Source organism: Ornithorhynchus anatinus, chromosome 16, assembly GCF_004115215.2.
Source record: "Ornithorhynchus anatinus isolate Pmale09 chromosome 16, mOrnAna1.pri.v4, whole genome shotgun sequence".
Classification (NCBI taxonomy): Eukaryota; Metazoa; Chordata; class Mammalia; order Monotremata; family Ornithorhynchidae; genus Ornithorhynchus; species Ornithorhynchus anatinus.
In genome coordinates, this window is record NC_041743.1 from 40,006,364 (window position 1) to 40,077,549 (window position 71,186).

Below are 71,186 nucleotides of genomic sequence, written 5' to 3' on the forward strand. Positions count from 1 at the left end.
ACTCAGCCTCACAGTATCTATGTGCATATCCCCTTCTGGAGTGTAAGCTCCTTATAAGCGTGGCTCAGTGGAAAGAGCAAGGGCTTTGGAGTCAGAGGTCATGGGTTCGAATCCCGGCTCGGCCACTCGTCAGCCGTGTGACTTTGGGCAAGTCACTTGACTTCTCGGTGCCTCAGTTACCCCGTCTGTAAAATGGGGATTAAGACTGTGAGCCCCACCTGGGACAACCTGATTCCCGTGTGTCTACCCCAGCGCTTAGAACAGTGCTCGGCACATAGTAAGCGCTTAACAAATACCAGCATTATTATTATTATTATAGGCAAGGAACATGCCTGCCAACTCTGTTACATTGTACTCTCCCAAGGGCTTAGTTCACTGCTGTTCACACAGTAAGCACTCAAAAAATATGGTTGATTGATACCCATAATTTATTTACATTGGTATCTGTCTCCCCCTCTAGACTGTAAGCTCCTTGTGGGCAAGGAACATGTCTGCCAACTCTGTTGTACTATCCCAAGTGTTTAATACAGTGTTCTGCACACAGTAAGCACTCAATAAACACCACAATCAATATTGATTGATTAATCCCCTTGCTCCCTTACCCGGCAGCTGGCAATAAGACTGGAAGGTTTGTGAGAAGGGAAGGGTTCTCAGTAGTTAAAGGGTAGAGATCACAAATGGGTGGCTTTCTCCTTCTTTTCTCCCCATACCAGTCATCAGAGGTGTCCTCTGAGTGCTCTGCAGCCTGCCCCCCTTCTCCCCCAACCCAGGCCTGCCTTCATCTGTCCCCCTGGACTGAGACTGGAAGGAGAGGCCTGATTTGATTCACTCTCTTGTAATCCCCGGGCTGAGTGGGGCTTGGGAGCTCAAACAATCAGTGGTATTTATTGAGCACTTACTGCGCGAAGAGCACTGTACTAAGCACTCAAGAAAGTACAATACAACAGAGTTGGTAGATGAGATTCCTGCCCACAGGGCACTTACAGTCTGCAGGGGGAGACAGACCCAAAGGCTTAGTACAGTATTCTGCACACCTTAAGCGCTGAATAAATCTATAATTTTAATACTATTTTATAAATAATAATTTATAATTAATAATGTATAAGTTCTATTTATTTGCTATTGTTTTAATGAGATGTTCTTCCCCTTGATACTATTTATTGCCATTGTTCTCGTCTGTCTCCCCCGATTAGACTGTAACCCCTCAAAGGGCAGGGATTGTCTCTATCTGTTACCGATTTGTACATTCCAAGCGCTTAGTACAGTGCTCTGCACATAGTAAGCGCTCAATAAACACTATTGAATGAATGAATGACTAAATATGATTGACAGACATTAAAGTCTGTTCCCGCCCCTGAGCTTCAGACCTGGGCTGCAGCATCATGACTGGGCCAGAAATCCCAGAGTGAGAAGGGATCACAGAAGGTCATCTGAACCAATCCCCTGTCTCCAGCCTGGGGAAAATCCCTTGACAATCCGACTGAGGGGCGGGAGGTGGTGGGTGACGGGTCTTCAGGGCTGGAGACTCCCCATCTCCCCTTGGTCATTGTCCAGTGTTTTACCCTGCCCCCGTGATTGGAAAGTTCTTCCTTATGTCTAACCCAACACCCTCTTGCTGTAGTGGAAGCCCATTTCCCCTTGCCTGATGCTCTCCAGAGTTGGATTGGTGTCTTCTTCATAAACTCTCGTCTCAGGTTGGTACCCATCTAAAGCAGAGAGGAAGTTCCAGGAGTGGAGAGGCAAGCCATAAAAGAAAAAGAATGGGGAAGGGGAGAGAGGAGTTGAGAAGGGAGATGGCTGCTTGGGGGGCTGGGGTGCCTTACTAACTGGGAGATATGAAGTGGAGGGCCTGGGAGAAGGCCCCTTTGTGGAGAAGAAACAGCAGCCAATTGTACAGGGTAAATCATTCTAATGATAATCATGGTATTTATTAAATGCTTACTTTATGTCCTGCACTGTACTAAGCACTGGGGTGGATATAAGCAAATTGGGTTGGACATAGTCCCTGCCCCACATGGGACTATCTTGATCCCCATTTTACAGAGGAGGTAACTGAGGCACAGAGAAGTGAAGTGATTTGCCCAAGGTCACACTGCAGACAAGTGACAGAGCTGGGATTAGAACCCAAGGCCTTCTGACTCCCTGGCCTGTGATCTATCCATTACGGCATGCTGCTTCTCATAAATCTGGCCAGATGTTCCACTGGGTGGGACTGGGATGGCGGGCAGGGGAGCCTGTGGGTCCGGGCGTGTCTTTCCTGACTCAGAACCCTGTCAGCAAGGAATCCTGGCCCCGATCCCTCCTACTCTGAAGGGCGAAGCCGATTTAAGGGAGAACGGTCAGCTCGCAAATTTCGAGTCACAGAAATGGGCTCCTGAGAGAGGCAGGGGTTTTCAGTCTCAGGACATCCTCACTGCCTGGGAGGCTTGGGGGCAGCCCTGCCATGAGACAGGGGCATGGACTGGATGACCTCTGGAGGGGGAATAGGAAGGTGGTCTTGCCAGGGCTGTGATTCTACTTGAAGCTGTCCCTCTCTGGTCCACTCACTGGCCATGAGGAACAGCTCCCAAGGGACAATGCGGGGAGACGATGGAGCGATAAAATATCCCTACCTCTTGTTCTCTGATCTTTCTGGCCTCCAGTTCCCTTCAGAGACTTCTCAGAGTTTAGGAAGGAAGTCTGCTGGATGTGCTCTAATCTTACCCCACCTGGGTGCTTGGCACATAGTGAGCACTTACCAAATACTACAGTTATTGTCATTCTGATCAGGTTTGGGTCTCTGCGGGTGAATCAGGTGGAGGTGGGAAAAGAGAGAGCTTCTTGAGGATATCAACTGGACCAGGATCAGTCCTTTAATCAGTGGCATTTAATGAGCACTTCCTGCAGAGCACTGTACTAAGGGCTTGGGAGAGAACAAAAATGAATTAGTAGACACGTTCTCTATTTACAAAGAATTTACAGCCTAAAGGGGAAGACATGCATTAAAATAAATTAGGGATATGGACATGGGTACTGTGGGACTGAGGTGGGTTGATTAAAGGTACAAATCCAAGGGCAGGGTACAAATCCATGTCCATGAGATGGTTTCTGGGTGTCTGAGCCAATCCCAGTGAGATGGTTTCTGGGTGTCTGAGCCAATCCCAGCAGGGTGGGTGGGAAAGACTGGTGTTTTGGGCACAATGTGGGTCTCCAAGCAGCAAACTGATTGACTCAGGATTGAGGAGGCAAAAATATTTTGGGAAGGCTTTGCCTCCTCCTGGTGACCCAAGAGCCTTGGAGCCTGAAGGTAGAGCTAGGCGAAGGTAGATCTAGGTCTGAGCCACCCAGGACTGGCTAGTGTCTGCTCCTTTTTTTCTGCTGATCCTGGGCTAGAATCTAATCCTCCAGGTGGTAGGGAAGTTTTTCTTTATGGCTAACCCAAAGCCCACCAGCTGCAATTTGAGGCCATCTCCTTTTGCTCCATCCTCTTTTAACCAATTAACTTGCATCTACCTAGTGGTGAGCACAGTACCTGGCACATAGAGATCATTTTCAAGGAAACAGAAACCCAGGAGAACTAGAGACTTGCTTGCACCCGGGCCTGCTGCTAGGCTGACCTCACTGGGCAGTTGGCCTGGGATGGGAGGGGTGGAGCAGCTCTGTCTAGAGACCCTGAGGGGGTAGGAGAGAGGGAAGAGTGAGGAGTATTGGGATGGGGGCTCTCTACTCCAGTTTGTCAGTGGAGGCCTTTTTCACTCTCTCCCTCGCTTTCCCACTCCCTCCATATTGGTAATAATAATGGTGACATTAAGCACTTACTATAAGCCAAGCACTGGGGATGGAGTAGATACAAGACAATAATAGTAATAATGTTCATGATATTTGTTAAGTGCTTACTATGTGCCAGGCACTGTACTGAGCACTGGGATGGAGACAAGCAGATTGGGTTGGACACAGTCCCAGTCCCAATCTCTAGTCTCGTTTTACAGATGAGGTAATTGAGGCACAGAGAAGTGAAGTGATTTGCCCAAGGTAACACAGCAGACAAGAGGCGGAGCTAGAATTAGAACCCATGACCTTCTGACTCCCGGACCTGTGCTTTATCCACTACGCCATGCTGATTTCTGGTCAGAGTCCCCGTCCGCACCGGGTTTACAGTCTAAGTAAGAGGGAGAACAGATGTCTAATCCCTGTTTTACAAATGAGGAAACTGGGGCACAGAGAAGTTCAGTGATTTGCCCAAGATCCTATAGTCATGGAGTGGAGCTAGGATTAGAACCCAGGCCTGTGTCCAACCTGATTAGCTTGTATCTACCTCAACACTAAATTACAGTGACTGACACATAGTAAGTGCTAAACAAATACCATTAAAAAAGGGTCCTTTGGGCTTTTCCACCACCACAGTGCTTCTCGGTGCGATGGTCTGTCTGTACCTTCTACCCTGTAAGCTCCCAGAGGGCTTGTTCTCTGACACGGAGTACAAGATCCGGGTCCAGTGCTGTTGACCCACTTGTTGCTCAGGAAAATCTCGGTGATTGATGAACAAATCCGGATGAGCCCCGCCCATTCCCTTCCCGACAAAAGTTACTTTTAGGGCAGTGCACTTTAAGAGGGAAAGTTTGAGAGAATGGCAGTGGAACCCAGAGAACCAATGTACATATATTCAAACCTGATAAATAAACAAGCTTATTTGTTATTTAAGAGAACATGTCCAAACTGGCTCGATCACAGGCAGTGATGCATGGTGAAACCCTCATGCGTGGGACTGGAAGCCAGGTCTGCCCAGTGGTGCCTTTAGCTGTGCTCCAGGCGGAGAGGTGGGGGTCTGTCCTCCCCCGTCTCGCCCTCTCTCTCCACCCCCAAACTCTTCAGACAATAATCCCCCTGTCCACGCTCGACAGGGCCGGAATCCCTAGCCCCAACGTCCTACCTATTCTGTAGGAACTGAGTTTGTCAGTTTGCTCAAGACCATTTGAATGACTCCCCGAAGACGTGCCCACCCGCCTTCCTGGCCCCCTTCTGGGGTTACCACCAGTGGCACTCGAGAACGCTGATCCCTTGGCCAGTCTGAAGCCTACTTAAGGGCGTCACGAAGACCCATCTGAAATGATTCTTTGTGGAAGTTGGTGAAACCTCTAGGATTGTGGGGCCTGTTGCCAGGGGGGCCTCTACCCAACGCTCCCACCCCAGAACCTTCTCTGACCCCAACCTGGGCCCCCTTGAACAGGGTCGCCACTTTGGAACCATGGGGAGTCTGGATGTAGAAAATAAAGCTATCAGGCCTGAAATTGTCTGGCATTGTTTCAGGGCCAAACCAGGACAGACCACCTGAAAGCCAGACTGTTCATTATGAAACTTGACAAATGGCCTCCTTTCTCATCAGTATCTTCAATTAATGGTACTTACTGAGTGCAGAGAACAGTACTAGGCACTAGGAAAGTCCAGTAGGGTTGGTAGACATGGTCTCTGCCCAGAAGTTTATAGTCTATTGCGTACAGGGCCTTGTACTGTTTGGGAGAGTATCCTGCCCTCCGGGAGCTTAATGAACCAGAGAACGCAAATCCCTGAGAGTGGGTGCCAGAAGGGCCTACCTGGGGGTCTTCCCTTAGTGAGTTGGCTCTAAGACCAGGAAGAGATGGACAGTCAGATCTCCCTTCCCCTCCCCGGGACTATTGCTGCTCAGTGCTTGGAAGGGCCAGAGAGACTTGACCAATTAATGGCTTGGGACCCCTATGATCTGCTCCGGATAAAGTGTTCAAAATCCCGCCACAGTTCAGATTCAAGGGACCCTGAGTTTGGCTTGGGCTGAGCTGGATCCCCTAGGCTGTAAACTCCTTGAAGGACGGGATCGTATCTACCGACTCTATTATACCGTACTATCCCCAGTGCTCAGTACATGCCATCGATTGATTGATTGGTTGGGTCAAATCCTGAAAATCTTGTCAGAGCAAGGTGCTGGGACCGAGAGTGTCTCTAAGTCTCTTTGTGTAGTGTCCAATCCTGCTGATTTTGTCCAGAAAAAATGGGCATAACTTGCAGCCAGAGCTGAATTAGGAGGAAGGACTTCTAGAAATCCTGGATCAGAAGGTGGAGTGAGACTTTGGAGGTCTCCACACATGATGGTCTCTAAATAGCAGAAACACCCATCTATCCTGGATAGGGGCTGGAGGTCTTTTTAGATTTGGAATTTCCACTGATTGAAAGTGGAAGACAAGTCAATGAGGTTCTATCACATTCTCCATTTGGATGTGGACTACTTGAGGGCAGGAAGAGTGTTCTTTGGTTCTGTGGTAGAGTGTTTTGCCAGCAGTAAGAGCATTGATTGATTGGCTGGTCTGGTTTGTCTCTTTTTTCCAGATTGTGGCTGTAGATAACTCCATGGACAAATATATACATATGTCTTCCCCTCACTCTGTATATAATATAAGGAAAAGGAGAGATATACATATAGAAAGAGAGAAATGTATATATATATATATATATAGGGAAATGTATGTCTATAAAGCGAGAAATGTATATATATAGAGATATGTTTATGTATATTGGGAGAGAGGATAAAGAGAGTGTGTATATGAGTGACAGAGAGGTGGAAAATGATGGTAATTGCTGGGGCTGAATGCTTGATGGGGCTAGATGCAATCAGTCCCTGGAAAGATCCAAGGCAAGTGCTTGCATGAAGCCAAAGCCGTGGGAAAGTCCCGGCGTCTGGGTCCCTGTGGTTGGGTGCCCAGGGCTGTCACCTTGTGATCTGGGTCCTCAGGACTGAGTCCTTGGGATCTGGATGTCCGGGTCAGAGTCCCTGGGTTCCAGGTCCCTGTGGCCTGGGTCAGAACCTTTTCCATCCAAGGATACAGCTTGAGCCCCCCCCCCCCTTTCTACTTTTCTTTGGTTTCCCCTGAAAGACTGAGAACTCGATTAGGGTAGGGACAGGGACAGTCATTCATTTCATTCATTCAGTTGTATTTATTGAGCCCTTACTGTGCAGAACACTGTACTAAGTGCTTGGAAGAGTACAATACAACAATAAACAAATTCCCTGCCCACATTGAGCTTACAGTTTAGAGAAGGGGAAACAAGGTGTCAAGCACCTGGGACTGGGTTTGGCCTTCTTTGTTCCCTAGGGACCCTTGTCACTCTCTTCCACTCCTCAATGTCCTCTGCTTCTGTCCCTCTAGTGCCTCCTGATCTTTTCCCTCCCTCAGTAATAATTATCATTGTATTTGTTAAGCACTTAATATATGCCAGGCACTGTAGTGAATGCTGCGGTAGATGCAAGATAATCAGGTCAGACACAGTCCCTATCTCATTTGGGACTTAGAGTCTAAGTAGAAGGGAGAACGGGTATTTACAGATGGGGAAACTGAGGCGTAGAGAAGTTAAGTGATTTGCCCAAGGTGACCCACAAGTAAATGGTGGGATTAGAACCCAGGTCCTCTGACTTCCAGGTCTGTATTCTTTTCAATAGGCCAGCCTGCTTCTCTGTTTCCCCCAGCCCCAGTGCCCTTGGCCCTCCACCTCACCCCGGCAATGTCTCACACCCAGTCCCTTACCTCCCCAGCAGAGCCTCCAGCCCAAGCCTCCTCCCCATCATCGGCCCCTGGTCCAGCCTCTATCTGCTTCCCGGGAGTGTCCCAGTTTCCACCCACAGCTCAGCAACACCCTCTTCCCTCACAACCAGTGAGGGGGAGCGGGAGTGAGTCACAGAGGGGGAGGGGGCGGTTGCAGCTGGAGCTTCAGGTTCTGCCCAAGCCAGAGGAGGAGGGGTGGGAGCAAGCCTTCACCTGAGCTCTGCACGCACATGCTCAAGGCTGAGGCCAGCTGTGCCCAAGAGGCCCGGAGGGAAGCAACCCGGGCCATCGGGCTTCATGGGTAGAGAGGAGCAGTGGCCAGCTCCCTCATCCTGGCCCAAAGGGTAGTCTAGGGGACTGAGTGACCTGGACCACTTGCTCGTGCAGACCCAGGAGGGGCATTCATCATCGCTTTTCCGCTCTCCTGGGGCCTGCTCTCACTCTGGCCAGTTGCTCAGAGGCTGAGACTAAAGGTGGTGATCTTCCCTGCAGGAATTTCCCTGAGAGCAGATGGGAAAGGATAAAATCGACTGTGAGCCTCTCCTGGATGGCTGTGTGTCATACTTGTACCTTGTACCTATCCCAGCACAAGACATCTTTGACCATTCACCCAGGTTCAGTCGCAACTCACCATGTTGGCGACCCAAGGCCCCCTCTCCTCCCAGACCATTGGCCGGGGGGTCGGGCTCGATGGGGACCGGGGCGGGTGCAGCTGGACGCTGCCCTGGTGCTTCTCCACTGTTCCTTCCTCCCCTAGCTTTATCTCAAGTGTCCCGAGCTCATCAGAGGGGACGCTGAATTGTCGGCCTTGCCGGGGGATGGGTCATCCCGCTGAGAGGGACTGGCTTGGGGAACAACGTATGGGGGGAAGCCATCGGGCAAGGCCGCCCGGGGGACTGCCACCAGCCTCCGTCGCCGTGGCCTGAGCAGCTCTGAGCATCTCTTGCCGACCAGGTATGCCACTTCGCCCAGGTTGAGGAGGATGCAGGCCAAGGAGGTGGCCACCATGAAGTAGGTGAAGACCTTCTTCTCGGTGGGCCGGGCGATGTAGCAGTCGACGACGTTGGGGCAGGGGGGCACGGCACAGCCCACCACCCGAGGCAGGTCGTAGTTCTCGTACAGGCGATGGAAGACGTAGAGGAAGCCGATGTCCACGGCGGCCTTGAAGAGCAGGCTCAGCAGGTAGGTCCACCAGAGTCCCCCCCTCTTCTTGCCCGGGTTGGGGTAAAGCTGCGCGCAGTGCTCCCCGTGCTTCTCCCGATGTTTGCGTTCTCTGTCCTGCCGGTAGGCCACGTGCATGACGACCAGCAGGGAAGGGCAGGTCACCAGGATGAGCTGCAGGGCCCACAGGCGGACGTGGGAGATGGGGAAGAAGTGGTCGAAGCAGACATTGGTGCAGCCTGGCTGGCGGGTGTTGCAGTCGAAATCCTTGTGGTCGTCGTCCCAGACCTCCTCGGCCGCCACCACGTACACCAGCACTCGGAAGACGAGCACAACTGACAGCCAGATGCGGCCCAGGGCAGTTGAGTACTTGTTGACGCCGCTCAGGAGCTCCTGGAATGACGCCCAGTTCATCCCGGCCGGGCAAGGGGTTGGCCACCAAGGGCCTCCTAGGGCCAGGAACACCTGCAGAACACACAGAAATGGCCACAAGTGAGGTGTGTGTGTGTGTGTGTTCAGCCTCACGGAGAACCGATGGAGGCAGGCATGTGGATAACTGAAACCCGCGGATAATCAAAAATCTTTGTTTGAGCAGCACGGCCTACAGTATGACCTGGGAGTCTAGACTGTACACCGTAAGTGCCTTTTTTTAAATGGTATTTGTTATGTGCGTACTGTGTCAAGCACTGTTCTAAGTGCTGGGGTAGGAATAAGTTTATGAGGTTGGAAGCAGCCCCCTTCCCACATGGGACTCACAGTTGGAGGGAATGTGTCTACCAATAGGCACTCAATAAGTACCACTGATTGGTTGGGAGTCAGAAGATCTGGGTTCTAATCTTGGATCCACCACTCACTGGCCTGCTGGCTGACCTTGGGCAAATCACTTAGCCTTTCTGGGCCTCAGTTTCTTTACTTGTAAAATGAGATACCTGTTCTCTCTGCCTCTGACACTGGGATCCCTGAGTGAGATGTGTCCGATTGGATTATTTTGCATCTACCTCAACACTTAACATGGTGTTTGGAAGATAATAGGGGCTTAATAAGTACCATATTTAATTGATTAGGGTTCTGCCCTCAGCTTTGGCTCCCTGACTAAACTTTAGGCAGCAGGTGCTGAGATCACGTGGATCGGTTTGCCCTGCTCCCCCAGGCCCTGGACCAGCCTTTTGGGGAGGCACTGAGTGTCATAGCAGAGCAGAGGGTGTGTCAGAAAATTGAATAATCCACACACTAGATAATCAGCCCCAGAATCGTTGTCCTCTGGTCTACCCACCTTCAAAGCCCTTTGACTGAATCAGGTCCTCGACAAAGACCGTTGAATGACCGATCAATTGAATTGCCTGCTCCCCAAGTTCACCGACACCCTCACTCCTTCCCAAAGAAACGGTTGCCATTCCCTCCTCTCTGGGTTTTGGTTTCACTGTTTGGGAAATGGAGAGAGAGCAATGCCTGCTCCCCACTCTCTCCCGGGGCAGTGGGAAAGGGAGAAGGAGACCAGAGATGGAGAAGGTTTTGGAGGTTCTTTTTAAGAAAAGCAATATAGAATTGTGGTGTTTGCTAAATGCTTAGCATTGTACTAAATGCTGCAAGATAAGTAAGACACAGTCCCCATCCCACTCAGGGCTCCTAGTCTAAGTAACTGACAACTTCAGGGACACACCAACCTCTTTATCTGGGGGTGATTCAGCCAGCTCCAAACCCTAACTCTTCCCCTCCTCACCTGCCCTCCCACCCCACCCGAGGGGGCCTGGGAATCAGAAGGACCTGGATTCTAATCCTGGCTCCGCCACGTCTGCTGAGTGACCTTGGGCAAGTCACAACTTCTCTGTGCCTCTGTTACCTCATCCGTAAAATGAAGATTAAGACTGTAAAGCACCTTGTGGGACATGCACTATGTCCAACCTGATTATCTTATATCTATCCCAGTGGTTAGTACAGTGCCTGGCACATAGCAAGTGCTTAGCAAATACAATAAAAAAAAGACTCAGAGAGAACCCCCCCCAGAAGGGAAGATGTCAGTCAGGGTCTCTGGCCTGAAGGAAGGAGATGTCGTAGGTTCTTGCGGGGGAGAGGGGAAGAAAGCACACAGTGTTCCCCCCACCCCTGCCAAAAGATAGCCAAGACTTTGTAGCAGTTCCTAGAGGTCTGACTGCACAATGTGGACAAGTGCTCGTTTCCAACCCAGTGCTTAGTGTAGTGCCTGGCACATAGTAATGCTTAGCAAATACCATAAATACCATTAAGTGGGTGGGCCTTCCCTGACTTAATATGACCAGATGTCCTGCTTTAGGAAGGATGGTCACAGATTTTGTTTTTCTCTTGTGTGTGTTTTCTCAACTGTGGGGGTCCCATTTTGGGCTGGGGGATCGGAGGGGATCTGGTAGCAGGGGCTGCTTCTGCTGGGGAATTGGGGGAGTGGCAGAGGGGCAGCTGCAGTCTTGGCTTAATAACTATGATCCTGTTAAGAATTTACTATTAACCAAGCACTGTACTAAGTGCTGGGGTAGGTAAGAGTTAATCAGGATATGCAGAGTCCCTGTCCCACATGAGGATCACATTCTAAATAGTGAGGAGTAGGATTTAATCCTCATTTTATAGATGAGGAAACTGAGGTACAGAGAGGTTAGGTGACTTGTCTGCCATACAGCAGACAAGTGGCAGAGCCAGGATTAGAATCCAGGTCCACTGGCTCCCCTCTTCATTGGACCACGCTGCTTATGCTTCCTAGTAAGTTCCTGAAGGTTTCCAGTGTGGCCATCATGATGTCTCAGTGCCACATCAAAATGGCTTTAGGGGACTTCTATGGCACTGAGAGGCTGGTTTCCAGGTGGTGGTTGGGGCAGGAGATGATGGAACAAAATGGTCAGGGAGAGGTACTGGTTGGTTGTTTGGGTGAATACCTACTGATGTGTGTGTATATGTCACCTCCTCCTCTTCATAATTCCCCTCTAAATCTCCCCATCTCCCTGGTCCCTGTCCTTCCGCTCTCTCCTCTTCACTCTTTTTCTCTTTCTCGCTTACGTCTTTTGGTTTTCTCTCTCATGGCTCTCCCCATATTCAAATCCCCCCTCCATGACTGATTTCCCAGCACCGTGAATTGTGTCATCTCTACAGCCAACTCTAACATTTCCGTACTTATTTTCTTGTTCCTTAGCACACATATGTATGTTTCTTCTCAATACTTACTTTGGACCTCTTTCACTGTAGATATTTTTATGTTTGTTTCCCCCAGTAGAGTGTAAGTTCACTGTGGGCAAAGAAATGTGTCACTTCTTTATTCTGTACTTCCCACGAGCCTAGTACTAATACACTGTACCAATATTACTACTAGAAAACTGCTGCCACTGCTATTTATCCTCTCTGCCTTTACTCCTTTACCTAGAAGTAGGGTCTAGTGGAAAGAGCACAGGCTTGGGAGTCAAAGGATCTAGGTCCTAATCCCAGCTTCACCACTTACCTGCTTATGTGACCTTGGACAAGTCACTTAACTTTTCTGTGCCTTAGTTCCCTCATCTGCAAAATGGGTATTCAGAGCCCGTACTGTGTCCTACTTAAGTTGTGTGCTCCATGTGGGAACTGATTATCTTCTATCTACCCCAGAACTTAGTACAAACAAATACCATGACTATCATTCACTGCTAAAACTGACTGATTACTGCCGAGCTTGAGCTCTCTTCTCCTAAACTGACCTTTTTTCACTGTCCCTGGCTCTTGTCTTTTCCACCTCCAGCCCTTTGCTCGTGTTCTAACCCCCATGTCTGATACTCCTTCCCCATTCAATCAAATCTGCCAGATCACAGCTCTCCCCAACTTCAAAGTCCTCCTGATAATCCACCTCCTCCAGGAGCCCTTCCCTGATTAGTTTTATCCTCCCAGAGTTGTCCCTCCCACAGCCAACTAAAATGCTTAGGTACATATTGCTTTGCCTACTCTGATGTTTATTCACTCCTCCGTCTCTCCCTTTGTTATCAGTTGAATTGTTTTTCCTTCTAACTAAATAATTTGTATCTGCCGGTTTCCCCCATTAGATTGAGAGTTCCTTGAAAGCAGGGACCTTGTCTTTTACCTCCATTGAACTTTCCCAAGTGCTTAGTACAGTGCTCTGCACATGGTAATCAATCAGTCAAATTTTTGCAGAGCACTGTACTAAGCACTTGGGAGAGTACAGTATAACAGAGTTGGTAGATACGTTCAGTAAGTGTCCAATCTTGGTTTATTAATTGACGATCTGGTTTATTTTGCATCCCATCCCCTGGAGGCCTGTCTACCTTCCTGGCTAGACTGTAAAATCCTTGTGTGTAGGAACCGTGTCTACCAATTCCTTTAAGCATCCGATACTCACCCCACTCCACTTTTGTACATATCCTTATTCTCTTATGCTTCCCCTACCTGTAATTTATTTTAACGTCTGTCTCCCCAGCTAGCCTGTAAGGTCCTTGAGCACAAGGATTATGTCTACCAAATTTATTGTACTGTACCCTCGCCAGCGCTCAGCACAGTGCTCTGCACCCAGTAAGGTCTCAATAATTACCCTTGATTGATCCGCTGTACTCTCCCAGACGGTACAGTGCTCTGCACTATTGATTGGTCATATGACGGCCTCCCATTCCTCTTTGAGTCGGCAAAACTCTGGTTCCTTCAGCAGGGATGAAAGTGGAAAGTGGGTGAGGCTGCCCTCCCTCCCTTTCTCCTGGAGCCCAGCTTCCTCCTAGGGTTTAATCTTGATCTGAGACTCGCCATCTCAGCTTCCCCATTCCATCCCACTTCCTTTTTTCTCTCCCTTCAGCGCCACCTGCATAGACCTGTCCTGGGGGCATCCTGGTCCCCCGCAGGTACCCCAACGTGAGTCATTGTTGTCGAGGGTGAGTCCCAGAAGGGAAAAACCGAAGGGTTTTTTTTTTCCCCTTTCTTCCGCCTGGGCAGGCTGGGAATAAAGTCAAGCCAATCATCCATTTCACCAGTCTGCTCTACCCAAGATTTCTCCTCCCACTTGAGAGTTGGGTGTGCAGGGTGAAACTAAACCCCTTTGGTATCGCGCTGCTCAGCCTGGAGCTGGAACTAGAGGCTCGAATGCGAGTTTCTATTATCAGTGGATATCCTTATCCGGGACCCGCTTGTCCTCCCATAAGTTCGGGTCACCCGCGGCTGGGAGGGATGGAGGAGATGGGCCGGGGTTCTGGCTCTTTCAGCCCCTCGGTTCCCTTCTTCCCGTTAACCCAGTTCAGGTAGTCTCTGGCAGAGATACAGATTTCTCCCGGGATCTTCCCACTTTTCACTCCTCGCACATCGCCCCGAGGGCCCGGGGGTTGGGGAAGGGGCCTGGGAGAGGGAGAAACCCAAGTCGCCGGAGGGAATAATCGACCACCCGTGCGATGCAACTTCTTCGATCCTTTCCTTCCGCCCCCCCCGCCCCCCGGCCCAAGAAGAGGAGTGCGCGTGTGTGTGTCTCCATCCCTCCCGCAGTGGGTGGGAAGGTGGAAACGAGGGGCAGCCTCTGCCGCCCTCAGCCCCTACCCGGACTGCGTAGGGGGAGAAGCAGCCGAGCGCGTTTGGAAAGGGAGGATGCGGGGGGACACCCTGGTCCCCGGGGGAAGAGATGCCTCCGTCTCCTCTAGGGGACCAGTTCCCCGCACCCTCCGAGCCCCCTCCCAGCTGTCTCACCTGTAGTCAGGGGGAGGTTCCCGGGCCTCTCTGCCCTAATCCATCACCGCTCCATTCTCCGCCGTGCGCTTCTGTGCCCCTCAGTGCGCTTTTGCGCGCCGCCTTGCGCCTCTGACCCAGGACTTCCCGCGGGAGCTTTTAGTCCCACACCTGCAGGGTGTGTCTACCTTTGGCCACCAACCAGTCGCCCGGCCGGATCGGCTTGAAAAAGCCTCCGAGCTTCTGCGTGAACAAACACTGGGCTCCTTTCTCCCCGCACCTCCCGCCTCTTCCCTCCCAAATCCGGGCTGGCGGCCCGACCGAGGGCAACCCGAGACGGATCAGGGCCCGGGCAGGGGCTCGGGGAAGGTGGGGGCGGGACCTGGCCGGCTCTTCCCCGGGGGAAAACCGCACACGGGAAACCACCGCCGCCGGCTCGGGAACACAGGAGCCTTTATTGGTTGGGATGGGACGCGGGAGGCAAGACGAAGCCACCCACGCGGTTTCAGACCCTCCGGTGGGGCCGTTGCACTGGCCGGCCTGGGTGTTTGTGGGGGACAGCCGGGGAGGGGGTCTTCCCCATGTCTGCGGGGCTCCGTGTCTCCCTCCCACCCCCGTTGCTGCTGCATCTGCGCTTTTTACAGCGTTGGTTAAGCGCTTGCTATCTGTCAAACACTGTTCTAAGCGCCGGGGGTAGATACAAGTTAATTCTGTTGGACACAGTCCCTATCCCACTTGGGCTCACAAGAGGACGGAGCCGCAGAGAACAATGATAGCATCTGTTAAGCGCTTACTACGGGCCAGGCGCTGGGGTGGGTCCAAGCAAATCAAGTTGCACACAGAAATGAACCGACTTGCCCGTGGTCACCCAGCAGGTACGAGGTGGAGCCGGGATTAGAATCCCGGCTCCTCTGACTCTTTCCACTAGGACACAATGCTGCCGAATCCTGCTGCTGGACTTGAACGTGGCAGCTGTTGCTCCCGGGCCCGGCTGGGCCTTATGGTCACCGGATGCCTTCAGAGGAAGAGGAGGAATCCGGAGTGTTGGAGAGGCACAGGTCAGGCTGGGGGGTGGGGGGTGGGGGGAGGCTTGACCCCAGCTCCCCTGGGACAAGGCCTTCCATCTGGGGGCTTTGGAGGGCAGAGCTCAGGCAGGACACTCTTGACAGGGATAGAGAGAAGTGGGGAGGGGGCTCATAGTCCCTTTCCAGCCCAGCACAGACAGGGGGAGGCTCTGCTCTAGTAGGGATTGGGGGGGGAGGCAGAGTGGAAGGAGGGCACGGGAGGAACTATAGTCAGAATGATCATAAGGCAGTGGAATTAGAGACCCCCCACCCTGCCTCCTGCATCTCCTTCCCTCACTCCCTCAGTCTCAGAACACTGTGCTTTCTCCCCCTCAGGGAGGCACCAGATGCTCTGCTCATCGACCATCCAGCTGTGGGGGGCGTTCCATGCTTCTTTCTCCCCCAGCGGTCCCCAAGACTGCCAGAAGCCCTCTCTGGTCCCTAGACCCCCTCCTTTCCTCAGGCCCACGACGACTCCTTAAACCTCAGGCCGGAGGGTGAGTCCAAAGGGTGAATTTCCTGGTGATGGATTCACCTCCTCCAGCTCAGAGGGGAGCAGTTGACTTCTGTCCTCTCTCCCCCTCTCTGGCTCTTTCTCCTCAGGGGGCCCGAGGGTGGGCTGGCCTTCACACCAGAGTCTTCTTCACGTGGTCCCACGGGATGTCGGCGGGGAGCGTGGCCCCGGGGGGGTCACAGTCGGACTCCCGGAGGAGCCGGACGTGCGGTTGGAGGAGGAATTCTTGCTCTTTGAGGGAGGAGGGGCAGTCCGGCTCGTGCAGCATGATCCCGGGGTCCCCGTGCTTGCGTCCCCCCACCGCCCAGCACTCCCGGCCTCGCTTGCCCACCAAGTAGGCTACCTCTACCAGGTTGAGCAGGATACAGACGGCGGCCGTGATGACCATGAAGAGGGTGAAGATGTTCTTCTCCGAGGGCTTGGAGATGAAGCAGTCCACGATGTTGGGGCAGGGGGTGAGGGAACATTTGACGAGGGGGGGCAGGGTGTAATTCCGGTACAGGCGGTGGAAGATGTAGAGGAACACCGAGTCCACACCGGCCTTGAAGATCAGGCTGAAGAGGTACGTCCACCACAGCCCCCCTCGCTTCTTGCCCAGGGCCAGGTACAGCCGAGCCCCGCCCTCTCCCACCAGCTCCCGGTGCTTTTTTTCCCGGGCCTGCCGATAGGCCACGTGCATGACAACCAGCAGGGACGGGCAGGTGACGAGGATGAGCTGCAGGGCCCACAGGCGGACATGGGAGACGGGGAAGAAGTGGTCGAAGCAGACGTTGGTGCAGCCGGGCTGGCGGGTGTTGCAGTCGAAGTCCTTGTGGTCGTCGCTCCACACCCGCTCGGCCGCCACCACGTACACCAGCACCCGGAAGATGAAGACCAGGGACAGCCAGATGCGGCCGAAGGCCGTGGAGTACTGGTTGACCCCGCTGAGCAGCCCCTCAAAGATCCCCCAGTTCATGGCTGCGCCACGGCTCCTGCTGACACTATTGAGAGACCAAACAAGAGGTTTAAACTTGCAGAGAGACCAAGGGGTTTACCAGGCTGCAGTTATGTTTTTTTTATTTAATCAGGCTGAGATACCCAACGGAAAGGCCCAGTAAATAAAATCAGCCATGGGGAGTGTCAGACAGATGAGAAGACATGGAGAAGCAGCATGGCCTGGTTGAAAGAGCATGGGCCTGGGAACCAGAGGACCTGGTTTCTAATCCTGGCTCTGCCACCTGCTTGCTGTGGGACCTTGGGCAAGTCACTTTTTTATGGTGTTTATTTGTTAAGAATTTACCGTGGGCCAGGCACTGCACTACGTTCTGGGATAGAAGCTAATCAGGTTGGACCCAGTGCATATCCCACATGGGGCTGAAGTCTTAAACCCCATTTTACAGTTGAGGTAACTGAGGAACAGAGAAGTGAAGCGCCTTGCCCAAGATCGTACCGCAGAAAAGTGTTGGTGCTGGGATTAGAAACTAGGTCCTTTGACTTCTAGGCCTGTTCTCTATCCACTTGGCCATGCTGCTTCTCTGGGACTCAGTTACCTCATCTGTAAATTGGGGATTGAATCCTAGTTAGGACTGTGAGCCCCATGAGGGTCAGGAAAAGGGACTGTATCCTATTTTATTTTCTTGTATTTACCCCACACTTAGCACAGTGCTTAGTGCTTAATAAGAGCTTAATGAATACCATCATTATGGGAAAAATCAGACAGAACAACCACACCGACACACAAAATAAAACACAACTAAAGCATGCAGGAATATAAGGCAGACCTATGATCATAACTTGCCCAAACCCATAGTTTACAGTGTTGGAAGTGAGAGGTCAATTTACTGAACGAATGCCTCAGTAACTCACCTGGGAAGGCTTAAGAAGAGAGAGGTATTTGATAGTGTTCTGAAATCACAATTGGGAACTCACCTGAGTGGATGGGTGAGTCAAAGGGTACGAGATCCAATCCTGGCTTTCTTTTGTCATCCATGCAATGGGGCTGTCCTGCCCAGCCCTGTCGTTTGGGGTGGCAGAGTTAGTTGAAGGGATGGGAAAGTACATACTGTGGAGAGGGAGTGCGGCTGACTCCGGGCTCAGTGCTAATTAGACACTGGTCTGGCACCGGCACTGGTTTGGCACCCAGGTGAGTCAGGTCTGGCTGAGGGAGGTGATTTGGTGACAACCCAGGAGCTGATGACCGATTGGGTCAGTGCCTTGGGGGGGACCCGGCACGCTCAGACCACATCAATCAATCGATTGTATTTATTGAGCACTTACTCTGGGCAGGGCACTGGACTAAGCATTTGGGAGAGTACAACAGAATTAGCAGACAAACATGCCTTGGCTCATGGGCACCCGGGTGACCCTGCCTCTGAGTCTTTAATTCCCCCCAGAAAAGTGTCATGGTGGAGAAAATGATAAAAAGAGCCATTTGAAGGGATGCCATTTGGAGGGATCTGGCCCAGCCCTGGGTCTCAAAGCTACTGATGGAAGAAAAGGGTTGAAGTGGTCTGATCTTTATCAAGGTCACAACCGGGTGCTCTCTTCCCACAGCCTCTTTTTTATTTTAATGATGTTTGTTAAATGTTTACTATGTGTCACGCACAGCTCTAAGTGATGGGGTTACGCTGCTGTAAGCACTAGGGTAGATACAAGGCTGTCAGGTTGGACACAGTCTATATCCCACATGGAGCTCACAATCTTAATCCCCATTTTACAGATGAGGTCACTGAGGCACAGAGAACGATGATGACGCTTACGGTACCTAAGTGCTTATTAAGTGCCAAGCACTGTTCTAAGCGCTGGGGTAGATACAAGTTAGGTTGGACACAGTCCCTGTCCCGCATAGGGCTCACACTCTTAATCTCCGTTTTACAGATGAGGTCACTGAGGCCCAGAGAAGAGAAGTGACTTGCCCAAAGTCATACAGCAGATAAGTAATGGAGCCAAGATTAGAACCCAGGTCCTTCTGACTCCCAGGTCTGTGCTCTATCCCCTAGACCATGCTTCTCCTCCTTCGCCTCTCCCGACTCTGCCCCTTCTCCAGGGTCCCCTCCTGTGCTCGAAAGAGTGGCCTGCTCCGTCTTTGCTGGTCAACACTACTGACTCCAGAAAGCGTCCCCCGATTGAGGGGAAGCAATCCTATAATAAGCAAACTCCTCCAAGAGAGTTCCCTAGCTGCCCTCTCACTCTTTGCTAGACCATTCACCCTGAGATGGCAGGGACTGAGTGCCTGTTTTAATCAGTCCAGAACCCGAGGGCCTAACCCATGGCAATGATGAACTCTCAGCATTCCCCCAACCCTCAGATTGTTTCTGCAAGGGCTCATATCTCCAGGCAAAGCCCCTCTACTCCATTCTCCTGTCGCCGCTATCACAGCTTTGAGGAAGTGAGGGTTTTGGAATACCAGAACTGGGGGAGGCAGCCTGGAAATGATCTAGGGGAAAGATCTCGAGACTGGGAGTCAGGAGACCTGGGGTCCGGTCCTGGCTCTGTCACTTCTCTGTTGCAAGACCATGGACAAGTCACTTAACTTCTCCGGACCTCAGTTTCCTCATCTATATAGTGGGGATAGAACTACCGTTGTCCTTCTCTCTTAGACTGCCAGACAAGGGCTGTATCCGAGCTGATTCATCTTGTTTCTAGCACAGTGTTTGGCACCCAGTAAGCGTTTAATTAATATCTTGAATTGAAAAGGTCACCTGGTCCGGGCCCCTGCCTCTAGAAAGGGAAACCCCCCTCTCTCTAACTCCAGAGATGTTCTTTTTCAGGGTCCCCGGGGACACAGGTGCTGTTTCCGAGTCGTGAATCTCGGTGGCCGGGGCTGAAGCGGAGGCAGCCTCTGAAAATAAAAGCACTGGACATGAGGTTGTCTGGTGCCGAATCCATACTGGATCGGGGACTGGCCATCTGAAAACCAGAAGGTCCAGTGTCGAACCGGGCAAATGTCTATATAGCAGTAGGAGAAGTTCAGTTTCCCAGGAAGGGGCAAAAGGGGGAAAGCACCCGCAGATGGGGACCCCGAGAAAGCTGGCTCACTGGACAAAGATCTAGATTATTCAGTTACCGAATAATAGTAATAGTAATTGTGTTTGTTAAGTGCTTACTATCTGATAAGCATTGTGCTAACTGCTGGGAAACATACGAGTTGGATGGACACAGTCCATGTCATGTGGAGGACTCACCGTCAGTTGTAAGCAGCTGGCCTGATAGAAATCGCACGGGTTTGGGAATCAGAGAACATGGGTTCTAATCCCGGATCTGCCACATGTCTGCTGTGTGACCCTGGGCAAGTCACTTAACTTCTCTGGGCCTCAGTTACCTCAGCTGTAGAAGGGGGATTAAGACTCTGAGCCCAATGTGGGACAGAGACTGTGTCCCACCCCAGTAGTGTGTATCTACCCCACTGCTTAGAACGGTGCTTGGCACATAGTAAGTGCTTAACAAACACCACAATTAGGATTATTATTACACTGCTTATCTAGCCTTTCCAGATTGACTCTCCAGAGGGGCCAGGAATCCCTCTTGGGCCCAACTAGAAAAGCATCAGTGGCACAAACTCTGAGGTCATTTCTGGCTTCTTGGGCCCATCCAGAGGGCTCCCCGCTTATCCCGCCATGGCCTGGGATCCTTCTGGGGAGACCATAGTTCCCCCAGGGGGGCGGGGATGGGAACCTGTGTAGACAAGCCCAGAGCCTGGACTCGTCCTGCTGGGCTCAGCTCCGGTAGGGCCCCCGCCCTGGGGTGGGATCCAGAGTGGGGTTGCCAAGGTGCGCAGGGCCTTTCCCTCTCCTCCTCCTCCCCCAGCTTTCCCACCCACCCTTTCCTCCCTCTCCCATTCCCTCTATCCCTCCCACCCTCCTTCCCCTGGTTTTCCCCGTTCCCTTCCCTCAGCACCCTCCCACCGCGCCCCTCTCCCACCCACGCGGGCTGGCATGCAGTTGTCGGGTCGAGGGATCATGTCTGGGATATCCCGGCTCTGGGCCGGGCCGGGGCACAGGATGCCCACCTGAGGGCCCCGGGCGGAGATGAGGCCCGGAAGCTGCCAGGCTCAGATTGGGGGCAGAGGGAACGCTTCGCCCCACGCCCACCGAGGGGAAGGGCGGCAGGAGGCTCGGGTTGCCCCTCCATCCGGCTCTCTCCCCTGATTGGGGCCTTGAGGGCAGATGATCCCTGCCCACATCTGCCCACCTTTGCCCTCCCCGTCCTTCTGTTCACACTCCCCCTACCTCCTTGCACGTTATGCTCCTCGATGTGCCCAGCTGAATTGGTCACGACCAGTGGATTCCCCCAGCCCGGCAGCCCCCTTACCCGGCAGGCTGCAGCCCCTCTCCCTGCCCTCTGGTCCTGGCGTTGGCGGGGGTCCGGACCCTCTTTTTCCGGAGAGAGGGCAGCAGCAGCAGCCGCGGCGGTGGAGATGGAGGCCGGCTGGCAGGGGAGGAGTCATTTTTCCCGGGACGAGCTCCCTGGGTGTGTCCGGGCCTTAAGGTGGAACCGGGGTGAAGGCCCAGGCCTCGACGGGCTAGGGGAGCCCAACCCGGGAGAGCCGGGCCAGGCCACTAGGCAGGGAAGCGCGAGAGATGGTAACTTCTGCCGGGGGGGCACGATCCCAAGGGTCCTAGGAGAGTCAGGGTCCTAATCCTCTCCTCAGCTGGAAGAGGGAGAGGGAGGAGGAGCTGGGGTCTCTATGGAGAGAAGAGCAGGGCCCAGGGAGAAAGGGGGAACTGGGCAGGAGAGGGGAAGCTGGGGTAAGGTCTACAGGGCAAGGAGGAGCAGGAGAGATGGGGGGAACTAAGAAATGGAAGGAGGGGCTGGAGCAAGGGTTGGGGGAGTTGCCCTGAAAGGGGGAGAATGATCATAATAATTCTGGTATTTGTTAAGCACTTACTATGTGCCAAACACTGTTCTAAACTCTAGGGTAGGTACCGGGTCAATCAGATTGTCCCACTTGAGGCTCACGGTCTTCATCCCCATTTTACAGGTGAGGTAACTGAGGCAGAGAGAAGTTAAGTGGCTTGCCCAAGGTCACCCAGCAGACAAGTGGCGGAGCCAGGATTAGTGTCTACTGAAGGGAGGGGAGTCCTCTGCTCCCTCCCTCTCCTAATGGATTCATTGACTATTGATTAATTGAGCAATTTCCAAGGATGTGCCCCTGCTCTGCATAAGATGACCTACTTACAAAACGACGACTGACTTCCTTCAAGTGTTTTTCTTTATAGTAATGACAATAATAACAACAGTAACAGCGGTAGCAACAATAACAACATCGATGATGACAATGGTGATTGTATTTATTAAGGGTTTACTATGTGCCAAACAGTGTGAGTCCTCGAGGGACAAGGATCAGGTCTAATTCCCAGCTACGTATTCTCTCCCATTGCTCAGTATGGTGTTCCGCACACAGTAAGTGCTTAATAAATACTGTTAGTACTACTGGATACATAATAATTAGATCAGACCCAGATCCTGTCCCACATGGGCTCGTATCTGAAGGAGGTAGAATAGATTTTATCTCCATTTTACGCATGAGGAAATTGAAGTGCAGAGAGTTTGGTTAAGTGACTTGTTCAAGGTCGCACAGCAGGCAAGTGACAGAGCAGGGACTAGAACCCGGGATTCCCAGGCCACTTCTGTACCTCAGTATCCAGGGGCAGGAGCCAAGGTGGAAGGAGATGGGGTGTTATAAATACCACCCAGATAATTTGGTTCTATTTCACTCCCCAAAGCGACTAGTACGGTGGTCTGCAAACAGTAGGGGCTGAATAAATGCCATTGATTGATCGATTCTGGAAATAATAATTATGGTATTTGTTGAGCGTCACTACGTGATAAGCACTGTAGAAAGTGTAATTAGGTTCTAGGACTAGAGGTTGTGCAACGACACTGCCTCTCTCATTCCCGCCGGTTGTGTTCTCGCTGGGGCCCGGAGTGCAACAAGCTGATCGGTGGCAAAGGTGCAGCTCATGACGGGGTGCGTGGGTGGTCTTTGCCCATGTCAAAACAGGATGGGCTCTCCATCTGCTAACTCCTCCCTTCACCTGGGCCCTCGCTTTCTGTCCCACCTCACCTCGCCTAAGCTCCACCTCAGCTCCTAGAAGTAGTCACTGCTTCTACTGAGTGCAGTGCACTGTACTAAACGTGTGTCTACCGACTATATTGTGTGCTACTCGCTCAAGCTCCTCGTACGACGCTCGGGCACACAGGAAGCACTCCATTAATCAGTGGTATTTGTTAAGCACTTAGTGGGTGCAGAGCACTGTACTAAGCGCTTGGGAAAGAACGACACACTAGAGTTGGTAGATATGATTCCTGCCCACAAGGAGTTTATAATCTCAGGAAATAGCACTGATTGATTGGGTGAACACCTTTACCCCCAGCTGCTGTTCATTCTGTTCCCTTTGGTCACTCTGGGCACTGTGACTTGAAGACTGTGTCAGGCTCAGGACTTGTACAGTTTTGAAGCTGGGCTGACTGTACCCCTCATCCCCCCGACTCCCCATTTCCCTGACTCTTCCATCCTTTCAGGTATCCGTCCTCACGATGTTGCCCTAAATCCTACAAAGCCCCAGTCTCTGACATGAGGCAATGGAGAAAGCTGGAGAGTCCTAGCTGGAAGCCAGAACTGATTTTTCCGCCTTGAGCTTTTTTTTTAAAAAAAAATGTATCAAGCTCCGTTCTAAGTGCTGGGGTAGATAAAAGTTAATCAGGCTGGATATAGTCCCTATTCCACATAGGGCTCACAGTCTAAGTAAGAGGGAGAACAGGTATTGAATCTCCATTTTGCTTTTGAGGAAACTGAGTCACAGAGTAGTGAAGTGATTTACCCAAGGTCACACAGCAGTCAAGTGGCAGAGCCAGGATTAGAACCTAGGTCCTCTGACTCCCAGGCCCATGCTCTATCCACTAGGTCACTCTTACTTGAGAAGCAGCATGGCTCAGTGGGAAGAGCACGGGCTTTGGAGTCAGAGGTCATGGGTTCGAATCCCAGCTCGGCGACTTGTCAGCTGTGTGACTGTGGGCAAGTCACTTAACTTCTCTGCGCCTCAGTTCCCTCGTCTGTAAAATGGGGATTAAGCTGCGAGCCCCACGTGAGACAACCTGATTCCCCTGTGTCTACCCCAGCGCTTAGAACAGTGCTCTGCCCATAGTAAGCGCTTAACAAATACCAACATTATTATCTTCTTTCCTCTAAACAAAATACTACTACTACTAATATCTGTTAAGCACTTACTATGTGCCAAGCACTGTTCTAAGTGCTGGGGTTAGATACAAGGTAATCAGGTTGTCCCAAGTTGGGTTCACAGGTTTAAGCCCCATTTTACAGATGAGGTAACTGAGGCCAAGAGAATTGAAGTGACTTACCCGAGGTCACAGAGCAGAGAAGTGGCAGAGCTGGGATTAGAACCCACGTCCTCTGACTCCCAAGCCCGTGCTCTTGCCACTAAACCTCGCTGCTTCTAAATAGCCTCTGTGGGCAAGCACGGTTCCCTTCTGGATCACAGGGGTCCACCAGACAGAACCAACGAGGTTGCACGTTCACACAGACCCTCACAGGAAGCAACTCCCACCTGCATGCCACAAGGCTTCCTAAAGAAACTTGTTCATTGTCACACCACCCTCCCTCCCCACACCCCCGCTACGTAGGCACACGCCTACACACTGAAATATCATGAAGCGCAGGCACAAAGCACTCACATCCACATGTCCCCTTCAGGGAGATACAGTCCCAAACCCTGACATAACCAAGCGCCTGCAGACACCCACCCGTCCACCCACCCACCCGCACCAAGGAACACATACACACACGTACACATTCCCTCCACCCCCACATCCCAACCCCAGTATAGTTCAGATCACCCTCGATTTACCCAATCTGCTCTCATCGGTCTTCCATTCCATATAGACGCTAGGTGACAGTGTTGCTCTACTGGGCCGCCCCATTTTGCTCCTTCGTCCGCAACTGCTCATCTCTCGCCCGGACTCTCCTCTCCAATCTCCCCTTTCCTCCTCCTCTTTCCCTCAGGGAGGTGTTATCCCTAAGAAGCACCATCTCGGACTGGCAACTCTGCCCCAGGGGGGTTGTGGAGTCACCACCCCTGGAGACCTTCCAAATGGAAGTTGGCTTGGGTGTGCTCCTGTGGAGAGGCAGGAGACTGGACCCGATGACCTCTGACGGTCGCTTTTAGGAGTCTAAATTTCTAAGATTCGCTACCCCTTGGCCAGAACCAGATGCCACAGGCTGGCTGTCTTCTGGATCTTCAGGTCTTGGCTCATGGGGTTGAGTGAGGTGACACCAGTACTGTTTTCAGCTTCACCGCTCACTCTCCTCTACACTGGATGGGAGCAGGCCAAAGGAGTGCTGGGCCCAGGAGGAACTGGGTGTCCTTCAGTTTTGCTGCACCTTAGATTCTCCATCTCTCTGCCTCAGTCTCCCCTCCTCCTATCCTTCAGTCTCCCCTTTTTCTGCCTCAGTTTCCTCTGTGCTGTCTTTCAGTTTTCACCCCACTCTTTATCCCTCACTGTCCCTAACTCTGGCCTTCATTCTCCCTCCTTTGTCTCAGTCTCCACTTTTGTTTAGCACTCAGATTCACTTTTCTTGGTCCTTCAATTACCCCCTCTTTATCCCTCACTTTCCCCACCTTCTCTGTTCCTCGTTCTCCTCCTCCTCCGCTCTCTGCCTCAGTCTCGCTTTCTTTCTAGCTCTCGGACTCCTTTCCTCCCCATCCTATTTTTCCTCCCTCCTGCATCACCCGTGAATTGGAGTCTGTACCGGAGACACTCACCCCACTCCACTCCACTCCACAGCACATATCTTTACACTCTTTTGCCTCCCCTATCTGTAATTTATTTAAATATCTTTTGCCCCAGTTAGACCATAAGCTCCTTGAGGGCGGGGGACTGGCCTACTTACTCTGTTGGACTCTTCCACATAGTACGTTGCTCTGCACTCAGCAAGCACTCAGTAAATATCACTGATTAATTTTTCTTTGTCCCTCAGTTCCCCCACTCATCCCTCGGGTTTCCTCCTTTTAAGTCCCCGATTCTCCCCCTCTGACTCGCTGCACCCCCATCTCCCCCATCCCTGCCCCTGAAACTTTATCCCATCTCTGCTCTCTGGTTGGCTCTGACTCGGTCTCCTCTCTCGGAGCCTCCCAGCCGCACCAATGCATCCTAAAACTCATAGCAACATGAAACGGCTTGGCATCGAACATTGGCTTCTCTGTAATTTCTTTCTGCATTTTTCCAAATCAAGATAATTGGCTGCTGGGCATGAAGGCAGCCTGGACTTTGGGCTCAATTTCGCTAGAACCAATAGAAATTGGCCCAGCGAAAATGGCCTCCACTAGAACCTCTCCCAGAGCCCTCCTCCGCCCCCGCGCCCCCTGCCTCGGTATTTTTGGAGCTTTGCGGCTATTTTTGAAATCTTGCTATTTCTGAATCCAGAGGATTCTGGGAGTCTTGATGAGATGCTGATGCTGAGAGCCCAAACCCCATGACTCCGGGAACAGACATTTATGGCTTCTGACTTGTGACGCTCTTCAGCGACGTGGCTAGAGATCCTCTTCCTCCAGGAGACCTTCCGGGGATCGTGGCAAGAAGCAGCCTGACTTAATGAAAAGGGTGTGGGGCTGGGATTCAGGAGGCCTGGCTTCCCGTCCCAGCTCTGCCACTTGTTTACTCGGAGATCTTGGGTAACTAAAATGTTTCTGTGCCTCAGTCTCCTCGTCTTTAAAGTAGGGATTAAATCTGGGTTTTCCCTCCGCCCTTTGCAGATGAGCCCCAAGTGGACGGAGACTGTGACTGATCTGCTTATATTAGATCTACCACAGTGCTTGGCACATAGACAGCGCTTAACAAATACCACAATTATTATTATTAGTTCTGACCTCGCCTGCCTCCTGTTTTTCCTTCTGCTGTGTACTTCTTTGCTTCCCCATCCCTCCAACCCAGCTGTGTTCTCCATCCGGCGCCCTTCAGGAAAGGAGAAATCTGGCTAGCGAAAGTGGTCTTGGACTGGAGGACAGAACCAAACCGGGCCAGCCCATGTCCCTTCCTTCATGATCTTAACTTCCAGGCTGGCCTGGCCCCATCCCAGGGGCCGTGGCTGGACCAGCCCCGTCCCGATGACCATATTGGACTGACCCTGATCCAGTGATTGTGGCTGGAATGATTCCATCCGAATGACCATGACTGGTCTGGCCCTGTCCTAATGACCATGGATAGACCAGCCCTGTCTCAATGACTGTGGTTGGACCAGCCCTGTCTTAATAACCATGGCCGGACTGGCCCTATTCCAATGAACCTGGCTGGACCAGCCCTGTCCTAATGACCATGACCGGAAGATTTAGTCAAAAGGCAAAGGACTGGGTCAGGAGACCTGAATTCCAGTCCCTATTCTACCGCTGACCTGCTGTGTGACCTAGGGCAAGTCATTTAATCTCTCTGGGCCTCAGTTTCCTCATCTGTAAAATAGGGAGAGGAGATGTTCTCTCCCCCTCTCTTAAACTGTGCGCTCGGGGTGGGGCAGGGCCTGTATCTGAACCGGTTGTCTCGTATCTATTCATGTGTGTGTCACGTAGTCAGGAATTATAGTCATCATCATCATAATGATAACAATGTTAATAATTCGTTCATTCATTCAATTGTATTACTGAGTTTTTATTGTGTGCAGAGCACTGTATTAAACACGTGGGAGAGTACAGTACAACAATAAACAGACACATTCCTTGCCCACAGTGAGCTTACAGTCTAGAGGATTGTTCAGGCTTCTCAATGGTCAAGCCAGTCAAAGGCCGTGGTCTCAGCAGAGTTCTTGGGATTGAGTGCAATGGCCTAGTGGAAAGAGCATGGGCTTGGGAGTCGGAAACCCGGGTTCTAATCTCAGCTATTTGCTCTGCTGCTTGCTCGCTATGTGATCTTAGATAGACCACTTAGCTTCTCTGTGTTTTAGTTTCTTCATCTGTAAAATGGGATTCAATACCCATGCTCTCTCCACACTAGACTGCGAGCCCTGTGTGGGACAGGGAACCGATCTGACCTGATTATTTTGTATCTACTCCAGCACTTAGTACAATTTTTGGCACATAGTAATTGCCTAACAAACAGCACAGTGCTTATTATTGAGACTCTCACCTCTCCAAGGTCCTCCGCTTCTCCCCGGCCACTGGAGCGGGAAGGAGAGGGAGCAGCCGAGCCATCAGGGCTCTCTCACCCCATTAGAACCGGACCCAGAGCGAAAGGACACTGATCTCCATTTAATTTGCCGGTTTGACCTTCTGCTCCATCGGGGCAGGCGTGAGCTTCCCAGAGCTGCTGGGCTGAGGCCCGGAGGAAGGCAAAGCAGGGACGTGGCTAGAGCTGTGAGTGAGAATATGCCCCCCTCCCTGATCCCTGATCTCCGGACCCCTGGCCCTGCCTCCTATCTCAGGCTCCGTGACAGGTCCAGGCCCAGCCCTCTCTGAGTCTGCATCTCTGGCAAAGCTGCCCCCTTGGGTGTCTCCCACCCTCTGTCACTTTTCTCCAGCATGTGGGCAGGGAATGTGTCCGCTTATTGTTGTACTCTCCCAAGCGCCTAGTATAGTGCTTGATAAACAGTAAGTGCTCAATAAATATGATTGAATGAAGAATGAAACTTGACCTACCTCTGGTTGACCTCTCTTTGCCTCCCTCTGCATCCCCCTGGGGCCAACATGACAGCCCCCCCTTTCAGAAAAGTTAGGGTCCAGAGTTAATTCTGGGATGACCTTTGGGTTTGTTTTTTTTTCATGGTATTTGTTAAGCACTTACTATTGTGCCAGGCACTTTATGAAGCACTGGAGTAGACAAAAGCTAATCAGGTTGGGCACATCAATGTCTCACATGGGGGTCTCAGTCTTAATCCCCATTTTATAGATGAGGTAACTGAGACACAGAGAAGTGAAGTGATTTGCCCAACGTCACACAGTAGACAAGTCCCAGGTCCTTCTGCCTCTCAGGCCTATTCTCTATCCACAAGGCACATTGCTTCTCACTAGGACTGCTGTGTGACCTTGGAAAAGTCACTTTACTTCTCTGTGCCTCAGTTACCTCATCTGTCAAATGGGGATTGAGACTGGGAGCCCCACGTGGGACAGGGACGGGGTCCAACCTGACTTGCTTGTATCCACCCCAGCGCTTCATACAGTGCCTGGCACATAGTAAGCACTTAATAAATACCAAAATTATCATTAAGATATCCACGAGATTGTGGGATCTCCATCCAAGGGAGATGCTATCTTAATTCTGGTTGCTACTGGGAGCTCGGCCTGGGGTCAGCCTCAACTCCGAGCAGTCGGAAAGAGGCTGACCTGCTGGGGATCCTGAAGGGTGGAGCGCTCAGCAGAGCGGTCGGCGGAGGGGAGACGACACTAGATGGGATGGCTAGACCTCAGAGAGGAAACGTGGGACCCTCCTGCTCTCCACCTGGGGGTAACACATAATGGGTGGGTCACTGGAGCTTTTCAGCTCTCTCTCGCTAGATTAATGTGCCTTAGTTCCCTCAACTGTAAAATGGGGATAACTGTTCTCCCTCCTTCTTAAGCTGTGAGTGCCATGCGGGTTAGGGACTGTGCCTGACCCAATTAACTTCTACCTTCCCCATTGTTTAGAATAATGTTTGACATATAGCAAATTCATTTCCTTTCATTCAAATCCTTTCATTCAGTCATATTTACTGAGCGCTTACTGAGTGCAGAGCAGTATACTAAGCACATGGGAGAGTAGAATACAACAATAAACACATTCCCTGCTCACAACCAGTTTATAGTCTAGGGGGGAATGATTGTGATTAACAGGCACCAAAAAACAAAGAAACCACAATTGTCTTGCCCCCATATGGGACCTGATTATTTTGGATCTACCCCAGCTCTTAGAACAGTGCTTGGCACATAGTAAGTTACTTAACAAATACTACAATGATCATCATCATTTCTCAAATGCTTATTTTGTGTGAAGCACTGGAGCGCTCATTGGGTCAGAGCACTGTACTAAGCACTTGGGAGAGTACAATGCAACAATAAGTAGACACATTCCTTACAAGGCAATCAGTAGGACCCAGTCCCTGGCCCTCTTTGATTCACAGAGTGTAACAGAGTCGGAGACAAAGTATAATATCCCCAATTTACAGATGAAGACATTAGGCCCAGAGAGGTTAAGAACCTTGCCCAAGGTCATACGGCAAGGACTAGAACCATAATTTATTTATATTAATGTCTCTTTCCCCCTCTAGACTGTAAGCTTATTGTGGGCAGGGAATCTCTATTTTTATATTGTACTCTCCCATGCACTTATTACAGTGCTCTGCACACAGTAAGTGCTCAATAAATACAATTGATTGAATGAATCAATCAATCAAAGGGATTTTTCCACTAGGAAACACTGCTTCCTTCTCTCTCTGATTCTTCCTCCCTGAATCTCTCTGTGTCTCTCCCTATCTCTTTCTCTCTGACTCTCTCCTAGACCCCTGTTTCTTTCTGCATCTCTCTCTTTCTCTGCCTCTATCCCTCTCCTGGCATATTCAGGGCTAATGGAATATCACAAATGATTTGGTAACGAATGAGAGAGCAGCTGCAAATTGGGGCTTTCATAAAGCAAATGAATTTGATTTCAGTGTTTCCACAGGCATTAGGCGTCTTCACCCAGGTAGGACCCTGAGGGACTGGGAGTTGGTGGTGGGAGGAGGTTGGGGATGGGTCACAGCTCATCAGCCCCTCTTGCCTCCTTTCCCAGAATAATAATAATAATGATAATAATAATAATGATGATGGAGTTTGTTAAGTGGTAGTGACCAGACACTGTACTATGTGCTGGGGTGGATACCAGCAAATCGGGTTGGAGCCAGTCCCTGTCCCACATGGGCCTCACAGTCTCAATCTCTATTTTACAGATGAGGTAACTGAGGCACAGAGAAGTATTGTGATTTTGCCCAAGGTCACACATTAGACAAGTGGCGGAGCCGGGATCAGAACCCATGACCTCCTTCCTACCTGGCCTGTGCTCTATCTACTACAACTTGCTGCTTCTTGACAGACCCCAGGGTGATTCCGCTCCAGATCGGGGGATTCGGCTGTGTCCATCTGCAGGCTGGCTCCCGTCGGCCTTCCCGAATGCAGTCCCAGCTTGTCCCATGGAAGCCTAAAGCCTTGAGTTAGTATGAGCTCCTTCCCGGCCTGGTCTAGCCCTTTGTCTTTATGTCCCGCTGGTTTTGTGGCTCCTAAACCTCTGGCTTAGACCCTGGACTGAGCTCCCTAAGTAGGCCCTGGAGCCTCTGTCCCCGGCTCACACCGCCCTGGGCCCCTGAGGTAGTGATGATTCCGGGAAGTTTTGCGATCCTCTGAAAGATGAAAGAGGAGACAGCCTTCCCACCCCACGTCACTGACATCGGAGTCCCTTTTCCTGGATCGAGCACGGGCCGGGGGTCAGAAGGATCTGGGTTCTAATCCCGGCTCCGCACTTGTTTGCTGGGCAACTTCGGGCAAGTCACTTCACTTCTTTGGGCCTCAGTTACCCTATCTGTAAATTGGGGATTAGGGCTGTGAGCCTCATGTGGGACAGGGACTGTGTCCAACCTGATCACCTTGTATCTACCCCAGCTCTTAGAACAGTGACTGGCACATGGAAAGCAGTTAACAAATACCAGAAAAAAAATTAAACCTCCACCTCTTCCTGGAAGCCTTCCCGATTGACTCAGGATACCACAGAGATCAGATCTAGGATTCGGCTCCTTCCAATGTTCCACCTGGGCCACCCTCCCAGTCACCCATCCCGCACGCCTTGTGGCCCTCCTCATGGGCGTGCATTATGGCTCTGCGCCGCGGGCACCGCGGGTGGGGCGGTCAGCCCTCTGCGGGTGGCCGTGGATAATGAAGCTGGCATCTCGCTCATCCATCATCTCGGCGGGTGGCACCCGGCTGGCAGTACCAACCGGGGCTCTCGTCTTCCACGGGCAGGCAGACAGACTCGGGGCGTCTTCACCGCTCCCCTGAGGGCTGGGGGAACCCCCCCCCCAGCATTCCCACCGTGCCCTCCCCACTCTACCCCAGGCTGCAGCATGGACCCCAGATGAGGCTGGGGGTTAGGGGCGGGCAGGAGAGGTTTGCCTGTTTGCATCTGGGAAGAGACAGCTGGCCACAGAGGACAGGTGCCAAGGGGTGGGGACCTCCCAGCTGTCCACCTCCCTCTCCCGCCTGCCCATCAGTCCCTCTCTGGGCCAGCAGCCCCGGGAGTGAATTAAAAGGGAAAAAAAAAATCAACCAAGAGACAAGTTCTGGCACCTGACGTTTGATCTGTTCTTCTTTGTTTTGAGAGATGGGAAACGGTACACTGCAGAGAGCAGATTCTCTGATCTAGTCCCACTCTCTGTCTTTCTGTCCTCCTCTCTCATCTATTTTTCCATCTCTGTCACTCTAACTCTTTATTTTTTGTCTCTCCTTCCAACTCTGTCTCTTTGTCTGCATCTCCCTGCCTCTCTCCCCGTGTCTTTGTCTTCCTTTGGACTTTCTGCTTCTATCTCTGTTTCTTTGTTTGTTTCTCCACCTGCATCTCTCTATCTCTGCGTCTTTGTCACTTTCTGTCTCTGTAGGCCTTTCTTTTCTCCCAGCTCTTTCTGCCTCTTCTAAGGAGCGTGGCTTAGTGGAAAGAGCACGGACCCGGGAGGCAGAAGGACCTGGGTTCTAATCCCCGCTACGCCACGTGTCTGCTGTGTGATCTTGGGCAAGTCACTTCATTTCTCTGTTCCTCAGTTACCTCATCTGTAAAAGGGGGATTAAGACTGGGAGCCCCACACGGGACAACCTGATTATCTTGTATCTGCCCCAGCGTTTAGAACGGTGCTAGGCACATAGTAAGGGCTCAACAGATACCATCATTATTATCTATCATCATTATTATCTACCAAACCGTAAGCTCCCTGAGGGCAGGGACCCCTGTTCTGCAGCAGGGTTGGGCTGTATCTAAGTAGTCTCATGTCAGGATTGTATTTCTTAAATCTCCTGCCCTTGTAATTTTGCCCTTAGCTGCCCTGTCTCCCCCATGTCCACAAAAGGGGCAAAAAGAGTAGTTTGTTGAGTGCCACTAACTATGATGCATTGTGCTAGCCTGTAAGTCAGTCAGTGGCATTTACTGATCTCTTACTGTGTGCAGAGCACTATACTAAGCGCTTGGGAGAGTACAATATAACGATCTCACAGACACAGTCCCTGCCCACAACCAGCTTACAGTCTAGAGGACTAAGCGCTTGGGAAGCAAGCTACAGATTCCCTGCCCGCAAGCTGTTTATTCATTCAGTGAGGGGTATTTATTGAACACTTACTGTGTGCAGAACCCTCCACTAGGATAGTACAAGGATGATCAGCTTGTATCTACTCCAGCGCTTAGTACAGTGTCTGGAACCCAACAAGCGTTTAAATAGGATTAAAAAAACAAACAATAAAGAAACAAAGGGAGGTGTGAGGGGAGGGGATGACGATTCAAGTAATTAGGTGACATGGAAAGGCTGAAGTGACAGTATGGAGGGGGAGATGACAAATTAATTAGGGGTACCCCTTCCACTCCCCAACCTTTGCCCCCTGCCCTGATGTCTGCCAATCACTAGACCGTGAGTCTGTCCTTTCACTCCCCCAGGCCTAAGTGCTTACTATGTGCAAGCACTGTTCTAAGCACTGGAGTGGATACAAATCAATCAGGTCGGACACATAGGGATGGGATCACGCTCTTAATCCCTATCTTTTACAGATGAGGTAACTGAGGCACAGAGAAGTTAAGTGACTTGCCCAAGATCACACAGCAGACGTGCGGCAGAGCCGGCATTAGAACCCAGGTCCTTCTGTCTCCCAGGCCCTTGCTCTCCCCAATAAGCCACGCTGCTTGGGCTGGCTCGGTCAGGCTGGACCTTCCAGGCCAGGATGACTTTTGTAAGGAGGAGGCGGGGCACTGATCGAACCCCACCTCCATGGCCAGGGCAGGACCAAAGGAAAGGATTGAAGTAGAGGGGAAACACCCTGTACTGGGAAGGAGTCACCAGGCCAGGAGATGGGACGAGGCTAAGTGGGCCTTCGAGAAGAAGAGAAAAGCTCATTTGAATGGGATAATGAGGGAAGCAGGGAGATGAAACAAATGAAACTTTGGTGGTTACAGATGGTACAAACACCCCAACCTGCATACACCATGGTCTCTGACCTCAAGGACCTCTGGGAAATATGTCACATGTGGCTAGTTCATGAGTCCCCATTTTACAAATGAAGAAACTGAGGACCAGAGCGGTGGTTTGTTTTGGTTTTTTTTACCCCCCTATGGTATTTGTTTTGGGCTTATTATGTATGGTCAGGCGGTGTTCTAAGCGCTGCGGTGGAGACAAGTTGAACAGGCCAGGCACAGTGTCGTCCCACAGGGGGCTCACAGTCTAAGTAGGGGGGAGAACAGGTGTTTAACCCCCACTTTGCAGTTGAGGAGACCGAGGCAGAGAGAAATTAGGTGAATTATCCTAGGTAAGATAGTAGGAAAGTGGTGAAATTGGGATTAGAACCCAGGTCTTCTGGCTTCCAGGCCTGGCTTTATCCACTAATCCACTCTGCTTCTCCCATGTAAGGGCATGTGCATCTGAATTTGTAAATTCAATTATTTTTATTCCGAAATTTCAACTTGACCCATTTGTATTGACAGCCTTGAGAGCCTTATTCTTCTTTCTCCTTCTCTTGCTATTTGTAAATGATTTCTGTCCTTCTCTCCCATTAGATCGTAAACTCCTTGAGGTCAGGGAACCTTTGTATCTTATTTCTGCGGTAGTCTTCCAAGTACCTAGTCCAGTGATTTCATTTAAGAGGTGCTCAGTTATACCACTGATAATACCAATAATGACGATGATATGGTGGTATTTGTTTAGCGCTTATTTTGTGTCCAGCACTGTACTAAGTAGCGGGGTAGATATGTTTATCAGGTTAGAGACAGTCCCTGTCCCGTCTAATTTGGAAGGAGGAGGATTTAATCCCCATTTTACAGATGAGACAACTGAATCCCAGAGAAGTGAAGTGACTCACCTGAGGTCACACAGCAGTCAAGTGGCAGAATCAGGATTAGAACCGAGGTCCTCTGATTCCCAGGCCTGTGTTCTTTCCACTAGACCAAATGGCTTCTCTCAATACTGGAGTATATACAAAATACAAGGTAATTATTTGATGAATTGATTGATTGAGAAACTAGGAGAGTGGAATTTTAGAGGCATTGCCTCTTTCGACTGTTCTCCTTCTCTTTCGACTCCTCTCCTCTGTTCCCTCTTCTTTTAGGAAAGCCTAGCTGGGTCTCCCCACCTCCCTCCCCTTCCCTCCCACCCCCCAGCACCCCTGGAGTCTGTTTCACCGGGGATGCTTCAGGATGCCAAGGAGACATGAAAGCGAAATGTCTGGGTGGATAGGGAGACAGCTGGTCCTCTCTGCATCGTGATGGCAAGCGGGTAATTACATAACATTCCTAGCCGGAGGTTCATGCTTCACTGCAATCAATACAACCTTTTAAAATTAATGTAGCTACCGTGAAAAAAAAAAAGAAATAAAAGAATGTCTAGAGAGAGCCTGGCTGCAATTTCAGGTCGGAATCGAGAAAACACCGTTTGGGCCTCGGGAGAGCCGTTAGTGGGAGCCGTGACGGTATTTATCGAACGCCTGCTGGGCGCTATACTAAGCTCTTGGGCAAGTTCAACAGAAGCATAAGAAGTGCTTGGGCATTTCCTAACCTGGCTGCTCCCCTTCCCCTCTACAACAGTATGACCTGGGAGCCATGAGATGTGGGCTCCAGGTTTGCTGTGTGACCTTTTGGGAGTCCCTTAACCACTCTGGGATCTCCTTTCCCCTGTCTGTAAAATGGGGAGCATAATAATAATATAATTTATGGTACTTGTTAAGAGCTTACTGTGTGCCAAGCACTGTTTTAAGTGCTGAGGTAAGTACAAGTTAATCAGGTTGGACACAGTCCCTGTCCCACATTAGGCTCACACTCTTAATCCCCATTTTTCACAGATGAGGTACCTGAGGCACAGAGAAGTTAAATGACTTGCGCAAGGCTACACAGCAGACACGTGGTAGAGCCGGGATTAGAACCCATGACCTTGTGACTACCAGGCTCATGCCCTATCCACCATGCCATGCTGCTTCCCCGCATAATTCCCATTTCAACCCCTCCTCGTAGGAATAATAATGATTGTTTTTATTCCTCGCTTTCTATATGCCGAACACTGTGCTAGGTGCTGGGATAGGTGCAACTTGCAGTCCTCACTGTCTAAGAGGGAGGGCGAGCAGGTTTCTAAAGCCCAGAGAGGTTCAGGGGCTTGCCCAAGGACATCCAGCAGGCTAGTGGTAGAGTCGGGATTGGAATCTGGGGTTCTTGATTCCAAGGTGCTCTTTCCACTGGGCATCACTGCCTCCCGTCTTATGAAGACAAACTAGAGAACTCGAGTGAAGAGGTTCTGATTAGTAGAAGTGATCTAGAAACACGAGGGATTTTCAGGATTGTTAAAGATAAGGGAGCAACAGATTTGTCTTTTCAGTGCCTGTCCCCTGCAGAGCCAGGAACCAGCTGGGATTAATGTTTAGGTCACCTGGGTTCTCACCAGAAGTCTGTTCTCTCATGGTACTGTCCTGGCTGCACAGGGAGATCAGAATCTCTAGAATCCTCTACACTGTAAGCTCCTTGAGGACGGGGAACCTGTCTGCCAACTTTGTCGTATTGTACCAATCAATGGTATTTATTGAACACTTACTGTGTGCACAGCTCTGTACTAAGCACTCTGGAGAGTACAATACAGTAGACTTAGCGGACACGTTCCCAGCGCATAATGGACTTACAGTCTAGAGGGGGATTGTACTTTCTCAAGTGTTTAGTACAGTGCTCTGCGCACAGTGAGCACTCAGTAAATACAATTGTTCGAACCTCACTTGGAGTCTCACCACACCAGTGCCTCTTCCTGCATTCCACCCCGGTGGCCTCTCCTTGGGGGTTACCGCTGTTGGGAATACCCCAGTCGGCCATCCCTCTTCCCAGGGAGGGCTGCTGTTCTGCACTGGATTACTGGTGGGGGGAATGCTAAAGATGGCAGGAGGGATGTTATTTCTTGTCACGCCGATGAAGCAACGTGGCCTAGCAGGAAAAGCATGGAAGTGGGAGTCCAGAGAACTGGGTTCCAATTCTGACTCCGCTACTTGCCTGCTGTATGACCCTGGGAAAATCACTTAATATTTTTGGGCCTCCCTTTCCTCACTTGTAAAATGGGCACAAATGAACGGTTGTTCCTCCTCATTTGATTGCGAGCCCTGCGTGGGCCAGGAGTGCTTTTGATCTGATCGTGTTGTCTGTTGAGTGCTTTCTAGGTACCAAGCATTGTCCTAAGTGCCGGGGTAGATACAAGCTTACCAAGTCCCGTATGGGACTTACAGTCTAAATAGGAGGGAGAACAGGTATTGAATCCCCATTTTTCAGGTGAGGGAATTGAGACCCAGAGAAGTTAACGACTTAACCAAGATCATGTGGCAGGTATGTAGTTGAGCTAGGATTAGAACCCAGGAACTCTGACTCCCAGGACAGTACTCTTTCCACTAATACTATTATGTTAATATTCTCTCTTTTGATCTAGCAGCGGGCCAATCTTCCCTCACTAACTTGGGCCTTCTCATCAGTTCCCCTCTCAGCTGTCACATTCAGCTCTCCATCTCCCTCCCCCACCGGAGTCTTCGCTCTCTCCCTCCCCAATCCCAGACCTCTCTGTCCCCCTCCCTCACTCAGACTCTCTCCTCTCCTCTCCACCAGGCCCCCTCTGCCGCGTTCCAGCCTACCATGTACCCCCACCTACTCCTTCTGTTTCCCCTCCTCCTCCTGGGCCCTTTCTCCCGGCCCCGCCACCCCTCACCCCTCACTCCCCCTCTCACTCCAGGACCCTTGGAATGTGACTTCTCACGGCCATTTCAGCTTCCACTCTCAGAACCTGATCCCCTCTGATCCAGGACTGCTTCGCTCCCCACCAAGATGGGTTTCCGAGCCCTGCCCTGTTATTACTAGCATTATCATTATTATTGTTATTTGTTTTTAGGGAAAGAGAAAATCATTAATCTGGTGCTACTCAGCACCTGGTAGAGGGTATAGACAAGCCAGGCGAAGGGAACAGTTTAAGTGAGAAATGTCATAAACGATCCAGAAATAATTAGCCCTAATGATTGCCGAGAGAGCACAGTGAGACTTCTTCTGATGAAATTTAAAAGGAAAAAAAATGTGGAAGGCTGAATTGATTTTATGACTTCTCTTGGATGGCAAATTAATTTGTCCCGTGCTCCCAGTTCATTTCGAGGGAGATAATAACACGTTTTTTCCCCCTCAACAAACAATCTAATTGCCATCGCTCCCCGTCCTGATCAGTCTCCCCCTCCTCCATGATTTCCCCTGCTGCTGCCGCCCTCCGAGTGCTGCGGAACGTGGGGGAATTTTCAATGTTGAGATGGAGCCTGTTTGCATCTTCCCTCGTGGTCTTCTCAGGCCTCAGGTCACCCCCTCGCTCCTCTTCCTTCCCTCCCCCGATCCCCTAGCTTTTCTGGGTCTGGTTACTTAGTTGTTTTTGTCTTTATTAAACGAGGACTACGTGCCAAGCCCTAGGATAAGATAATCACATCGGAGAGTCCCTGACCAGACTGGTGTCCACTTGCAAATTACCCTGAGAATGGAGGCTGAAAAATATACTTTGACATTCAGGGAAGAAAACACCTTCCTAGATAATTCATTCCACAGTGGGTTTTTTATGGGGGGAGGTGGGAGGGAGAAGGTCCTGAATGATCTAGATAATTTGCACACAAAGACAAAGTTTATCTTGAAAAACTGCATTCCCATTGGGAGAAGGGGTAGGGCGTCTCTCCTCCCTTCCTAATAATGATGATAATAATAATAATAGTGATAATAATGGTATTTTTAGGCACTTACTATGTGTCAAACACTGGGGTAGATTGTGATAATCAATGAGATGGGACCAGCTTAATGGCTCTGCTCTGCAGAAAGGGCAAAGGGAAGACTTCCTGGCCTCTCTCTGAAAAGCCTTCCCTGTGTCTACCAACTCTGTTGTATTGTACTCTCCCAGGCGCTAGTGAAGTGCTCCACCCAGAAAGCACTCTATAAATACCATTGATGGATGGATTGATTGATTGCCTGTGCTCTCCTGCCTTCCTCTAGTAACAGTGATAATAATGGTGATGTCTGTCAAGGGTTTACTATGTGTTAAGCACTGTGCAAAATTTTAGGGTAAACACCAGCTGGTTCCTGGCTTTGCTTCCTATGTCCTTTAGTCACTCAATTGTATTTTTGAGGGCTTACTGTGTACAGAGCACTGTATCAAGCACTTGGGAGACTACAATAGAACAATACATCTTATACATTCCCTGCCCACAAGGAGCTTACTGTCTAGAGGGAGAGATAGACACTAATAGAAGTAAATAAATTACAGATATGTACCTAAGTGCTGTGGGGCCAGGAGGGGGGATGAATAAAGAGAGATGCAGAAGGGAGTTGAAGAAAAGGAAAAGAGGGCTTAGTCAGGGAAGGCAAGTCAGGGAAATTCTCCCCTAAGCCAGTAGGGCAGTAGGGGTGGGTGGGAAGGGCATAAGGATGTAGGGGAGGGGCAGAGGAAGGCAGGGAGACCTTGACGGAATGGTTCTTTTTCCAAGAAGGGTAGAACAGGACACCCAGTGCCCTTGCAGAGAGGAGAGGGGCGGTCCGAGGGCTGGCCCGCCCTCCCCCGGCCTCCGACTCCACCCCGGGCTGGTTGCTTCCAAGAGCCGTCCAGCTGCGGTCTGCCTGGGCCCTCTCCTGTTTGAGATTCTAGACTCGCAAGCAGGAGGAGGGGGAAAGAAAAATCAAATAAGCGAAAATGGAAAAGGTTGGACCAGTGGAGGGCTCGGCTTTCCCCAGGGCCATCTGGGGCTTAAAGAAATCAGGAAAGAGTCTGAGGGTCAGGGGTGAAATGCCTATGTAATAGGAAATCTGAGCTGAGCCCCAGGAGTCCCTGTGTGTGTGTGTGTGTGTGTGTGTGCTTGCACGAATGTGGGTGTCCATGTGCACACAGACACCTCTGTCTTTTTGCCAATGCAACTGCCGAGCTGCTTTTAACACAAGCTGCAGGCTGGCCGGAGATGAAGAGAGGCCCCCACGTCTCCTCTTCACTATTGGTCATCTGCAAAATGCAGCACGGCCTACTGGAAAGAGCCTGGGCCTGAGAGTCGGAGGATCTGGGTTTTAATCCCACCTCTACCATGTACCTGCTGGGTGACCTTGGACTAGTCCCTTCACTTCTCTGTGCCTCATTTCCCTCATCGGCAAAATGGTAATTCAAACCCATTTTATCTCTTACTGAGCCTGTGAACCCCATGTGGGACCTGATGATCTTATATCTACCACAGTGCTTGTCTCATAGTAAGTGCTTAACAAATATCACAGTTGTCATTATTATTAATAAATGTAACATTAACTATTTCTGCACAACACTCAGTGGAACCTCGTCATGAAACCGAGGATCTTAGAGTCGGAAGATAAATCAGGAGTTCATCTGGTCCAGGCTCCTTATTTATTATTTATTTAATGGCATCTGTTAAGTGCTTACTATGTGCCGTTCATTCATTCAATTATATTTATTGAGCGCTTACTGTGTGCAGAGCACCATACTAAATGCTTGGAAAGAACAATACAGCAATAAAGAGAGACATTCCATGCTCACAATGGGCTTACAGTCTAGAGACGGGCTTACAGTCACCATACAAAGCTCTGGGGGTAGATACAAACTAATCAGGTTGGACACAGTCCCTGTTCCACATGGGACTCTTGTAACCCCATTTTACAGATGAGGTAACTGAGGCATGGAGAAGAGAAGTCCACAGTCACAGAGCAAATGAGCGGCAGAATCAGGATTAGAACCCAGGTCCTTCTGACTCCCAGGCTTGGGCTCTTTCTTTCCACTAGACTATGCTGCTTCTCCATGCCACTGCTTCTCCATGTTTCTCCAAGCTTCTCCCTCCTTTAGGCTAAGTCCTTAGGAGACTTTGGGGGCCTCTCCATTCTTCAAGCCCCCTGGGGTTGGAGCCTCAACAGCCTGCCACCCCTTTAGGTATCTGATTCAGCGTCAGAAAATTTTTCTCTGTGGAGCACCATCCTCTATCACCCTTTTTGTTTCGTTTATTCCCTTTAGGTTACTTCTGGGCTGCTTTTACTGTCGTCTGCAGGCCCTATTTCCGCGTTATGTTCTATCCATCCCCCTAAGTGTAACTCACCCCTCACTACGGTGTTGGGGCCGAAGCAGCTAGAAGGAGGGGTTTCTGACCAGAGAAACAGCTAGAATGTCTTGCAGGGTGGTCAGACTCAGCTGGTCAACGCGGACGGGGAAGACCAAAATGGTCAGTGGGCAGGCAGCTCCCCTGGCACCCACCTGCCGGTCTGTGGTGCTACAGTCCACCATCAGTATTAGGCTATGGACCCCTTGGCCATGACGCTGCACTCCTTCCTGCCTACTTGCTGGATGCCAACCTGAGAGTGAGATGCCCCTGAACCACTGGTATTGGAATAACCGCTCCTTGCAGGTTTTCAGATTCCAAGTCTCGGATCGAGGCTCGTCTATAAAACCGGATGGGGCACTCCACCACTATCACAGCAGTGTGGTGTCACGTCAGTCAGTCAATCATATTTACTGAGTGCTTACTGTGTGCAGAGCACTGTACTAAGTGCTAGGGAGAGAACAATATAACAATATAAAAAACACATTCCCTGCCCACAGCGAACCTCGGAGATAGAAGGACTTGGATTCTAATCCTCGCTCTGGCCCTCTCTGCCGTATAACCTTGGGCAAATTATTTCACCTCTCTGGGGCTCAGTTACCTCATCCGTAAAATGGGGATTAGGACTGTGAGCCCCGTGTGGGACAGGGACTGTGCCCAACCCGATTTGCCTATATCTACCCCAGTGATTAGCACAGTACCTGGCACATAGTAAGCGCTTAACAAATACCATAAAACAAAAAAACTGCTTCAATTACCACTATACCACCTTCCTGATCAATCCCTTTTTACCCTTACACATATATCTCTGCCCATCCTCTCTCCCCTATTAGACTGACAGCTCTTGGAGGACAGGCACAGAGTCCTCCCCTCCCCAAGTTCACTGAGGGGAGGGATCATGCCTAGCCACTCATTTGTATGTTCCCAAACCTTTAGTACAGTGTTCTGTGTACAAGCGCTCAATAAGTACCACTGTTTGTTGGATTGCTTGAGTGCGGGGACGCAAGGCAGGTGAAGCCACTGAGCATGCCAAGGCTGAAGATGGAGGAGGGAGGTGCCGCCCTCACCCATCCAGCTTCTCGCTCCTCCATTAAGGAAAAATTTAAATTAGCTTTTTTTTCACTGTTCAAGTTGGTGAGGAGTGAAGCTCCTGCCCCCATCTCCCGGCCTCCTCTGGCCGCAGCAGAAGCGTTTAAAATTCCATTTGTTCCTCAGTGACTTAGAAATCAGTAGGAAATGATGCTTGAAATTCTCGTCTCTGACAGCCCCACTTGCTCCTGCCCGGCCCGGCTGCGGGATCCCGGCCCTGACTCTGAGATCTGGGTCTCCTTCTTTTTTCCTTGAGTTTCCTTGGGTCTTTGGATGACTGCCTATTCCCCACTGCTCTGAAATGTGTTTGTGTGTGTGGAGGACCCCTGATAACCCCCGGTTCCATCTTCAGGCCAAGTTCAGTACAAGTAATAATAACTGTGGAATTTGGCGCTTACTATGTGCCAAACACTGTTTTAAGTACTGGGCTAGATACAAGATAATCAGCTTGGACACAGGCCTTGGCCCTGATGGGGCTCACAGTCTTGATCCCCATTTTACAGATGAGGTATCTGAAGTACAGAGAAGTTAAGCATTGTGCCCAAGGTCGCACAGCAGACATGTGGCAGAGCTGGAATTAGAATCCAAGACCTCCAAAAGTCACGGAGTAGTAGTAAAAATAGTAGTAGAAACGGGGAGACCTCCTGATCCAACCTTCATCCTCATGACACGAGGATCCTGCTGCAAGAAATACTTTGGTTAGACCTAAGGAAAAACTTCCCACTTGCAGATAGGAGTTAGACACTGAGGAGGGATACAAAGGGAGCTTGTGGGACCTTCATCCCTGAAGATCCTGCCAAATAATTAAATTGATCCAGGTCTATTCTGGATTGCTTAAATTTTACCAGGCTTGGAGGCAGGGGGCTGGACCGGATGACCTCTCCAGGTCCTTTTTAGCTCTTGGTTTCAGTGATTCTTGTTTTTATTTCAAAGGTCTTCAGACCCCATTTTCTCTCATGGGCCTATTTCTCCGCTTATAATCCATATAAGCTTTCCCCTCTATTTCCTCTATTTCTTCCTCTCCTCTTGCCCCTCACCCCGCTGCTGCCATTAGAAGGGGTCTTGGGGATCTTGAAGCTGCCATCCTACAAGGCATAAACCCCCGTCTCTGTCACTGCTGCCCTTTACAGCTCCACCGAGGGGGTAAAAACCCTGCTGCCTGTCTGACCCTGCCCACAATAATAATATTCCTAGCTCGGTAACCTTATCCTTCCATTAGCCCCCATTAATCTTCAAGGGAGCCGCTCTTAACTAAAGGACTAATGTGCTGCGCATTCATTGCCCCAGAAGCTTAATTTTAATCTCCGAAGGCGTTATGGAATTTAAGAATCCAACTTACAATGAAAAAAGAATTAAGCAGCAGACATGATGGATGCCTCCGTCCTTTATCTCTTGCTGAAGACAGGAGAGGGCGCTGATGGAGGGGCTTTTGTCTTTTTAAGGAGGGAGAAGAGAAAGCTCTTCCTCCTCCAAGGCGCCGCTAGAAAGGCTCTGGAGAGGTCATCTCGACCATCCCCCTGCCTCTGTGGGGATTGCAGCCTATCCAAGTACCACGGCCCACTCCCAGATCAAACAATCAATGATATTTATTGAGTGCTTACCATGCCAGAGCATTGTAGTAAGCGCTTGGGAGAACACAATACAACAGAGTTGGCCGGCACACTCCCCGCCCAAAATAATAATAATGATGATGGTATTTGTTAAGCGCTTACTATGTGCCAAGCACTCTTCTGAGTGCTGGCGTAGATAAAAGGGAATCAGGTTGGTCACAGTCAGCTGAGAGTCTAGAGGATCCCATCAGGGCCTGGACTGGGCCCAGCCTTGGGGCCACGAAGAGTCAACGGCCACTAGTTTGCCAGGACTCCCAGCTACGCCCGGTCAGCAATTGCTCCTCCTGCGGCCTCCGCCAGACCCAGCTCTCCCCAGCTCTTCCGGGCACTCTCCAGCTCTATCTCAGCATGACCCAGCTCTTCCTAGCATTCCCCAGCTCTCCTCAGCTCCCCCGAGCTCTCCCCTCACATCTCCTTCCTCCCTCCCCTGGAGTCCTCTCTGCTGCCTGACCTGGGTGTGTGGTGGATAGGTGGAGGGGAGGCGTCCCCAATCGCACCTCCACGCCCCATCCTGCTCATCCATGTCACGCCACTTCAGATCGATTCTGCGCTCCTGGGGGGCTGGGGGCTAGGCACCCACAAACTCAGTGATTCGAGGCTAGGACCAGGCAGCAATCTCTGCTCAGGAGATGACACGCCATCGCTGGCATCGCTGCCGACCCGGGAGAGGAGCCTGGCAGTGACTCTGTCTTGGTTGCCCTGGTTTCGGCCCCAAGCTGTCCCAGCAGTTCTTAGGAAACAGGAAAAGACCTCAGGGAGGATGCATTGCCTCCTGGATAGAACATGGACCTGGGAATCCGAGGACCTGGGTTCTAATCCTGACTCTGCCACTTGTCAGCTCTGTGACTTTGGGTAATTACTCAACTTCTCTGGGACTCGGTTCCCTCATCTGTAAAATGGGGATTAAGATTGCGAGCCCCATATGGGGCAGGGACCATGTTCAATCCAGTGCTTAGAAAAGTGCCTGGCTCATAGTAAGCACTTAACAAATACCATAAAAAAACCCAAAATAAAACACAAAAAACTTAGCCTCCATGAACCTCCATTTCCTCATCTGTAAAATGGAAACAAGATGCCCGATTTCATTACCTCTTAAACCCTGGGACAGGGACCGTGTCTGATCGGATTATCCTCTATCTCCCCAGTGCTGGCACCGAGTAAGGGCTTGATAAATGCCATCGTCGTTATTGCAGGAGGAAATCCTTTTGTTTTCACGGAGTGATTCTTCCGCTTCCCTCGGTGACGAACAAACCTTTCCCAACTAATTATCAGTTATGAATTTCTCCGCTTATGCCCATCTTCGACCCTTGCGTGGATTTGCATATTCGATTGAACATTCAGTTTGATTTATTCTGATTCCACTGCTGGTGGCTATTTTGTATGTCTCTGCCCCCATTACAGTGTAAAGTTCTTTGCAGGCGGGGATTGTGTCTCATGGTTGTGTGGTAGGGTTAGTAGTAGCATTTATTGAGTGGCCACTTGATGCGATGCTCTATATTAAATACCCAGACAGTACGAAATGTACCAGGCACTGTTGTATTTACAAGCTGATCAGGTTGGATACAGTCTCCGTCCCACATGGGGCTCACATTCTTAATCCCCATTTTACAGATGAGGTAACTGAGGCCCAGAGAAGTGAAGTGTCTTGTCCAAGGTCACCCTGTAATAATAATAATAATAATAATGTTGGTATTTGTTAAGCGCTTACTATGTTCTATGTACTTAGAGCACTGTTCTAAGCGCTGGGGTAGACGGAGGGGAATCAGGTTGTCCCACGTGGGGCTCACAGTCTTAATCCCCATTTTACAGATGAGGGAACTGAGGCCCAGAGAAGTTAAGTGACTTGCCCACAGTCACACAGCCGACAAGTGGCAGAGCTGGGATTCGAACTCATGAGCCCTGACTCCAAAGCCTGTGCTCTTTCCACTGAGCCACGCTGCTTCTCTGGAGACAAGTAGCGGAGCAGGGATTAGAACCCAGGTCCTTTTGACACCCAGGCTAACGCTTTTTCCATTAGACCACACTGTTTACTGTACGCAGAGCAGTGTATTAAGCTCTCGGGAGAGTGTAATGCAACAAAGTTGATAGACACATTCCCTGCCCACGAAGAGCTTACAGGCTAATGCAGCTAAGGGAGATATAGCAGTGTTTGGTGGGGGGTGGTGTGAACTCCTGGGTCCAACTTAGAAACCAGCACAAGCTTGGCAATAGGCGATTATTCCGAGACCTATTTAAAAGTTTGGTGGTTCCACTGGGATTGCTGGTGAATCCTTCCAACTGCTAAGTCAATACTAATTTTCAGCTCATAACGGAAAGGAGACTAAGTGGTCTGTGGGGGTGGGGAGACCACCCCTCCCTCCCCTCAAAATTCAGCAGCCAAACTTGTTGGGGAAGAGTGCAGGAATGTTTAACTGGACCCTAAATGGTTCAACACATGTCTTTCGCGGGGACTAAGTATTAATAATAACATTTAAGTGCGTACTGTGGGCGGAGCATTGCGCTAAGTACTGGGAAAGAGTACTTTAGTGAGAATTAGGCATGGACTCTGGCCCTTGTGGGCCTCAAATCTAAAGCTATAAAAGAGGTAATCTTTTTTTCGTGATTTTGCTAAGCACTAACTATGTGCCAGTCACTGTATGAAGCTCTGGGGTAGATACAAGATAATCAGGTTGGAAACAGATCATGTTCCACTCAGGGCACACTGTCTTAATCCCCATTTTATAGATAGCCTGTCTGTTACATTCCCAAGCACTTAGTTCAGTGCTCTGCACACAGTAAATGCTCAAGAAATACAATTAATTGATTGATGGATAGCCTAAGTGTTGTCTCTTTGACCAGTCTCAAGGAGCTCCCCAGAGCGGTAGTTGTTAAGTGCTTACTATGTACCAGGCACTGTACTAAACGCTGGGGTGGATACAAGCAAATTGGGTTGGACACAGTCCTTGCCCCGCAAAGGACTCACAGTCTTAATCTCCATTTTACAGATGAGGTAACTGAGGCACAGAGAAATGAAGAGACTTGCCCAAGGCCACACAGCAGACAAGGGGCAGAGCTGGGATTAGAACCCATGACTTTCTGACACCCAGGCCTGTGCTCTATCGACTATGTTTTGCTGCTTGCCTACCTTATTGAGGCACTTGTTCCACCCAAACCTAGACCGTAAGCTCCAAGCGGGCAGGGATCCTTGCCTACTAACTCTAGTATACTCTCCCAGGCTCTTTCAGGGAAGGGACAGTGTCTACCACCTCTATTGCAATGGAGTCTCCCAAGTGTGCTTTGCAGATAAAAGACAATAAACTCTTTGAGGACAAGGAGGGGTCTATGAGTCTACCAACTTTATTTTTAACGTGCTTAGTACCATGTTCTGTAAGCTCCTCGACATAGGGATCTTGTAGTCTCCCAAGCACCTATCAGGGTCGCACCTGGAGAGTTTCCGGTACTCCATCAGTCTCGCCTACGGGAGGGAGAGTGAAGCAGCGGCATATCCATTCCATTCCTAGCTTGGGCAGCGGCTAGTGAGTGGAAGGCAATCTCCTACAAGTCAAAACTCACCTGTGCTAGGCAGCAGGCGTAGCACGGGAGAGAGTCGAGGGTGGAGACTCATGTTTACTGCAGGGAAGGAGGCAGTGGTAAGGTGTTTCTGTATTTTTACCAAGAAAACTCTATGGTCACACTATCAGAACGATTGCAGAGGGAGGTGGGATTTCTGGGAGAGATGTGTCGATGGCTTTGCTATGGGTCGGACGTGACCCGACAGCATAAGACAGCAACAACTCTCCCAAGTGTGTTCACAGCACACTGTATGCTCCTTGAGTACAGGGATCGCATCACGGTGTAGTGGATAGAGCAGGGGCATGGGAGTCAGAAAGTCACGGGTTCTAATCCCAGATCTGCCCCTTGTCTGTGGTGTGACCTTGGACAATTCACTTCACTTCTCTGGGTCTCAGTTACCTCATCTGTAAGATGGGGATTGAGACTGTGAGCCCCACGTGGGACAGGGACTGTGTCCAATCTAATTTGCTCGTATCCACCTCAGTGCTTAGTACAGTGCCTGGCACATAGTAAGCACTTAACAAATACCACAGTGATTATTATTATAAATGTTGGTATTTGTTAAGCGCTTACTATGTGCAGAGCACTGTTCTAAGCGCTGGGGTAAACACAGGGGAATCAGGTTATCCCACGTGGGGCTCACAGTCTTAATCCCCATTTTACAGATGAGGGAACTGAGGCACAGAGAAGTTAAGTGACTTGCCCACAGTCACACAGCCGACAAGTGGCAGAGCTGGGATTCGAACTCATGAGCCCTGACTCCAAAGCCCGTGCTCTTTCCACTGCGCCACGCTGCTTCTCATATGCTGCTTCTCATCTACCATTATCTACTATTATCTACCAGCTCTATTGTCCTCTCCCCAAATCTTACTTTAGTGCTCTGTAAGTGCTCAAAAATTACCACTGATTGATTGATTAGTAAGGACAGCTGGGGGAAAGGTAGAAAAAGGAAGCAAGAGGGGGAGTTAGAGAGGAGGAGATTTATTTGGAAAGTCAGAGGGTGGATGGGAGGCTGCCTTGCTGTATCCAGAAAGAGTTGGTGGTGTGACCCACATAGATCTCTTTGAATTATTCCAGAATCTGAACAGTCAAGCAAAAGTTAATTAAATTACACTTTAGCTAACAAAAGGGTCAGAGTCTTTGAATGCCTCTTGATGCCTAACCTTTTACAGCAGCTCCTGACCAGCCAGAGTGATAACAATCTCATCAGTGCTTGTAAATGAGGAGGTAGGTCAGATGTTCCCAGCTTCCCGACCTCCTGGGGGTGGGGGCCAGTCCTAGAGGAATGGGGGTTGGTGGGGGGGCCTGCTGGGTGTCGGAGAGGTTAAGGTCATACAATGCAATCTCTTGTGATGTATCTGAGCAGGCTGGGCCTGATCTGATCTGATGTTCTTTAACTACCTCAGTGCTTAGTATTGTGCTTGGCCCATATAAGCCAACAAATAGCACCATTATTATAATGATGTCCTTGGGTGACCTGGTGGAAAGAACATGGGCCTAGGAGTCAGAGGACCCGGGTACTAATTTTGACTCGGCCACTAGTCTGCTGAGTGACCTTGGGCGAGTCATTTAGCTTCCTTGGGACTCAGTTCCCTCATCTGGAAAATGGGGATTCAATCCCTCTCTTCCCTCCTACTTAGACTGTGAGCCCCATGTGTGACCTGCTTCTCTTGTATCTACCCCAGTGCTAGTGCAGTACTTGGCACATAGTGCTTAAATACCATAATTACCATTATTATTTCCACTTGAGCTTACCAGATTTTTCACCTGGTTTTTGCAAGGTTTTTTGGGAGAGGAATAAGGATAGGTAGGATAGGTCCCATTTAGACTGTAAGCCCCATGGACTGTATACAACCTGATTGTTGTCTACTTTAGTGCTTAGAATAGTGCTTGATACATAGTAAGTGCTTAACGAATACCACAATTAAGTGAATTAGGAGGGAGAGAACTGATTGAGGGCCTTAGAGCAGATGGCAAGTGTAGGTGGGAATTGTGGTGAGGAGAGGCCAGGGTTATTCCTCCCATTTTCAGGCAGGTGCAGAGAGGTTAAGTGACTTGGCCAAGATCACACAGTAACTACTGAGACTAGAAGCCAGTTCCCCTGGCCCTCAGACCAGTGCTCCCTTTCTCTGAACCTCCCTCCAAGGGAAAACCAAGTTGATCCCCTCTCCAAAGGCTTGAATGTGTTGCTCCAACATGGAAAATGAGCAGGAAAGAGAGATTTACCAATAACGGTATTAAGAGATGCATCAAGTTGCCCTAGAAACTAGACTCTAGTTAAGTGCCTGAAAAGTAATTATAAACTAAGGAATATCTTTCAGCCAAGCAGGTGGCTGGAAAATTGGAAATCCATTTTTGAGACACCCTCGGCTTCCCAAGGAGGCTGGGTTTATATTTCAGCTCCAAGTGTGAGCAGTCGTGGTGTGTTGGAGGGGAGAGGCAAGATGGCATGGAAAGGGAAAGGTGGGATGGTGAGCGGGGGCAGAGGCGTGTGTTCTGTAGCTTTGCCCTCTCGGATTGACATCTGATATAGGTTGGTTGGGGGTGTGTGTGTATGGTGGTGGGAGGGTGTGGAGTTGGGTTGCTAGGACACTGGAGCTCAGGAGACACACTCATTTGCAAACAAACTTTCTCCCAATTAGGAATAGGGAAATATGGGCGGGGGGGGGGGGTTGGGGGGGGTTGGGAGGGAGGGAAGTCAGAAGACCCAGGTTCTAAACCTGACTCCCCAACTTGTCGCTGCGATCTTGGACAAGTCACAACTTCTCCAGACCTCGGTTTTCTCATCTGTAAAATAGGGATAAAATACCAGCCTTCCTCCTTAAAATGTGAGCTCCTAGCGGTGCAGGGAAAATAGGTGTTTTTCTTCTTAGACTGTGAGCCCTGTGGAAGAGGGGTGGGGTAATGGGGGGTTCATCTCGGGCATCACCTCCCACCCATCCTCTGCCCCTGATGTGGCCACTGCACGGGATTCTTCCTCTTGAGTCAGAGAGTCCCTTCTCGCTGCCGTTTCCTCTTTCCTCTGGCTCAGGTGCCAGGGTGCTGCTTCACTTACCACTCCCCTCCTTTATGTGGTGGTGGCACAGGCAAGGAACGACTGAGCTCCTAATAACCCTTCCAGATGGTTGGAGTCTCTGCTCGCTCTTCCAGTTGGCAATTAGCAAAGAGAGCTTGGCACCTGCTAGGCCCCACTGGCTCCTCTGTTTGCGGTTGCTTGGAAAATCTGCGCCGGTGGTGATGGGGTTGGGGGTGGCTCTCCTGACCTGTTTTGCCCCGGGTGAGGCCCCAGCCACAGTGTATGTCCTGCCTCTATCCATTCCATTCCCCCCTCCCCACTCTCCCACCCCCATTCTTCTCGTGTCCACTTCCATCATCCCAGCCTCACCCCCAAACCCCCACCCTGACAGCCTGTCCCTCCAGAGCTGCGGAGCGGTGGGATCAAGCCAGGGCAGCAGGTGTGTCAGTCGGTGGCAACAGTTCAGGGACTGGAAAATCCAGAATGGGCAGACAGACCCCCTTAGCTCCTCTGCCCAGCTAGTTTTCCCTTTGTCCTTAGGGGGCTAAAGTACAGAAATGTGCTTGATCCCTAGATGGGTTATCTGAGTTTGTGGATCATCTGATTTTGTGGAACTCCTCGGTTCTAATCCCAGTTCTGCCACTTACCTACTGTGTGACCTTGGGTAAGTCACTAACTGTTCTTGCCCTCAGCTTCCTCATCTGCAAAATGGTGATTCAGTACCTGTTCTCCCTCCCACCTAATGAGCCCCATGTGGGACAGGGACTGGGGCCAACCCAATTATTTTGTATCTACTCCAGTGCTTAGTACGGGTCTGGGCAGATACTAAGTGCTTTTAAATTATTATTATTGCCTGATTCTGCAGATTATCCACAACAGCATTCAAAGAGCTTCCCAAATGTGACCCCCGCTTTTCCTCTGGAAGGGCCTGGGTTCTAATCCTGCCTCCGCCCTTGTTTGCCATGTGACCTCGGTCGAGTTACTTAACTTCTCTGGGCCTCAGTTACCTCATCTGTAAAATAGGGATTAACACTGTAAGCCCTCTGTGGGACAAGGACTGTGTCCAACTTGTTTACCTTGTAAGTACCCTAGCACTTAGAACAGAGCCTGGCACGTAGTAAACACTTAAACACCGTTAGGTATGATCTGTTCCTTGGCTTTGCAGCATGCTGTTCCCTGAGCACGAATCACTGAGAGTAGATGGCAACCCCATCTCAGCTGTCTGTCACGACTGTCTCGGTTCCTCTCCGCCTCCCACCCTAACCTGACTTTCTAAACAGAGACGTTTGAATGACCTAACCCAAGCCAGCTCCCACAGGTCTTTAAGGACTCATAAAACACTTCAGCTGTTTGCTGTTTTTATATCAGGCTATCTTCTCCATTAGCCATTTAAATGAAAGCATTTATAATTAATTGAACATATCAGTCCATTTCCCTCCCCCTGACCCCAACCATCGGCACCTAGCCCATCTCTTCAAGCATCCAGGAGTTAATCTATTTAGAGGAATTTTCCTGGAGGAACCAAGGACAGGAAGCAGGCACTCCTAACTGAGGTGGGAATCAAATTCCAGGAATGAGAAATGAATGAGGAGTCTTATAAAGAAGAAATATAGAGGGAGGCCACTGGGGAGGATGGAGAGAGAGGGAGAGGGAATGAATAATGAGACAATGAGAGTGAAAAGGAGTAAGAGGGAGAGTGGGTGAGAATGTGTGTATGTATAGCAGAGATACCACCCACACGTTCTCCCAGTCCTTGGACCCGATTCAGTAACTTGAAACACACAGCCAGGAGTCAGTGCCTGAGCAGGGGAATTTATTTGCTTTGGAGTTTCCAGTTTTAAGTTGATTTTCTGGGGGCGGAGAGAGGAAAAGGATGATTGTGAATAGATGAGAACAGGTACCCGATCCCTGTTTTTTCAGATGGGGAAACAGGACCAGAGAGGTAAGGCGACCTACCCAAGGTCACGGAGTGAGTCGGGATGGAGGAGGGTCAGAATCAGAACTCCTGACTCCCAAACCTGTGCTTTCACCACTGGGACAGCCAGCCTCCCAACTCCTGTGTTTGTAGGGCAGAGATGGAGGTATGCCATCTGAGGCTGTTTCCAAAGTGAATGAGCTGGTTCCGATCCAATCCCAGCTTCAGTTCTGGATCGGCCAGGAACAGCTCCGGGTGGATTGTTCATCTTTATGGGGAGGAATTGATGATAATGATGGCATTTAAGTGCTTACTATGTGCCAAGCACTGTACTGAGCAATGGGACTGTTCCCATGGGGCTCCCAGTCTGAGGGGAAGGGAGAACAAGTATTGGACCCCCATTTTACAGATGAGGAAATTGAGGCACAGACAAATGAAGTGTCTCGTCCAAGGTGACCAGGCAGGGAAGGGGCAGAGATGGCATTAGAACTTGGGTCCTCTGACTCCCAGGCTTGGGCTTTTTCCACCAGGATATGCTGATGGTGGAAGCAATCCTGTTTGCTGGAAAGATTAAGCAGCGGGAGCCGGGGCACGAGCAGGCCGCTGACTGTGAGGAAACTGGCAGGTTTGGCCAGACTGGCGGCAACCTCCCAGGATCCGACAGTCCTTGCCTAGGTGTTGAATTGGCTTCCCCAAACAAGGACAGGAATCGAGCCTACATTGGCATCTGAATGGGCAGCACGGCTACCAGTCAGCCATTGTGGTTATCAGAGCCTACGGGGCTCTGGGCTCCCACAGGGCTAGTGACTGGATAATAATTAGGGCATGTATTATTAAGTGCTTACTATGTGCTGAGTGAGATGTGGAATTATCAAATTGGGTACAGTCCCTGTCCCACATTTTACCTCATTCCCATTTTTCAGAAGAAGAACCTGAGGCCCAGAGAGAGTAAGTGACCTGCCCCAGGCTAGTGGAAGAGTTGGGACTTGAACGCAGGTCTCCTGACGCCAAGGCTCTGCTCTTACCACTAGGTAATGCAGCCTCCACCCACCCCCACTGCTACTGAGATTTATGTGGATTGAAAGTGGGTAAATCTGGGGCCCCAGTACCACCCTCAGGAGTTGGAAGAGACTCTGGGGAACTCCTCCTACTCCCCTCCCACCCAGAGTCTGATCATGTCAGTCTGGGTCCTGAGCAATCAATCAAATATTATTGTTGAAGGTCGACTGTGTGCAGAGCATCATCCTGAGTTCTTGGGAGAGAATAGCAGAAGCAAAGGACGGGGTCCTTGCCCTCAGGGGCTTACAACCCACCGGTTTCTTGTCCAAGCCAGGTTCCAGGTGGCCCGTTGGGACTCTGCGAGCAGCGCTGTGGTCCAGGCCTTTGGCCCAGGGGCGCCTGCTGGAGCTGGGAGTTGGCAGGTCCGTATCAAACCAAAGGAAGCCAGAGGGCAAGCATTGGCAAGCCAGAAATCCTTGAAGGCTCCACAGGCTTGGATCAGTTGACTGGGGAGTGTTCTGGTCGGTGCCGGCTCTTCCGGCGATGGCCAGTGCCATGGGGACGTGGTGGGGTGGTTATGGAGGGCACTTTGTCGGGGCAGAGCAGAGGTGGCAGCTGGGGACTCAAGACATGGTAACCATGGCAATCCACGGTGGCGGGAGGATGATTAAGGGACTGGAGGTGGCCTTGGGAGAGTGCTGAGTGAGCAAAATGGAGGCAGGTGGGAGGATTTTCTGGCAGAGGAAAGGAAGTTTGGATGGAATTAGAGATGGGCGGGGGGCAGGTACAATGAGGGCAACAGGAAGGGTGCGAGGGGAGGGCCAGGGTTTGGGAAGGAAGACACATACTCCCTTGGTTTACAGCAGTCAATCGTATTTATTGAGCACCTATTCTGTGCAGAACATTGTATTAAGTGTTTGGGAGAGTACAGTATAACACGGCTGGTAGATACATTCCCTTATCACAACAAACTAATAGTCTGGGGGGGGAGACTGACATTAATATAAATATATATTATATTCTGGGCAGGGGGTCCAGAGTAAAGACTGTGCTCTCATCCTCTCCTTACCCCTCTCCCTACCCCTCGCCTCCCTACCCCAACGCGAACCCCGAGAGCACACCATCCCTAACCGGTCCCTCCCTGCCGAGAGGGGTCTCTGGGCCAAAGGAGAACTGGGTCTGACTCAGGGACGGGTGGCGTCTGGCTCCAGGATTTCCACTGTTCCACACGTCTGCATTCCCTCATCCTGATGGGGCCAGGAGCTGTGTCCAGTAGAGTTCTTGAAATTAGTCCAGCACCTTGAGCATTGTAAGCCTATGATGTTTGCAGTGGTGAGAGCAGCAACTGTTGATGATCTTAAGAACCATAGTTAGGACCGGTGTACTCTGAGCCCGTCTGGGCCAGAGAGACCCCTCCTGTTGGGCGGCTGCTGTGGGTCAGCTGGACAGATACCATCAGTTTGTTACACAGGTATCTGGGTCCTGGCACTCCCGGGGCAGGCTGGGCTGGCCGGTCAAAGCTGGTTGTGGTCGTAGCTGTTCCCATCAGGGGAGACAAGGAGGCCTAGGGGAAAGAGTTCAGGACTGGCAGTCAAGGGACCCCGTTTATAATCACGGTTCTGCCACTTGTCTGTTGTGTGATCTTGGGCTTGTCACTTAACCTCCCTGGACCTTAGTTTCCTCATCTGCAAAATGGGGAGAATTATTGCCACTTGGAGTGATTACAGTTGATGGGAAGCAGAGAGGTAGATATGAGCCCCACCTGAGAGAGGCAGACCCGTTTCTGGACCTCGTCCTTTCCTGCTCTGGCCCCTGCCCTCCCTCCTGGCTCAGATGCGGCTCAAAGCTTATTCTGCCTCCATTTCACCACACTCTGGGCCGGGAGGATCTGCATGGGGAAAGGGCTATTGAGCATGGTCACTGGAGTTGTAGAACAATGATATACTATAGATGTAATTATTTGCTTCTCATTTACCTATACCCAGGTTACGTTGACTCTGAGAGAAGGGACAGTTGCAGACCTTCTCTCTCACTCAGCCTCCTGAGGGGCTACTCATTCATGCATCTGTGGGGGTGGGGATATCAGTCCCAGGGACCACCTCTCATTCATTCATTCGTTCATTCAATCGTATTTATCGAACATTAGCTGTGGGCAGAACACTGTACTAAGCACCTGGGAGAGTACAGTACAACAATGAGCAGGCGCTTTCCCTGCCACGATGAGTTTACAGTCTAGAGGGGCGCCCTAGTCCGGGGGTGGGACAATCTACCCTTGACCCAAGCAGTGCTCTTTGGAGTGACGGCCAGACTCACATCTTTTTCGCTCTTGATCCTCAGTCCCAGCTTCGTGAACCGCGGATTCCAACTGATGGAAAGAGAGTTAAAGGACAGAGCAGGAAGATATAGCTGCCTGGCCCAGAGGCAGTAAATGGACCCGACGACCTCCGTGGCGGCTGAAGGGAGCCGTGATCCCACACACTACCTTCTGCTTGCCACCGTTCTGCCCTCCTTCACTGGCTAGGCCTGTTTCAGATCCTCTCCACCCACCTGGGATTGGTAAAAATGGCAGGTAATTGTTCATGGTGACCTGAATGGGCTCCTCAATTATTGCCCCTTGGAGTCCAGGCCGCTTGGAATGATTACCGTTGATGGGAAGCGGAGAGGTAGAAATGTGCCCCACGTCAGGGAGACAGACCCATTTCTGAGCATCTTTCATTCCTTCTCTGGCCCCTGCCCTCCCCTCTGGCTCAAATGTGGCTTGAATGAAGCATGGGGAGGGGAAGAGTTTCCTGAGGGAGGAGAGAGTCAGGGACAGCGGCGGAGCGGTCAGGCTCAGAGACAGATGGAGATCCTTACCCGGCATGCCGCAGATGGGGCTCCTTACCCGGCATGCCACAGGACCGCTGATCTCTTCTCACCCCAGGTTTCTATGCCAGATGGCTGTCTGTGGGTTTGGTTTTTTTTTTGAAAGACATCTCCAGAAAGGGAGACTTGTTACTTCTCTTGGTAGCTTTTCCTGTCAGGGGAGAGAGAGAGGCCTAGCTCAGGACCGGGAGTCAAGGGACCATGTTTCCAAAAGCAGTTCTGCCACTTGTCTGCTGTGTGACCTTGGGCAAGTCACTTAACCTCTCTGGACTTCAGTTTCCTCATCTGTAAAATGGGGAGAAGATCGCTGCTTTCCCTTCTTCTTGGACTTGCTGGTCAGGGATTGTTTTTAGCACATAGTAGGCACTTAATAAATACCATTATAATAATAATCCCGATAGGACATTTTTTCTTCCGCTTAATCCAAATCTCCCATTTTAATAAAAGTGGTTGTCCTTTTGTTTGGATTTGTGGATATGAGAAGCAGGTCCATGTCTTTTTCCTAAAAACTCTTAATAGGCTTGAAGATAATCACTAATGCTCTCTCTCTCTCTCTCCTTCCCTCTCACCTTCCCCACCCCCTAGTTTCTCAGTCTGCTCTTCAGTAGGCCAACACCCTCAGTTCTGAGTCTTGGGAGGTTTTAATATCTTCATCGTCTCCTGGACTGGGCACGGGGGTTGGGGTCTCTTCTCCCTTTGCAACTGAAATTGCAGCAAGAGAGATTTAAGGTAGACACCGGGAACGACTCCTTAAGCAGGCCACTAGAAATGGGCGACCAACCTCTCTTGGTACACAGGGTTCTCGGAATCATCCTATCTGGAGGTTCTGAATGAAGCTAATCCCAGCTCTGCCACATGTCTGCTTGGGCAAGTCATTTCACTTCTCTGTGCCTTAGTTCCCTTATCTATGAAATGGGGATTAAGAGCCCCATGTGGGACAGGGCCTGTGTTCAACTTGATTACCTTGTATCTACTGCAGCATTTAGAGAAATGCTTGGCACTAATAAGTGCTTAAAAAATTCCACAATTATTATTAGGAAAATCAGCAGGCTTGTTAGGAGCTTCTGGCCTTGAAGGAGGCTATGTATGTTCTGTTTTAGAGGAACCTGTGACCGGATTGCCAAACACCTTTTCATACCAATTAGATCAGATCTATTCTGTCTTGCCCATACTGTCAGTTCTTGCCTGGGGAAGGGAACTCCTAGGACTTGGGTCTCTACCTCACCGTTATCCAAAATGGCAACATCACGGGCCAATTTGGGGGTAACATCCCCAGCCATTGGCTGGATTCTGTAAAAATCATCCTCTGGGCATGAGAGACCAAACAGAAAAAGGTTTTGCTCAAGAAAAGTGCTGATTTCACTCCCTCCACACCTGCCGGTCCTCTGGGCATGTGGAATGAAGCCGCCCAAAGGAGACGGCTGCGCAGATGGCAGCTGGTGGTTCAGATGCCAACCTGATTTTGGAGTGGAGCCTGTGCACGCGGTGACTGAGATGGGCCTGAGAAGGGTTGTTCTCCTACCTTCCATTCCTCCAACCAATTTCCAGACTCCTTACTTCTTTGTGCCCCTTGAAGGATGTTCAGGCTTAAGGTCCATCGCCCCAAGTAGGACTGAGGGAGATTGTGTTGTAGACAGTTAGTTGCCATTGTTTGAGTGAGGTGCTTTCCGGGGGCAGAAGATTAGACTGGATGACCCCAGACCCAAGCCAAATGCAGATCCGGGTGAAGGAGAAGCACGGGAATGTAGGGCTGAAGGGACTCAGAGATGCCTACCCGAGAATCCCAGGACCCATCTGGAAATCTCTCCGTTGGATGGTGGTGGATCTTATTTTTAAAGTCTCCCAGTGAGGGAGACTCCACATCCCCTTTGGTCATCCCGTCCACATTCTCCCACTGTTGGGAAATTCCTCCACATGTCTGGCTTAAATCCCTCTTGCTGCAACTTAAATCCATTTCCTCTTAGTCTATCCTTAGTGGAGATGGGGACCGGTTGTTTGATTGATTGATAAATTCATAGCTCCATGCCTTTCTGTTGCCACTATCCACTCCCTCCAGCCATGCAAGCTGGGTCACATCAGGGTCTCAGATGAAAACCCTATAAAAGCCTTTCCTGCAGAATATCCCCGGCTTCTCCTCTCCAACAAGGGTGACCACTGACCCAGTCCTATACTGGACGGTCCAGATTTTAGCTGGCCTCTCTCCCATCCCATGACCATGATGACGATTATGGTATTTGTTAAGCACAGTGAGTGTGTCAAGCAATGGTATTTAAATATTTAGTATGTGTCAAGCACTGTTTTAAGACCTAGGGTCGATACAAGCGAATCAGGTTGGACATACTCCTTGTCCCGAATGGGAGTTCACAGTCTTAATCCCCATTTTACAGCGTGGCTCAGTGGAAAGAGCACGGGCTTTGGAGTCAGAGGTCATGGGTTCGAATCCCGGCTCTGCCATTTAGCTGTGTGACTGTGGGCAAGTCACTTCACTTCTCTGTGCCTCAGTTACCTCATCTGTAAAATGGGGATGAAGACTGTGAGCCCCACGTGGGACAATCTGATTCCCCTGTGTCTACCCCAGCGCTTAGAACAGTGCTCTGCACGTAGTAAGCGCTTAACAAATACCAACATTATTATTATTATTATTATTAGATGGGGTAACTGAGACACAGAGACGTGAAATGACTTTCCCCAGGTCACACAAAAAACAAGTGGCAGGGTCAGGATTAGAATCCAGTTCCTTCCGACTCCCAGGCCCTTGATCTACCCACTAGGCCATGGGGCTTTCCGTGAAGGCCGTCAGAAAGAATGCCTTTATATCTGGTGTTTTTACTGCCAGCGCCCAGCCTCCCCACTCCACAGCTCCCACCACCTAGTACTGGAGCTCGGAAGCGGTGCCCACGTTCACAGGGACATAGGAAAGGAACACAGAGGCTTTGGAGTTGTGGTGAGAGCCAGGGCCTGCCCCCCAGAGACTCACTAGGTTCTGGTGGACTTTTGCTGCACACCTGTCGGTGAGTAAGTCAATCATATTTATTGAGTGCTTACTGTGTACAGAGCACTATACTAAGCGCTTGGGAGAGTACAATGCAACAATAAACAGATACACTCCCTGCCCACAATGAGCTCACACTCTAGGCGGGAGACCCACACAGAGCGTCACGTGGGTCCCAGTGTTCGAGGGGTCTGTGAGGGTCAGCAGGGATCTCCCCTCTCTTCCAGGCCACGGTACGAGCCCCACAGAACGAAGTAGGCCACAAAGGCATTATGACCTGAGAGTAAGACTGAAAGTCAATCCAGCTCCCCTCCTCCCATCCCCTGCCGGGTCCCCCCCGCCCCCATCCTCCCTCCCCCCGACACGCGCTTCCATCTCCGTGACTCCATTGTTCTTACTCTGTCATCTTTTGTCTGGGATGGAGGGGACCGGGTGAGAGGTAGATCAGAATTGACACAACCCATTACGAGAAGAATATGAGTCGAGATTGCAAGGGCGAATTTAATAGAAAACGTATCCAATCCGCAGTGGTGACTTTAATTGTTACTATTAATGAAGCCTATTTAGAATGTATTATGTGTCTGGCCCTCAAGAGACAGCCCACAATTCATCGTCCGTGTCAGGTGTCTCTTCATATCAAATCTAGTTCCAGACAGAAGGTTTTCTTCTGGCCCGCCTCCTCCCCCCCCATCTCCCCGCACGCTCTTCTCCTCTGAAATCGGGGTCAGGAAAACAAATTCATTTAATCAATCAAACGTGAACGGACCAGCGGTAAAATGTAAGTACATCTTGTAGCACACAGATACAGCTCAGTCCTTCCCGTCGTGATCAACTCTGGCAAGAACGCTAGGGGAGAGACAAGCGGAGAATCTGTCATCCGTCGTGCCCGTTCTGAGGCAGACTGCTCCCAGGGGCCAAGGCTGAGCCTCGAACGAGAGCGTCTCATCGCAAATGGGTCCTGTATTGGCTGCTACGGCAGCCCTGTCCGACGGAACGTGCTTTAAGCTGACGGAAGGGAGTTGGCACAGAGGAATTGGGGGACATATCACTGATTAATAATAATTATGGTATTTGTTAAATACTTACTATGCGCCTAGTACTATTTTAAGCGCTTGGTAGATACAAGTTTATCAGGTTGCATACTGTTCCTATCCCATATGGGGCTCACAGTCTAAGTAGGAGGGAGACTGGCGTTGAATCCCCATTTTGCAGATGAGGAAACTGAGGCAGAGAGAAGGTAACTGACAGAGCTAGGCAGAGCTATTGGCAGAGCTAGGATTGGAACCCAAGTCCTCTGATACTAGGGCTCTTTCCACTAGACCACACTGCTTCTCTTTCTTTGGTTCACTCTTCAAACCCCTCTGGAAAGTAGTTGTAGCCCGAGGCTACCAAGCAGAGCTGGGGGGAGAAGGGTTCCTTGGGTACATTCACCCACCTGATAGACACATGGAACAATAGGCCATAGCTTTTGTTTCCCAAAGATCAGCCCCAGCTCTTCTGTTTTTGGTTTTCCACGCCCCATCCCAGTAGGTAGGGCAAACCTGATTCTCCCTCTTTCACTGATGGAAGGCCAGTACACCCAGACAGGTTTGGATTGGGGTCGGCTCACCATCCCTGCCCATCCTGCTCCTCTCACCCTGAGCCCGAACCCAAGGCGGGATTAGAAGCCAGGGCTCCAAAAGTCTGATCCGGCACTCTCTTCCACTAGGATTGTTTCGAGATGAAGGCGTGTGCCCTTTGGATCCCCCATTGTGGACGAATAACTCTTGGAGAAGCAGCAGGGGCTACTGGAAAGAACATGGGCCTGGTTGTCAGAGGACCTGGGTTCTAATCCCAGCTCTTCCAATCGCTTGCTGTGTGACTTTGGGTAAGCCACTTAACTTCTCTGTGCTTCAGTTTTCTTAACTGTAAAATGGGGATTAAATCCTATTCCCTCCTACTTAGACTGTAAGCCCCAAGTAGGATAGGGACTGTGTTCAACCTGTTTAACTTTTATCTACCCTAGTGCTTGGAACAGTGCTTGACACATAGTAAGTACTTAATTATTATTATTATTGCTGTTATTTATAACAGTAATAATAATAATTCTTCCCCCTTAGGCTGTGTGTCCCATTTGGGACAGAGACCGTCTGACCCAATTATCTTGCGTCTACCCCAGTGCTTAGTAAAGTGCTTGGCACATTGTAAGCACTTTACAAATACTGCAATGATGATAATGATGTTTATTATTATTACTGCTCATGCAGGGGAAACCAGACACTTTCCTCCCTCTTCTTGAAAATCCTAGCTAAGAAGCCTGTATGATGAAACTCAAATCAGTAGGTTTCTGCCACTTTCTGGGAGTGAAAGGCACAGATAGATTTCACCATTTTTTGGTTTAAAAAAGTATGAAACAACCAAGAAATTCCATCCAGGAGAAGCAACGGTGTTTTCACCCCACACTGATGTGTGAGCCCGTTATTGGGCAGGAATTCTCTCTATCTGTTGCCAGATTGTACATTCCAAGCGCTTAGTACAGTGTTCTGCACATAGTAAGCACTCAATAAATACTAATAAATGAATGTGGAAATGCCATTCTCTGGCGTTTCCACCCCCTTTTCTTCAAATCTGCCCTGACCCAATTCCTAGTTAGGAAATTGCCGGGGAAAGTAAGTGTGTGTGTGTGTGTGTGTGTGTATGTGTGTGTTTGTGTGTGTACATGTATGTAAGAGAGAGAACTCCCTCTAGAAGCTTGCAAGCTAGTGGGAGAGACAGACAGAACTGTTTACAGTGGAAGGTGGAGGGAGCAAAACAGTAGAGAAGGATAAGGGCAACAGCATAGGGGCAATTTGGAAACAACGTATAGGAGCGGCAGTAATCAATCAAAGATATTTATGGAGCATTCACTATGTGCAGAGCACTTTACTAAGCACTTGGGAGAGTACACTATAACTGAGTTGGACACGTTTCCTACCAACAGCGAGCTTACAATCTAAAAGGGGGAGACAGGCATTCATATAAGTACATAAATCACAGATATCTACGTAATAGAAGTTCATATGTAGTAAATAGCATTCACTGAGCTCTTGCTGGGTGTGCAGAGCACTGTTCTAAGCCCCGGAGAAGGTGGGAATTCGACACAGTCTCAGGCCCTCAAGGGGCTTCACAGCCTAAGAGTAGGAGAGAGAAGTCTGGAGACAGACACATAAAGAGTAATGAAACGATAAAAAAACAACATAAAAGGAAAGGCGAGAGCTACAAAATATAAAGAAAAATCAGTAGTTCTCCAGGTTCCTCACTCTTTCTGTCAACGAATATGTCATTATTGCGACAAGGAAGAGGTTGGGGTGGTGGGAGGAAGGGGAAGGGGAGAGGTGAAGATAGAGGGTTGATAAATTCAGAAAGAATCTCTCTGATAGGGGTGTGTGTGCATGTGTGTGTATATATGTATAGACGTGAAAAGTTCTGGCATGTCTGACAGGAGAGAAGCAGTGTGGTTTGCATTCTTGAAAGAAGTTTTGATTTTCCCCCTGAGACGGAACAGACACTTGGGTTCCAAGGGATGCTGTCAAGATGAAAATATTCCAACTCTCTCCCCGCCTTGGCTAACAAGGCATGAAGGAATTTTTTAAAAAAGTGAATCGATGACCCATCATTTGGACTCTTTTGGGTAGGGGTTGGATGGAAGCTGGGTGAAACCAGACAGATCCATTTCACTTCTGGCTTAGAAGCTTTCGTTTGACAATTGTCACGCTCTTTCGCAGTGTGTTTCAGTTCGTTGCCTCACTTGCCGTAAGCCAAAACGCTTTTGCACTGATCGCTTTCATTTTATTCAATCCCTTTGAGCTCTTAGAAGGAAAGGTGCCGTATGAATCTTAGGTATAATAACAATAATAACAATTATTTTTTTCTTTTTGTCTCTCTACTCCATATATCCAAGGGACAGTTCAATCTACCTGCTGCCTTGCACTGCTTCGCGCACAAGATAGGGAATTCGGTGACTCTTCTGGCGGCCAGATTCCAACAGAACGGTGGCTGTTAGAACTGGGCGGACCCATTTCCTGGGGTGCTGAAGGTGTATTTTGGGGTGACAACGGATGCTTCATATCTTTTTCCAGGGTGGACCCCTCCTGGTCCACCAGTGGGTCAGGCCAAACAGAGTCCATTAGAGTGGAAGCTCCTTGTGGGCAGGGAATGTGTCCCTTCTTTAATCTGTACTTCCCACAAGCATCAAGCACATTGCACTACAACTAGCAGGAATTCAATAAATGCTACTGCTTTTTTTTAATGGTATTTGTTAAGTGCTTACTATACGTCAAGCATTGTTCTCAGCACTGGGGTAGATACAAGGTAATCAGGTTGGATATAGTCCCTGTCGGACATGGGGCTCCCCATCTAAATACTGAATCTTCATTTTACATTGAGGACACTAAGGCACAGAGAAGTTGACTTGTCCAAGATCACTCGGCAGGCAATTGACAGAGATGAGATTAGAACCCAGGTCCGTGGACCCCCCAAGTCTGTGCTCTTTCTACTAGACCACGCTGCTTGTTCTATTACTATTCTCACTACTACTGTAGCGGATTCGAACCCATGAACTCTGACTCCCAAGCCCGGGCTCTTTCCACGGAGCCACGCTGCTTCTAACAGACACATTCCTGCCCACAATGAGCTCACAGTCTAGAGAGGGAGACAGACTTTAATATAAATAAATAAATGGATAAATGAATAAATTACAGATATATACAGATGTGCTTCTATTACTATTCTCACTACTACTGTCAATTAATCAATCAGTGGCAGAGCACAATACCAAGTGTCTGGGAAAGTACAAACTAAAGGGACATGTTCTCTGTCTACAAGGAGCTTATAGTCTGTTACTACAGACTACCACGGTCTAATAGTAGTCTATATATTACTATAATAATGATTATTGTGAATATTGTTGCTGTTATGGTATTTAAGTGCTTATTATGTGCCAGGAACTGTACTCTGTTGAGGGAGATACAAACTGATCAAGTTGGATACAGTCCACGTCCCACTTTATTCACTCATTCATTCAATCATATTTATTGAATGCTTAATGTGTGCAAAGCACTGTATTAAGCACTTGGGAGAGTACAATATAACAATAATAATAATAATGTTGGTATTTGTTAAGCACTTACTATGTGCAGAGCACTGTTCTAAGCGCTGGGGTAGATACAAGGTAATCAGGTTGTCCCACGTGAGACTCACAGTTGATCCCCATTTTACAGATGAGGGAACTGAGGCACAGAGGAGTGAAGTGACTTGCCCACAGTCACACAGCTGACAAGTGGCAGAGCTGGGATTCGAACCCATGAACTCTGTCTCCCAAGCCCGGGCTCTTTCCACGGAGCCACGCTGCTTCTAACAACAGACACATTCCTGCCTACAATGAGCTCACAGTCTATAGAGGGAGACAGACTTTAATATAAATAAATAAATGGATATATGAATAAATTACAGATATATACAGATGTGCTGTGGGGATGGGAGGGAGGATGATTGAAGGAAAAAGGGAGGGGGAGGAGAGAAGGGTTTAGTCAAGGAAGGCTTCTTGGAGGAGATGTGCCTTCAATAAGGTTTTGAAGTGGAACTCACAGTCTTAATCCTCATTTTACAGGTGAAGTAACTGAGACCCAAAGAAGTGAAGTGACTTGGCCAAGGTCACATAGCAGACAAGTGGCAGAGCTGGGGTTAGAACCTAGGTCCTTCTGACTTCCAGGCCTGTGATCTGTCCACTAGCCCACACCGCTTCACAGCCTTGGAATGACCCTCCAGCTGACCTCTCCTTTGCAATGTTTCCTGTTGCCACTGCTGTTTGGGCAGCCCAGAGGATGAAAGGGAGTGTGGGTGAGGTTGGGTGATCCCTCCGTCTGGGGCATCGAGAGGAAGAAAGGAATTCTGGGGATCCTAGCTAGTCCTCTGACTGGCTCCCCCTCCCTCCCCTCCTCTTTCTTGAATGGGTGTTTTTGGAGGCAGTGCTGCTGTAGTTAAGGCCGAATTGTAATTACTCTCTGCCGGAATGAAGGCAGCTGGGTGATGGAAAACCAGCTTTATCGGCCCTGACAGCGCGCCTCACTATGGTGGTGTTGGAACTGGCACTTGGCCAAGCGGTGACGTCCGGGTTACGGATTTCCCCCCGTGAAAGTTAATCGGGAAAAGCCACAGAGCACCACCTATCAACCATTGGTGATTACTGGGTGCCTACCATGTGCAGAGCACTGTACTAAGTGCTTATCCTAAGAATGCAGTACAATGGATTTGGCAGAAATGATTCCTGCCCTCAAAAAACTTACAATAGTCAGTTCTGTCTTTAATTCCCACCCATGTACTCTTCCCCAGAATTTCATTCCGTGCTCTGCACACAGTAAATAATAAATACTATTGCTTCTACTAGCAGGGGAGACGGACACTGAATTTAACTTCAAGTGGGAAAAAGCAACAGAGTTAAAAGATGTTTGTGTGTTAACTGCCTTCCCTAAGTTCTAACGGTTGATGAGATTTGACTCCTGCTGTTTGGCGAGTAATAATAATAATAATGATATTTGTTCAGCATTACTAGGTGCACTATTCTAAGCACTGGGGTAGATACCAGGTAATTGGGCTGGACACAGCTCCTGTCCCACATAGGACTCAAAGTCTTAATCCCCATTTTACAGATGAGGGAACTGAGGCACAGAAAAGTTAAGTAACGTGTCCAAGGTCATATAGCAGATAAGTGGTAGAACTGGGATTAGAACCCAGGCATTTCTGACTCTCAGACTTGTGCTCTATCCACTAGGCCAGGCTTGTCTCCTGGGTCCCTCTCTCCCAAATCCTTTCCAGACTGGGGTGGGCATCAAGGATCCAGTGAGTCCCCATCTCTCCCCAGCCTCCTCTGGTTCCACACATTTTTGCTGCTATTTTGGGAAAAAGCCTTTGGAACTGTCAACCGGGTTAGGGAGGAGGCGGAATTGCTGTTTTACCAGCATCCCGCCCACTGCAATCTGCTAGCGATAACCAGATATTTGCTTCCCTGCTGACCCTTGGGCAGTACAAGCGAACTCCTGTCAAACGCCTCTCGCCAGTGCCTGAGGAATCGAACCATTCAACTGGGCATAAAGGAAGAATCGTCAAGACGGCCGGGGCTGGCCCTCATCTTTGGAGTATCCCTGGACGAGCCCACCGTGACCCCCGACTATGCCGTGGTCTGTTTAACCCCCAGTGGGCAGAAACACCAAGGTCTCACTAAACTGTAAGCTCCTTAAGGACCGATATCACATCTATTACTACTACTAATAATAATAATGGTACTTGTTAAGCGCTGAGTGCCAAGCACTGTTCTAAAATCTGGAATAGATACAAGTTAATCAGGACGGACATAGTCTCTGTCCCACATGGGGCTCACACTCTTAATCCCCATTTTACAGATGAAGTAAAAGAGGTCCAGAGAAATTAAGTGATTTGCCCAAGGTCACACAGCTGACGTGTGGCAGAGCCGGGATTAGAACCTGACTTCCAGCCTGTGCTTCTGTAACTAACACAACTGGGTGGTTCCATGTGCTTAGTACAGTGCTCTGCCCACAGTAAGCACTCGATCAACGTCATGGATGGATAGCAAAGTTGTGTCTTGCCCCATGGGGGATTCCTGGAATCCTCTAGACTGCAAGCTCTCTGTGGGCAGGAAACAGGTCTACCAAATCCTCTGTGTTGTACTCTCCCAAGTGTTTAGTTCAGTGGTCTGCATATAATAAGCGCTCAATCAATACCATTGATAATTAGCCTCCAGGCTTTTCACTCTGAGACCTTAGTCTCTCTCTCCTACAGGGAGGTATAGTTCTAACACCACTGTGGCTGGGTTATTAACTCTGCAGGAGAGAATGAGAAGGAAGTCTGTGACATCTTTTTACACCAATATTAGCTCTGTCAAATCCTAGACGTACTTGTGACTCTCCGGAGATAAATATGGGCCCCACGCTCCCTTGAGGAAAGAGAAATGTGTGAAGGTGATAATTTTGTGCTTGAGGAATTATTTTGGCTGCTGCCTTCCTCCGTCTCTCTCCTCTTCACCCCCTCAGTCTCTCCGCCTTTATTATTCGCTTTGACTCCGACTTTCTTGGTAGCCTGATGCGGGGTTTAATCACCTGTGGAGTCAAGACATTCTTCTTCCCTCTAGACTGTAAACTCATTGTGGGCAGGGAATGTACCTGTTTGTTGTTGCATTCTACTCTCCCAAGCACTTAATACAGTGCTCTGCACACAGTAAGTGCTCAATAAAGATGATTGACGGACGGATTGACTTCTAGTCTGACTGAATTGTTCTTTAGCTTTTCCCCTGGAGCTAGTTCTAACCCTGGCTCCTCCATGTGGCAGCTATATAACCGGGGACAAGCCACGTAACTTTTCTGGCTTCATCTTCCTCACCTGTAAAATGGGGATGAAATGCTTAGAGAAGCAGCTTGGCCTTGTGGACAGAGCACAGGCCTGGGAATCAAAAGGACCTGGGTTCCAATCCCCACACCACCACTTATTTGCTGTGTGACCTTGGGCAAGTCACTTCATTTCTCTGGGTCCCATTTGACCTATCTGTAAAATCTGGCCTGAGACTGTGAGACGGGGACTCTGTTTAACCTGATTTGCTTGTATCCACTCCAGTGCTTAGAACAGTGCCTGGCAAATATTAAGTGCTAACCAAATACCACGATTATTATTATTACCTGTTCTCCTTACCTCCTAGACCGTGAACACCTCAGTGGGGGAGGGAGGGCAGAGATTGTGTCTGGCCTGATGATCTTGTATCTACCCCACTGCTTAGTCCAGCGCTTGGCACATAGGAAGCGCTTAACAAATGCCATAATTATTATGTCTTCTACTCTCCCAACCTCCCTGGATTTTGGCCATTTCACTGTCATCCATAGTATTTATTGAGCATTTATGGTGTATAGAGCACTGTACCAAGTGCTTGGGAGAGTACAGTTCAGCAGAATTGGTAGACAGGTTCCCTACTCACACCAAGCTTACGATCTAGAAGGGGAGATGAACATTAATATAAATAAATGATGGATATGTTCATAAGTGTTATGGGGCTCAGGGAGGGGTGAGTAAGGGGAGCAAATCTAAGTGCAAGGGAGATACTGAAGGAGTGGGAGAAGAGGAAATGAGTACAGATACAACAGAGATGGTAGAAACGTTTCCCGCTGACAATGCTCTTATAGTCTAGAGGGTGAGTTTACAGTGATTCACTCAGTCTTATTTATTGAGCGTTTACTACCTGCAGACCACTGTACTAAGCAGTTGGGATAATACAATTTAACAATAAACAGGCCCACAACAAGCTTACAGTCTCTAGTATGAATATAGAGTGCTTAGATTTGCTGTGAAAATATTCATCCAGGAAAGCTACAGGAAGCAGTGTTATATACGGGGACCACGGATCCAAAGTCAAACTAAAATGCTCCGATATTTCCCTGTGAAAAAGAAAAAACAAAACACAAAGTCTTAGAGGCAATTAGTCTCTTTCTTCAGGGTTATTTATTTACAGGGTTTGCCATAAAGCTGGGCACCCACGATATAAGTGTCAGTAATTCACACTTTCTCACTCTCCCGTTTGTGCTGGTAGCATAATTCATTATATTTTATTGTGACTTGGCATATTCCAGGTGGTATGAAGAGGGACTGAATCTCTTTGAAAATTTCACGGGCTTCTCATTTTTTCTTTCCATCAGCATTTCCTCCCAGGTAGAATAACTTTGGTAAGACTGTAAGCTTTTTGTGGGCAGGGAACATGTCTACCAACTCTGTTAAAATGTACTCTAGGCTGTAGGCCTAATTAAGGTCAGGGAACCTGTCTGCTAATTCTCTTGAATTATACTCTTCCAAGATCTTAGAACGATGCTCTGCACATAGCGCTCAGTAAATACCAGTGATTGATCAATTACTCTCCCAAGCGCTTAGTACGGTGCTCTGCCCACAGCAAGCTCTCACTGAGTACAATTGATTGATTGGTTAAGTGCTTATTATGGGCTAAACACTGGGCTAAATTTCTCTACTGACCATGCAGAGAAAAAGAATATTCATCCAAGAAAGAAAAGACATTCAAATATCTGTTGGCATCTGCCAATGCAAGACTCTTTGGAAATTCTCTCTCTGCAGACACACACACTCACACTCTGGAGGTATTTCTTTACATGTTACTGTTCTCCTCTCTGCAGAGCAGAATGGAGTTAAAAAGCCAGACAAACCAAAAAGGATAATTATGGTCCATGAAATTAAGAAAAAATAATATAGGGAAATGAGCTCTCATCGAAAGCCCAAGTTTTTAAAGGAGCTCTAAGACTGTTTTCCCATGCATTTATTCAGAATGTTACTCAGTAGCTTTCCATCAATCTGAAAACTTCATTGAGCCCTTGAACAAATTCCACTGACCTTCTTGAAGGGAAAATAAATATAATTTATTTTTTTTAATCACCTTGTTGTAAATACCATTTTGATCAGGATAGATATCAGTCTGTTCATTGCCTAATCTATCAAGTGAAGTATTGTGGTACACTGAATCATGATAATCATTTTTGGTATTTATTGAGCCCCTAGTGTGTGCAGAGCACTATACTAAGCACTAGGGAGAGTACAGTATAAAAGAGTTGGTAGACACGTTCCCTGCCCACAGAGAGTTTACAGTCGAGAAGGGGGAGTTGGACATCAATATAAATGAATAATTTTTAATATATAAATTATAGATATGTACATAAGTGTTGTAGGCTTCAGGTAGGGTGATTACAGTCCTCTAGATCGTGGGCAGGGAATGTGTCTGTTTATTATTATATTGCATTCTCCCTAGTGCTTAATACAGTGCTCTGCACACACTAAGCGCTCAATAAATACTATTTATTGATCCGGGGCAAGATAGGACCGATGTATGGATGTAGCGGATGCCACTCAGATGTTGTCCTGGCGGATGTCTCAGAGTCCAGGCGGTCCTGTGGCAGGGAGGGGCGGGAGGTCAGGGGGAAGGCATTGAAAAAGTCTGAGATTCAGAGTATCATCCACAAAGTGGTTGGCGATGGAACCGAAGCATTATAAATGGAACTTCCCTTCCCCTATTAACCACTCTTGAGATTATTATCCTTGGTAACTGCAAGCTTTATTGAGTGCGGGGAGGTGTGAAGATTAAATTAGAGTGTGGAAGTTCAGCAATTCCTCTCCTTTTTGCTCTTTCCCTTTTCTCTCTCTCTGTTTTCTCTCCCTCTCCTTCACCCGCTCTGCTCTGCCCTCCCATCCTCTTCTGCTCTCTCTACTCTCTCTGCCTCTCTTTCTGATTGATTGATCAATGACATTTATTGAGCACTTGCTGCATGCAGAGTGCTGTACTAAGCACTTAGGAGAGTACAGTACAATAGGTTTGGTAGACACGATCTCTGCCCACAAGGAGCTTACAGTCCCCATCGACCAGTTCTAGAAAAGAGCTGAGGGGATCTGTAAAGTTCCCAACGGGTTCCCTAAGAGCTCTGGAAAGGACTCCAGATCCACTTACTGGGTTACCAGTTTTTCCTCAGTGTCAGCCTTCGCCAGGGGTGTAATGGATAGAACACGGGCCTGGGAGTCAGAAGGACCTGGGCTCGAAACCCAGCTCTACCATGAGTCTGCTATGTGATCTTGGGCAAGTCACTTCATTTCCCTGTTCCTGTTACCTCATTTGTAAAATGTGGATTAAGACTGTGAGCCCAATGTGGAACAGGGACTGTGTCCAACCCAATTACCTTGTAACTACCCCAGCACTTAGCCCAGTCCCTGGCACACAGTAAATGCCTAATAAATATCATTATTATTATTATCCCTTCCTTAACACCCCTCACATTCTCTCTTTAGTCCAAGCCACTACTCTGCCCAGTCTCCTCCCCGAGTAATCTTGCTGATAACTCAAGCAGGGCAGCCTCTTAAACAGAAGGCAGTAAAACCTCCAG

At 49.7% G+C, this 71,186-nt stretch overlaps 2 protein-coding genes and 1 long non-coding RNA gene across 3 annotated transcripts; 1 reads left to right on the plus strand and 2 right to left on the minus strand.

The window, feature by feature from the left end:
- Positions 1–7,436: 7,436 nt before the first annotated feature.
- Positions 7,437–9,225, minus strand: GJB4 (gap junction protein beta 4). Its single transcript, XM_029081152.2, has one exon. The coding sequence runs from the start codon at positions 9,120–9,122 to the stop codon at positions 8,307–8,309; it is 816 nt and encodes a 271-aa protein (XP_028936985.1). The 5' UTR covers positions 9,123–9,225; the 3' UTR covers positions 7,437–8,306.
- Positions 9,226–15,245: 6,020 nt separating this feature from the next.
- LOC100076644 (gap junction beta-5 protein) lies at positions 15,246–17,920 on the minus strand. The gene is made up of 2 exons (XM_001507939.5): positions 17,835–17,920; positions 15,246–16,906 (listed from the first exon to the last, which is right to left on the minus strand). The coding sequence occupies exon 2, from the start codon at positions 16,879–16,881 to the stop codon at positions 16,039–16,041; it is 843 nt and encodes a 280-aa protein (XP_001507989.2). The 5' UTR covers positions 16,882–16,906; positions 17,835–17,920; the 3' UTR covers positions 15,246–16,038.
- A 30,510-nt stretch (positions 17,921–48,430) lies between these two features.
- LOC114817146 lies at positions 48,431–61,078 on the plus strand. The gene is made up of 3 exons (XR_003764992.2): positions 48,431–48,681; positions 55,722–55,953; positions 60,950–61,078. It is a non-coding gene; the product is annotated as an uncharacterized LOC114817146 (long non-coding RNA).
- The last annotated feature ends 10,108 nt before the right edge of the window (positions 61,079–71,186 follow it).

Coding starts and splice junctions, on each gene's coding strand:
- GJB4 (XM_029081152.2), bottom strand. CDS start 9,122: ATGAACTGGGCGTCATTCCAGGAGCTCCTGAGCGGCGTCAACAAGTAC.
- LOC100076644 (XM_001507939.5), bottom strand. CDS start 16,881: ATGAACTGGGGGATCTTTGAGGGGCTGCTCAGCGGGGTCAACCAGTAC.